Here is a 54,951-nt window from a genome sequence, read left to right as displayed (position 1 = left end):
TGGCATTACCACACCATGACCTCCACCACGCACTAGAGCAGTTTGTAGTCAAGTGTTGAAGTGGTCATGATGAGAGTCAGTACCTCCAAGTCTGAGGTCATGGTTTTCTGCTAGGAAACAGTGGATTGCCCCAAGAATCACAAAGTTTTGTTTGCAAATGAGGGTAGAATGAGGGTAAAATGGAGTGTAAGATCGACAGGAGGATTGGTGCGGCGTCAGCAGTGATGCAAGCTTGGTACCAGACAATTGTGATGAAGAAGGAGCAAGGCAAAGCTTTCAATTTACCAGTTGATCTAACCCTCACCTGTACTCATGAGGTTTGGGTACTGCCTGAAAGAACAACATTGCAGAAACAAGTCTCTAGAAGACTCTGGAACCTCTGGGGTAGTTTGAGGAACTCAGATATCCAGAGGGAGCTCAGATCAGGATCTTCCTGGATGTCTCCTGTTTAAGATTTTCCGGGCACGTCCAGCTGGAAAACATTGCTGGTGCGTCTTAACTACTTTGCTTAGCCTGCTGTCACCACAAGTAGACCTCAGGAGAAGAGGCAGAAAATGAATAAATGGATGATGTTCATCATATATCTGAAGCTTACTTTCTAATTTTTCCACTTCAGTTTCCTATTTTTTTGTCTGACATCATTCAGTCACTGCTCCCTTTATAATTCACACTTGACAGTTTACGTAATGGTGAACAGTAAACTGAGATTTTTGACACTTATTTATCATTCCTGCATCATCAGTGAGAGTCAAGCAACAAGTGCACTACATTATAAATAGGGAGTGATTTCAGACAGTGTAGTTCTTGGTTGGCACAGCAACTCCCTTGCTGGTTGTTTGGCAACTCGTCAGAGCAAAGAAATAGTCCGGAACATTATGGTGAATTGTTGCATTTGCACTTTGCTTCATCTGTACAAAAACTACATGAGATATAACATGTTAATCATTGAGCTTTACAGGGACTGCTAGGCTGAGTTTGTTATCTCTGGACAGAGCCAGGCAAGCTGTTTCCCCCCATTTACAATCTTCATGCTAAGCTAAAAGTCTCTCTGTGTGTATGAGAGTAATATCCATCTGAACATTAGACTCTCAGCAAGACAAATGTGAAGTGTATTTCCCAAAGAGTTAAACTGTTCTTTTCATAAAATATAGCTGCGCCATCTTCTTCAGCTTTGCACTGAATACAAAAATAAAAATAATAAGAATAAGAAAATAAATTATTTTCAATTAATCTTCTTGTTAATAACACATTTCCATCAGTACAAGAACACAAACATTTGATAAGTTAATTCTTGTTTAATAAGTTCACAAAAAAGATTTGCTAAAATAATTTGAGGTTAACAAACAACTCTGATAATTAACATCCATTTAAAACTGCCCCCCCCCCTTCCCCCCGTGTTAAATAAAACAGTATGTTCTGCAGAGCGTGCTCTACCTGCTGAGACAAACCGTCACACTAGTTTCTCACCTCGGTCGACTTGGTGAAGCTCGCTAACTAGACTGAGCTCCAAGCTGATGCAAAGAAAACCAGAAACCTGCCTGAAACAAAAGTTAAAATAAAAACCCCCAGCTTTTTAAACAGCACTCCCTCAAACACTGGGCACCTTTAAAACTAAAGCAACAGGATTTAAAAACAGCAATAATGTCTGCAAAAGATTAAGAGATGAATAAAAATGGACTCTGACATTTTCTGGTTGTTGGACAACTGTAAGAATATTAGTGTCATAATTAAAACTAGTTCAAACATATACAAATACAGTTATGAACTGATTAATAAAGCTTCTGTTGTATATAAAATAACTTGAGGAGCACAATGCAGCCTGTTTTTTGGTTGGGGTTACAGAGAATATCAATCATACTGTCTTTATGTTTTCAGCTGGTTTCGTGTCACACCGAAGGAAAGAAAGGTATCAATCAGTTGATGATCAGGTCGTTTGGCTCCAGTCCACACGTGTCAAATAAAACCCACAAAGCAGGCTCTGTCGTGTTTCCTCAGAGAGTCTCTCAGTATCATGTCCACTCGCAAAACATTTTCAACAAACTTGGTTTTCAAAAAATAACATCAGGAGACTAAAATGCAAAAAAGTTCTCCCAAATATGATGGCGTGTTCCTGGGCATGGTAAAATTATAAAAAAGTATAATGTCAAGAATTTAAAAATAAACATATCATAAAACTTTTCTGCATGGCAGATAGTCCAATTCGTGTGCGGTCCTAAAACATTAAATATAATAACCATAGGTGTGTGTTGGACCAGGCTGACAGGTTTCTGTCATCAGATCAGAACACTGGAGACTGGGACTCTGGTAGATCGCCCGCTCTTAGGTACAACAATCGGCTCATCATCTGTTAACAGAAAGAAAAGACAAGTTGTTTTTATTCTGCTTCTGCACCACTGAAAACACATCATCATCATCATCATCATCATCATCAACATCATCAGTATGAGAGATGCTCTGCTTTCACTCAAAGTCAGAACATCTGCTGATGCTGAGTACCAATCTGATATTATGGAGCTAGTTGTCATATATGTAACATTACATGAGATTTCAACAACATCAGTTATATATGGGAACGCCGGGTTTGTCTCACCTGTGGGGACGTAGTTCTCAGCACGGTTCCGGTCGTTTTCGATGAAGAGGGCGGTGGCAAGGAAGAAACCCCCACCTATAACGGACACGAAGGCACAGAGCAGCAGAGAGAGCTGCAGAGAGCGGAACTGCCAGAGGAACGAGTCTCTCTTTCTCAGAGAGTCTGACACCTGAGAGACACGGAGGAAGGCAGATTTAACGACAGTGAGAGGACTGAAACCTGCTGCAGCATACACTCAAGCTGGTGGGAAGTAACTAAGCACATTTACTCAAATAATGTACTTAAATACAAGTCTGAGGTATTTCCATTTAATGCTACTGCATACTTCTGCTCCACTTTATCACAGAGGGAAATATTGTTTATTTTACTGCACGACATTTACCTGATAACTTTAGACTCTTTGCAGATTCAGATTATCAATACAACATAACCTAATAATGATGATGTATTATTTTAGATTTAACAACCCAGCAGTATATAAAGTAGTTAAACCATCTGCAACATTAAAGTGATGAACACATTAATGAATCACTAATTATAATCCAATAACATAATGCATCATATTCTGAATAGGCCATTCGCCATAATGAGTGCTTCCTTGTGTTAGTAAGTAAGTAAGTAAGTAAGTAAGATTTTTAATGCAGGACTTTTATTTGAGTATTATACTCCATTACTTCCACCGCTGCATTCAAGTACTATACTGAAGTACAAATTTAAGGTACTTTTTCTTTTCATGCCATTTTCTATACATCTGACAGCTTTAGTCATTGTACAAATAAACACTTCAAACATTAAACATATGAAGAGTTTATAAAATATGATGTTTTGTTATAAACTGAACTACCCAACAGTTTACACATGTACAGATTAAACAATTAGTCCATTAATTAATGAGTCGGTGACACAAAATAAATTGGACTCTTCATGTAAAGACATTTCATGGTTCAGCATCACTAGTGTGAAGATTTGCTGCTTTTCCTTTCAGTAATGTAATAACTGTAATGTATTAGTAATAGATTTAGGCTGCTGGTTGGACAAAAGACATACGTGTTTAGTTTTTGTCAAAGTATCTGTTAATTTCCATGTTTCTGTGCCTGAGGAAAACCAGATGGTGCATCTCAAGGGGTTTATCCTCAAATTAACTTTGATGCATCTCTCTATAAAGGCATAAAATGTCAAGCTATGTTGTCATATATTGTTTAACCATGTTGTTTTGTGTGTGTGTTTGTGTGCATGTGTGTGTGTGTGCAGCAATGTACCACTCCTATCAGGTATGGACTTCCTGCATCTCCCAGTAGATGTGAGATGACGATCTGCAGAGCTTCTGCTGTGGAGCGACGAGTGGGAACGACAACGTACTGAAATACAGACAAAGACAATGAGAACAAGGAGCAAGTTATTTTGTCACATACACAACAATTACAGGAAAACATTTATTGGCAACGCAAATCTCAGATCTCAGGCTACCTCCAACAGTGCTCATTAAATATGTATAAAGAAGTAAATGATTAGAGAAAATAATTTGTGGCCCTAACAGTGTAATGAAATGTGACTTTTCATGAGATGAGGAAGGAGAGGAAGGAAGGAAAGCTTAAAACTGCCTTAAAATTTAACTATTAAGAAGAAAAAATTACTGTCAGATAATTAATTTTAACACCACTATATCACACTACGTAATTAATAACTAAGATGTTCTAGCAAGTGCTGCCAAGAGAGTCATGTGATAATACTGTTGTAGGTCAACAGAGTGAACAAACTCTAGTGGAAAAAGGAGACAAGTTCTCACCAGAAGAATATCAGCCACGATGGCCCAGTTCATGGACAGGAAGGTCTCCCCGAGGAAGATGAAGACCTGAGGGGACAGACATCATGATTATCAGTGGCAGAAAGTAACTAAGCATGTGTGTAAAGACCACAGATCATCTCTTACATGATCTATTTACTGCACGTGATGAAAATAAGACTTGAGGAGGACTCACGTATGTGGCGATGGTGCTGGCCTGAGCAAAGACGATGGCCAGGTAGAGGAAAGGTGCTGAGAGGAGCAGACCGGCGGCACACACCAGCGGGTCAGCCCTGGGGTTCCTCGTCCTCAGATACCGACTGACCTGCACGCCACTGGCCACGCCCAGCACACCTGTGACGACGGTGATGGTCCCAAAAATCAAACTGTCAGAAGAGAAACACAGCGTCAGGGTGCTGCTCCTTCTGTCAAACCCCCACACAAATCTGTTCCTCTCCAGCAGAGATCTATGTGAAAACATAATGACAAGGTGCGACTGTTTCAGGGTGTAACAGCATGTTACCTGTCGGAGGAGGCACAGTTTCCCTCCACACAGGGAGATCTCTCTCCGTTGAAGACGGCCGCTCTGAAGAGGAATGTAGGAGCCCAAAGAGCCAGAGAGCCGGTGACAAACGCCACTGCTGTGAAGCCGAAGGTGGACAACACAAAGCTGTAGCTGCAGAGGAAACAGAGACGGATCAGAAGGTGAACAACTCAAACTGTGAGACAATCTTAGGTCATTATGCGGCTAAACTCCATCAACAAACACAAAGCATAAACATTTTAGTGCTGCAACATGCATGAAAACAAAAAACCATATAAGGAGACTTGACTGTTTCTGACAGGATGTTTTATATATTATGTAAAGTTAGTTCATTAATCTGAAGATCTTTTCAGACATAAAACACGTCACATTGTTGTTCTGTGTATCTGTTAAATGACTTTCTGTCAGTCAAATGTAGGTTTCCATGATGCAGATGTTCCACGGTGACTCAGACATGACAGGATGGCTTACAGAAAGAGCCACAAAGCACCATTTCACAGAAGAAATGTGCAAAGCACTGCAGATTGCAAACGAAGGCAGCGTCACGCTTTACAAAAATCCTCTTGCATGCTAGCACACAAGTATTGCTCTGATTCGTGAAATGCGTCAAAATAAGCAAGAAGATGAAAAGATCTCAGGTTATGAATTTGGTGAAACAGGCAGAGGTGTTTACACTCACTGATACAGACACCTCTCAGTTCAGCTGCACCACAAATTACATCCTTAAAAACTACAATTACTGCCCCGCGGTGGCATGCCTCTACGCACCAGTCAAGTTTCTCTTACAGTTTACATCGATGTCTGTGAAAACATGGATGCTTCACACAGAAGATCTATACAATCAGCACAGTTACAAAGTGGACACCCAAGATTAGTGTCACCAATTCAGTGTCTGTTTAAATGTCTCCTCTTCTGCTCCTGACATCAAGGTATTCCCTCAAGGTATTCTTAAGATATCACATTCACAAGAAGGAGACAGACAAGGTCATTGTAACCTTGATCTTTGAGTCCAAGTGAAAATTTGTGCCAAATTTGAAGAAATTCCCTCAAGGCATTCTTGAGATATTGCGTTCACAAGAATGGGACATACGTACAGACAGATGTACAGATGAACAGCCCGAAAACAGCCTCTGGCTATGGCTATTGCCAGCATGGAGGCATAATGATCACACTGTTGAATCAACCCCTCTGTGAAACAGCGTCAACACAAACTGAACATCATAACCTTCATGACGGGAGGATTTATTGGATCAGACTGCTCTTGGTTTAGCTGGGTGTTAGTTCCACTATAAAAACTGAGGGGAAAAGAGCAGTAACTAAGACTGAGCACAGTTTATATGAAAGGAAGAATAAATGCAGGATGCTCAGGTTCATTTATGAGTACATTGTCATTGAAGTTTTGTATGTGTATCAATCTATCATACTAAACTGTATATATGACTTTAATTATGTACACATCTCATGTGGAAGCTGATGTAGGCATATTATGTCACTATGTACGTACCCTGTAGCCTCCAAGCTGCCACTAAAATAATAAGACCCTACCATTTCTAAATAAGTTTTAAAACTACAATGAGGCCACAAGATGCACTAATGCTGCAGCACCCACATATATGATTTTGTATTCTATTGGCGCAATTTTTTTTTAACCAAATTTGCAGTTGACCAAATGAATGATAGCAGAAGTGTGTGCTATTGAGCCTACTTCTTGCTCAAGGCCTTCAGGTCAGTCAGCCAGCTGGTCTGGTGCAGGTGATGCTCCGGCCGAGCTTCAACGGCTCCTCTTTTAGGCTCCTGGACCACGAACAGCAGCAGCAGCACCGCAATCAGTCCCAACCCTGGAGTCACCTGAGGACGGGGGACAATGTGAGAGGAGCGTACAGGTAGAACACAACCTGGGCACAAACAACAACACCAGCATGTCAGCTTACATCAGGAAAAACTAAAATTACCACCTCATGGTTGTACGCCTCCAAAAACCAGTCAAGTTATAGTTACAGTTTACATCCATGTCTGTCAGCCATTCTTGAGAATGGGACGGACGACCTGAAAACACAATGTCTCTGGCCACAGGTGTCGCCAGCACGTCGGAGGCATAATAAAAACTGTCAGACTTACCCGCAGAGCCCAGTGCCAGTCCTTCGCTAAGTTACCGACTTGTGATCCCACGATGTATCCGAGACCACTGACAGGAAGAAAAGATATCGACAAGAAGGTCAGATGAAACAGTTAATGTTTGACATTAATAAATAAAAAGATAAATCGTGTTCAAGTGCACATTTACGCTCTTTGATTGTACGTCAATTTTACTTTAGTGAGGAGCTACCAAAGTTAACAGAAGGCAGGCAAAATAATGTTAACAGGAATAATTTAACATAATTTAACAATGGCTGTCTGACCCTCAGCAGCATTTATAAGCTACAAACATGTGGATCCTGAAGTGTGTCACCAGACTTTTAACATCCAAAAAAAGTTAGCTTGAATTATGAAATTAAAACTGCATTTAATGCAATAATAATGCAATGTTAAGTAATTTAATTTTCAAAATTAATTATTTCATTTCCTTCTTCCGTCTTTATATGTTGAAGTCAGCAATTTTTATTTTCAAATGGAGTCTCACAATAACAGGCCAAAACCCGCTGAAAGCTCTTCAGCTCCTCCTTTCTTAGATAATGAAGACAGGTTAGTTAAATCAGAGCAATCACAATATGGAAAAGGAATAACAAAAACAAAAGTTAAGAGTTTTCAAAGGGCTATAATCCTTCCATCAGCACCCTCCAGACTCCACAGAGGACAATATAAAATAAATAAATCTGTCAGACCCAAAGGATGCCCTGTGTATTAAACCCACCTGCCGACAGGGATGGCGAAATAAAAAATGGAGAGCATATTTGTCCTCTTTCCCTTCACGTAGAGGTCAGCAATGATGGTGGGAGCGATGGTCGAGTAACTGGCCTCGCCGACTCCAACCAGGCCTCGGGTCAACAGCAGGGCCCAGAAATGCTGCAAAATGGGAAGCAAGGGAGGAGGATTTCAACAATCAAATTAAAGCAAAAACTGTTTTGGCGTCAATGTGGTTCAGTATTTATGTCATCATGCAGGAGGAAATCAAGAAGAAGAAGAACTTACTTCTTTGGGGGTGTAGGAGCTGGCAAGAGTCACCAAAGACCAGAATGTGATGCCAACACTCATGATGATCTTCCTGTTGTACCTGTCGCCCAGGTATCCAAAGACCGGAGCCAAGAACATGTAACTGCAGATAAAAACTGGAAGGAAACAAAAAGGCGAGCACTCTCAGGAATGAAAGTAACTGAGTACATTTACTCAATCACTGTACTGAAGTTAAGTACAAGTACTTTTCACTTCTAATCTACTCCATCTAAGAGGGAAATATTATAAATATCAAATATATCTGACAGTCCAGTTATTTTACAAATCAAGATGTTACACACAAAACCCAGACAGTTTATACAAGTACAGCTGAACCGATAAGTGGATTCATCAACGTCCAATCACAGAGGATTTTTTTTTTAATTTATTTATTTATTTTTTTACTTTTAATACTTTAGGTACATTTTCCTGATCATACTTACATGCTTTTACTGAAGTTCCATTTTCAATGCAGGACTTTTACTTGTCAGAGAGTACTTTTACAGTTTGGTATCAGCACTTTTACTGAAGTAAAGGATGTAAATACTTGCTCACCACTGGTATTTAGAGCAGATTTTGTATTGTTACTTATTATAGAGATGGTAAAATCCTGTGTTAAACTCACTTACAGTCTCAGAAACATCTAGCATTACCACTTGGTGGTGCTTCACACACACATCTTCCTCCCAGCAGCACAGAAGATCTGTACAATCAGCACTGTTTCAAAGTGGACACCCAAGATTAGTGTCACCAATTCAGTATCTGACCAAATGTCTCCTGTTCTGTTTTTGAGATATGAGGCTGAGTTAAGTATAATGCTTTTGTAGAACATTGTGACATCACAGTGAAGTTGAGCTTTGACCTTTTGGATATAAAATGTCATCACTTCATTATTTTATCCTGTTAGACATTTGTGTTGAATTTTGTCATAATTACTGTATGAATTCTTGAGTTATGGCCCAATACATGTTTTGTGAGGTCACAGTGACCTTGACCTATGACCTTCAATCACTAAATTCATACAATTAATTCTTGAGCACAAGTGGATGTTTCTGTCAAATCTGAGGAAATTCCCATTCATGAAATGGAACAAGGAAAAGAAATGGATGCAAGGTCACAGTGTCACTTGACCTTTGACCACCAAAGTCTAATCAGTGGTCGTGGTCACAAGAATAGGACGTCTGTCTGTCCGACTGTCCACATGTATGTACGTACGTATGGACAAACAGACAATTTGAAAACATAATGCTTCAGGCCACGGCTATCACCTGTGCAGAGGCATAAAAACAAATCTACAACACTTCAAAGTGAATGTGGTGCAAAAATATTTTCGAAGTTTTCAGATAATTTTAAAATCGTTACTTCCCTGGAGTCTACTGTGACATTTTGATATCAATTAACTTTGAAAACAGAACTGTGTGGGGCGTCGGTAGCGTAGTGGATAGTGCCGGTGCCCCATGTATAGAGGTGATGCCTCACTGCAGCGGTCGCAGGTTCGACTCCGGCTTGCAACCCTTTGCTGCATGTCAACCCCCACTCTCTCTCTCTCCCCGTTTCACTCTGTTCTGTTCATTAAAGGCAAAAAGCCAAAAATAATCTTTAAAAAAAGAAAAGAAAACAGAACTGTGAATAAATAAATATAAAACTTTGTTTATTCTGATTATCTGATAAGTATTTGTTTGAACAACAACTCCTCTATCTATATTTGAGAAAAAAAAACAAAAACAAAAACAGTTCCTCACAGAGACTATTAATGCTCTTTTGTCGACATCCTGTCACTGATTTAAAGAAGTTGTTTTATGATATACAACAACATATAATCTTTACAGTGCGGACCTGAGGTCATTTCTGCATGGTGTTTCAGCGATGTGATGGATCTTAAACACCTTTTAGCATTGTTTTCATTGACTTCTTACCTGTCTGGAGCAAGCCCGACTTCTCATCATTAATCCCAAAATACTGCTCAATGTCGGGGAGAACACCTGGTGGAGTCAACACAGTGGTTTTATTTTTCTTCTCACGCAACAGTAAAACAACTAATCATTTTAATGATCGATTTGTTGTCATATTTAACAAAAAATGTGTATTTTGTTTCAGTAAACTAAATATTGTTTAGTCAGACAAAACAAAACATCTAAAAGTGTCAGCTTAAACTAAAGAAACTGTGATAATTCGCTGACAAAAATAATCATTAGTGCCGCCATCATAACTTTAAGCATCTAACCCTTGAATGACGGAGCATTTAAAGACAAATCTTTTCACCTGTTGAACAAAAACATTTAAACTTCTATCAAGTATGATTTATTGCATATTCAAATGAGTCTGTTTATTCTGCTTATTGGTCCAATAAAATGGCTTTTATTTTACCAGGCTCCCAATTTCTGGAAAATTTATGAATAAATTCCAACTTTCCTAAAAAAAACTTTTACTTCCAAGTATTTGGTACAACGTATATGGAAAATATAGTCACTGTTAAAATTAATTTCCAGTCTTTAGTTGATGCGCAGTTATTGGCCGAAATTGTTAAAGTCCAGTATGTCCAAAGGCAAGCCCACCATTTAACATTTTAGAATAATTAAGTTTTTAATAGTAAATGAATGATTAGTTAATATTTTTGGAGGTTTAAATTTAGCATTACTCTCAGGGAAATTTCTTGCTTCTTTCTTTATATCATCACTTATTATCATTTTTTTTCTCTCCAGTAAATTATCAGGAGATGACTCTAAGATAAAACATTTTCTGTTAAATATAGCTTCTTAAATCAGTCTTGCCTAAAGATGTTATTGCATAAAAACATCTTATATTGTCTGCTGGAATAAACATCTCTAATATTTACTAATATTTCAGGAAACCAGTGATCAGGGTACAATCCTTTGATTGGCTGTGACGGTGCAGCAGGAGGTGTACTGTACCTGCCACAGTGAACCTGTCCATGTAGTTGAGCAGGTTGATGTAGCAGAGGATGAAGACGGTCAGCAGCGCTCGGACGCTAGACACCCCGCTGGCCGGCTCCTCCTGGGGCCGCTGAGCCGCAGCCCCGCCCTGCTCCTCTGGACCCTCCGCCTCACTGTCATCTGAGAAGAATGGCGCAGAATCCGATGTGGGCTCGCCCAGAGACATGGCTGCTGCTGAGGAGGGAGATCAGTGAAGATGATTAGTTCATCATAATTATTATTCAGTGAAATGTTGACAGACAGTCCATAAATGTGTCATTCATTTGGTTTTATTGGTTTATTGCACAATATATTTATCAAATACAACATATCAGACACACATAGAACATAAGTACACCTCTACATAACTACAGCTAGAAATTAACTTTATCAAGGACTACGCTGCTTTTTATTTTTCCCGTTTACTGTTTAGTGCATAAATGTCAGAAAATAGTGAAAAATGTTGAGGACAAAACCAACATCTTGTTTTGATTCATCTGTCACAAAGAAAAACAGTGAATCTTCACATTTAAGAAGCTGAACAAGGAAAGTATTGGCATACTAGCTTAAAGAAATTACTGAAATGATTTATCCATTGTAGCTGCAAATTTATTTCCTGTCTATTATCTAATAAAAAAACCACATGGTTCTCTAGAGAGATCTGAGGATGGGATCATATGGTGGTGACAGAAAAATATTTAATATTAAGACACAATTTGTTTCTGGGTTACCACTTTCTATAAAGCTATCTCTAAAATATTAACAGACGCACATTTATTCCCTTTATATTACTAATAATAATGCTGACTGACAGTGATTTGGATCAATGATGCTGCAGCTGTACAATACATAACCACATCAGTGCATATTGGACACGTATGACTGAACCTCACTGATGCAACACAACCAGTAAAATCACACTGTTCCTGTGCCATTCTTTTCACTGACAGATCTTCAGAGTGATGAAAGTGACGGAGGTATTGATAAGAAAAGGAGTGATTAAAGAGATTTATAAACAGAACCTTGTACACGGTTGTTTTACAAATCTGACACGGTAAAAACTCCAGCAGCACTTCCCCATCTCATTTATATGCTCTGGTCTCACAATGAAGTTGCTCTTACTTTGCTCTTACTTTTACTTTTAGTGTTGCTGGAGTTTTGACCTCTTCAGACATTTTTCCTTCTCCATGCACCTGGAAGTCAGTGAAGTTGGGACAGAAATCACTACTTTGTTTGTATGAATCTGTGCCCTACATCCTTTTTTTTTTTTTTTTTTTAAAAAAAATAAGAGTTTTATAGACTCCATCACTGGCTCTCATATCTTTATAGCTCACCAACCTTTATCAACATAAAGAGAGAAACTTACTGTGTGCTATTACAACAAATCAAAAACTAGAAACGGGAAAAAAGTGAAACACTGAGTCATGTAGACAATCTATAAATCTTTAGGGCAATAGGTAGGCTCAAACACATTTTTAAAAAATCATCATCAAAGACGAGGATTGAAATTGTTCACAACAACTATAAATGATTTCAAAAGTACAACACAGAACAACAGTGACTTGTATGGTGTGATGAAATGTTTGACCTGAAGTAGCAGTCTAAACAGTGGCAGCAGCTACACTGGAAAATCCTGTTTACCACAGTTTGATCTGGTTCCAGTACAGCCTTACTGTACAACTGAAGCAGTAGGTCATGCAAGATACTTGCATGAAAATTAAAATGGGAGGCCAATCATAAAACAGTGCCTTTAAAAGTAGAACTGTTTGTGGTGTACTGTCTTGCAATATTAAATAAAAGTACATTTAAAGCTTATCAACAGAGACAGACCGTTCCCTTAAAGTTCATTATTACTTCCTCAGACAGAGATACTATATCCAGTAGTGGGAGAAGTACTCAACTTTTCCAGTATCTCCAGTATCATAACCACATTGTACAAATACTCTTATATATTCATTATTCATATCATTACTATTCTGTTTCACTACCATCTAAGTAGCATCTGCATGTTGTAGTGGTATAGCTCAACTGTTTATTTCATCTATAACAAGCATATTTAATATGATGATCACATTTCATAGTAACTGCAGCTGTCAGATAAATGTGGTGGAGTCAAAGTATAAAGCTGCATTAAGTGGAAACACTGAAGTGAAGTACAAGTACCTCAAAACTATTCTTGAAGGACTGCTCCAGCCACAAAATTAACCATTTGTAAAACAGTTTATCATGTTGAGTTACCTCAAATTTGAGAAGAAAACTTTGTTTTTCTTGCATGCCTCCACGAAAAACTACAAACATAATGATTTATAAATGACTGGGGACCACGTTTAACAGAAACAGTATAATCCAAGTCTCATTTATGCAGATGTATGTTCAGTACTTCCCAAACGCACGCAATGACTAAAAAACCTTAGTATTAGAGTCTGGCTTTGAAGAGAGCAAAGAGAAGTTTCACTTTTGGTTTAGTTAAGAATGTAAGGTGTATTTTTTTTTAGTAAAAATGCATGTGTTTGGGAAGTACCAAGCATATGACTGGACAGATGAGACTTAGATTATACTGCATGAGTTGTATGAGAGTTTGTAAACGGATGTTTTATTATATTATTTGCTGTTAAACATGGTCCCCAACCAGTCAATATGTCAATATGTTTGCTATTATCCATGGAGGCATGCAAGAAAAATGAAGATCTCTTCACATACTGAAGGTAACAGGGCATGAATATTTCATTACAGATGAACAGATTTAACAGAGATTTAGTCTCTGTGATATCGGTGTTACAAACAATCAAAGAGACTTCCTGGAGTTTCTGCTCATTTACTGGCAGCTTTAACAACAGCCAGGCTAGCTGCCCCCTCCCCCCCCCCTTATATTCAGTCTTTATGCTAAGCTAAGCTAAATTAAGCTAACTGGTTAAAAATGACAGAACTTGAGTAAATATAAGATTCCGTGTATTATTTGAGACAAAACTGATGCAGGTGGCCTTAAAAACAACTTCACTGTCTGAAAGAGAAAAACATAAAAGCTTCTGTTGCTGCTATGAAGCTGCACTGAGCTGAAGACCCTGAGCTGAAGAAGAGGAAGAGGCAGAGAAAGGAGAAGCCGGTGTGACATGACATAATGAAACTACAGTCATGTGATCCAATGTGATTCCAACATGGAACAATCATTTCTGTCGAGGAACTCATGACTAAGACATGCTGATGTGGTCAACAATTAGTGCATCCTCGTGCAGAAAAATTCTCAGACCTTTTCTACAGTGCACACACATTAGTTTTCCTGTTGGAGATATTTGCATAGTTACAAATTCAGCACGCACAATAACAGCACATTCCCTCCTGGTTGTTCTTTAAAGCATTGATAAAATGTAGCCTACATTTCATTTTCCTCTCAGATGCTGTGTGTGTAACCGAGGATGCTTCTGTTGTGGAGAAAGTAGCTGATATCCTGACTTCATCAGCTGACAATGATTTAGTTTAAGCGGTCTTGTTCTTACTCTGTATAGCAACTCACTGTGAACTGGATCTGACATGTTTCCTGTGCAAGACATATGAAACAACGCACAGCTGCAACAAACAAGAAAATCTGACAACGATTTTCTCGATTAATCATTTGGTCAGTAAGACATAGGAAATTGTGAAAAATGCCCAAAGTGACATCTGCAAATGACTTGTTTTTTCTTACCAGTGGAAACAAAACTAAAAAATTAAATAAAATTATTCCATTTAAAATGACATAAATGAACAGAAAATCATCACTTTGGAAAAACTGCGGCCACAGAATTGTTGCTGGTTATTTTTTCTTGTTCAGCATGTAATAATTTAATTTCTTAAATACTATATAAAGTAGAGAATATTTATAGGTCACTTATATGTGGAAGTTATTGCACCATTGCCCATTTGCCATTTCCCTTTAAAGTCATATTTGTTTCATGTTTGCATTGTTTTTCAAAGTTACACCTCAAATTAACACTTGGTTATACTACTGTGCATTTGTTCTGTTGCAACAACTGGAATAATTCATTTAAAGAAAATTAAATCAGCAGCGCTAGCTAAGATCATTGATTTGTTCAAGTCATTTTAAAGCAAAAACATGAAGGATTCTGTTGTTCCAGTTCTTTAAAGATTCGATGGCTGTCTTTGTTTTCTATGATACTAAACTGCACATATTTGGGTTTTGGACTACTGGTCAGACAAAACAACACATCTGATGACATCACCGTGATGGACTCTACTATTTGTCACTGTTTTGTGACATTTTATTGACCAAATAATCAATCAATTGGTTTATATTAGTCACAAATCAATCATTGCTGGCCCTGTATCGATGTTGTAATAATTATTTAAAAAAACTAAATTCATGTCCATCCCTTACAATCAGACAAATTTAAGAGAGCTGTAAAGATTTTAACCAATAAGTAATAGCAATATACGTCCTGAAAAGCTTGTCATGACATGATTATATTATATTATTGCTCTATTCTTCTTGGACTTGGCCAATGACTACTTAAAAAGGACAGTTCCCCTGTTGTTTGTTTTCATGCTGGTCCCTTGTATTTGTTGGTCACTTGTTCTGATGTTTCCATGTGACTTGCAAAAAAAAATTACTCAATTAAAAAATTAATAGATTTTTAAAAAAACAGGGACAGACGGCGACACTGTAGGAGTGCACCGCATGTAAAGAGTGGCCAACCAGTTGTGTTGACCTTTGCCTCATTTGCAAACACGTCTCATTTATCAAAGAGCTATGAGTACAAGATATGAGCCTCACTAATCCACACTACTGCTGTCCCAGACTGACATTTAAATGTTTACACGGTGTACACATGTAAATAATAAGATGTAACTGATAAAACTACCATCAGCAAACCCAGGTGTAGGACACTACTCCAAACTCCACTCCTGCCAGGTTTATGTACCTCGCTTTGTTAACAAACCTAACATTATGTTTTGATCCCTGAGGTATAACATGGGGCATTTAAATGGGTCTTCTGATGAATCAGCAGATATGTTAGGTAAATCAAAAGAAATACCACAGACAGAATAGCACCCCAGGCTACATTCACAATTTTGTTAGTTTTATGTATCTGGCTTTGCAACTAATGAAACGTCACTTTGTGACAGCTGAGAAATTGTTTGGGACATTTTATGGGGTCTTATGATAAATTCGGCTGATATATTAGATGATTCAAAATGAATTAAACTAGCACAGAGAGCATAGTACTCCAAACTCAATTCAGATTGCTGGTAGTGTTGTACCTCTTTACAACCAAACGTCACTGTGTATCTATCGCGATATGACGCAAGATATTTAACAGACCCTCTGATGAACTCGACAGACGAAATATAATCCACCAAAAGTGTATTTCAAAAGAAATGCACGCAGAAAACAGCACACTGTGCCAGTTTTAAGCACCTCGCTTGGCCACAATGCAACTTAGGCAAAGTTGGGCAGGGGGATGCCATGCCAGACTCCATTCAGGATTCCCTAAGTTTTATGTGTCCAACCTTCCAACAAACCACACCTTACTTTTAAGAGTTTTAGGTGTGACATTTATCTCAATGTTTCGTTTACACATATCCAACAGTGCTTATTAGCCACACCGATGTCATCTGAAACTCCTTCGAAGAATGATAGAAAATACGTCCATAAAAACTGAATGTGATGCAATAAGAAAATCGCAGTTTTTGAAACAAAACAAATTGGGTTAATTTTATTGTCCACACGAAGGTTCACAGTGCAGCTAACTAGTGTTAAGCCAGTTGCTGTAAACACTCAAGCGGCTGTTCGCCTGTTGTTTGTGTTGTTTACCTGGGAGGATGAGTCAGGGCTGACGCTTCTTTCTTCTTTCTGCCGCCGCTCCAGGTACTTTCTCACTCACACAGAGCTGTGAATGCTATGCAGAACCCATACTGATGGTTTACAATAAAAAGTCCTCCCGTGAACACCGTGTCTTGAATGACATTTAAATAAAACTCAATATTTACTTCAGGACACCTCAGTGATGACAATTCTGCAACGCCGCCATATTGGATCTGACCGAACTGCCGCTCCGCAGGTCACATGACCTCCATAACAGCAAGTCACATGACACATGTTGCTGTATCAGCAGTAATAACTTCATATGTTGGGCTGCAAGATCTGTCAGTTGATTGACTGATCAACAGAAAATTAATTGGCAACCATTTTTGATTATTCCTTAAAAATTATAGCTGCTTTAATATCTTTAGGTTATTGACTGTGGTTTGACAAAACAAGCAATTCATTACACATTATGTACGTTATTTACTATTTTCTGAAATTCTATAGACCAGACGATTAATTTATCAATTGAGAAAGTGATCGTCACATTGCTTGACAATGAAAATAATCAACTGCAGCCCTAGTTGGCTTCATGCTTGAATGTGGCAGTGGGCCATACAGACAATATTATGATACAGTATAATTTTGCTATATATTTGTGATTAAACTTACAAAGCAATTTAATCAAATTATAAAGTGTTGAATTTCAGATGGATTCATGATGAATGATAATGCTGCACTGGATCAAAAGCCTCGTCAACAGGAATACGTGTAATCTCACTGTGATGGATTTCTTGGATGAAGTTTTTTCACTACATTTGGAAAGTCAAAAACAGATGATATAACAGCTAATAAAATAATACTCTTGGTACTTTTTGAAGGAGCAACTTTGCAAAGGTTAAGTAAACCATATGATAAACTCAAGAAGACATTTGTGTGGACGATAGACTCGTTTTATGTTTTCAACTCATCTTCTGATTTCATGAGTTTGTTATGCATTTTGAAAATTCTGAACTTAGACAATGGCTGTAGCGCCACCATCAGGACTATTAGCCCCAAATTCTAATTGAGGAACTGGACATATGTGCAAAGATGAATTCATTTGCAATCATGGGAAGCGATATAATAATACTTATAATAATAATAATGATCGCAAAAAAGAGAGGGACCCAACTATAACCCTTTTCTAGAGGTTTAATAGCTCCAGCTGGGGTCAAACTGACCCTAAAGACAAGACATTAGTGAATCTGAGGATAACAGGAAGGTTAAAGGATCTACTTCCTCTTCCACTTACAGACTTACAACCTGTGAGTTTTCTTACAGAGTAACTTCTACTCCTTTAATTATTTCAATAACAGCAAAAAAGTAAGTAGTTATTGTACAGTCACAAAAAGAATTACAATAAATTTACAATTATACAGTCATTTAATGGCTTTTATGTTTACAGTCAGATTTTTAAAAAAAGATTTGAATAGTTTGTAAACATATAATCCCATTGTCTTTGTATCTTTGTACTTTCAGCATTTAAAAATAATTGACTTTTACAAATAAAGTGACTGAACTACCAACAAGTGATTTTCTATTTTTTTTATATACATATTATCCATGTAATGAAATTAATCTAAATCCAAACTTCGATGATGTCTCCGTCCTCCATGTCGAGCTGAGCTGGTGTCTGGCTGTGTTTCACTTTGCAGCCATCGAAGTGGAAGCGTACCTTACTCTGAGCGTTTATCGACATCCTGGACAGGTACTGGGTGAAGATAGAGCCTAGTGGTGCGTCCTGAAACACACACAGATTATTACAACATTGGTGTGTGTCCTGTTGTTAAAACAAACATAAAGTTGATGACGGAGAGAAGAGGAGCTACGAACTCTGCGTAGAGAGAACTCCTGTGAAGAGTCTCTGTCTTTGCTCTGCAGCCTCACGGTGATGCTGTTGCTGCTGCTGTCTGCTTCACTTTTATTCTCCGCTGCCATGACGACACATTCTGCACAATAAACAGAAAAAGGATTTGGGATTAGGAATTTTAATTTTCGAACTCTGCAGTCTTTTTAACGACTAATTAACAACTCACTTCAGCAGCCTGGCTTAATGGACGGAAATGTCTGTTGGACTTTGGTCCAAACTAGAGTGGCAACAATAAGTTGTTAAATTGATTAGCTGATGTTCAGAAAATTAATTGGCAACTATTCTGATAACTGAATAATCTTTCTAATAATAAAAATGTTTTCTAGCACCTTTCATACAGGCAGTGTAGCTCAAAGTGCTTTACAATAAATTGAAAATATAACAGAATAAATAAAAAAAGGCAAATTAAAACAAGTGCAAATACTGTGCGAGAAAGCCAGTGAAACTGCTCACAATATGTTCTGTGGATTAACAGCAGGACATGGCTGCCAACTGCCCCAAATAATTGCAGATTATATGAATTTGCACCACTTAGGTAAAATATCAGTTAATGTGAGTCCTACTGTACTTTGTATTGTTGCAGCCCTGTCTTGTACAGAGGCCCTGCATCATCACCTTTGTGTTGCAGATGAGTGGTGGTGTTAAGGATAATGACTTGATGCCCTCTGGTGGTGTAATGAAAAAACTGCAACTGTGTTTGGTTTGGTCCCCGAGAATACAAGCACAAAATCATAATGACAGATAAAAGATCTCAAAATATATATACAACTAATGAGCTGATCAAATCTATCACAATTCACAAGCATTCAATGTTAGAGACCATCTTTTTTAATTTCATTGTTTGTTCAAAAAGAATGTAAAAACATTGTATCATAAGCTTCACTCTGAATTTCTGAAGCTTTCACAACTGAAATTCTACATTTTTAGGTCACACAACAAAACCCAAGCAAACTCCATCCACTGAGGAACGCCATGACATGTGGCCGAAAGCCTCAGAAACACATCTTGTGATGAGAATTGTTTATCTCACTGCTACTGACAAGTTGAAGAATGAACTTTTGAACTCAACTGTTTAAAACCGCATTTTTTCATGATAAGAACAATTTGCTAAAAAAGAGAAGAACAGCTTGCATGCCATGTGACCCACCTATGATGTCAGCAATGCCGAGGCCGAGCTTGCCAACAGTGGAGTCTGCTGGAAGCTCCACTGCCTCCCTCAACAGCAGGAGGCGAGGAGGAGGAACGTTAAGGATGATGGACAGCTGGGTCACCACATCACTCAGAGGTGTCGACTAAAAGCAAACAAACCTTGTGTTAGACCCAAATAAGTGACATCATTGTGTATTACTGCATGTATCTGAATGTTTTTACTTTTTTTTTTTTTTAAACAATATTGTCTCTGCGTACGTACAGACAGGACTGGGATCTTGTGAATGTCCGTTCGACAGCGGATCTTGAGGGGGATCTCCCGGACTGACGAGCTGTACAGAGAATCCTGAAGCCCAGAGTTAGGGTTCATGATGATGAGGTCATCATTGTCTTGCTCTCCTGGGGACGAGCGACCTCTGGACCTCCGGTGCTGAGGTTCAGGAGACAGGAGGGAGTTCACCGCCCGGAGCTTTTTGTCGATCTCGCTGAGGAAGAAGGTTTGCTTTATTTTTGTGCGAAGCACTTTCCATGTTCAACGAATTGTACTCTATAAATAGTCATTAGTGTGAATGCTGAATCAGCAGCACGCATGTTTTTTGGTCAACTAATTCTGCATACATTCAGCCACAGAAACCATTCAAATATCAGAATGTTTAGTTCTTTAAGGACGTGCACTATATATTTAGGGTCCGGGCAGCTTAGCTGCCAGCACACTATTGTAATCCTAGTTCTTCTTCTTCTTCTTTCTTCTTTCTTCTTCCGAGGAAATCATACTTCCCATGGGTGAAAACTCACCAAACTTTGCACAAAGGTCCAGTCTCATGCCAGATATCCTCAGCTGTAAACTCAAGCAATAGTCCTGATGGTGGCACTACAGCAAGCGTCTAAAGTACGAAACTTTGAAAATTCATAACAAATCAACCATACGTGCTACAACTTCACAACTTTCATCAAACTGTAGCCCCAATACTGAAGAAGCTTTTGTACATTTAAACCTATTAAAAATTATGAAGTTCATCACTTTGTTTTTTTCAAAAACTGTAAAACTTCTTAAACCTATCTCCTCCCACAATTTTTGCTCAATTGACACCAAACTTGCTACAGAGCATCTTCAGACTGTCTTACAAAAACTACGCTTCTCAGATTTTTGATTTATCAAAAATTGAGCCTACAGTGCATCAAAATGTTTGACTGTAAACAGTACTGTAAACATATACATGCAAATTCTTGCTAAATAAATCTTTAATGTTCATGGAAAAAATGACAAAATTCTAGAGTCATGGTAGATGACATGTGGCGAATTTTATCTCAAATTGGAGTCAATGTAAAAATGGCAATATTAAACATCAGTTTTTCACTTATGGAGCAAATCAATCATTGTTACAAACAAATTACCAACATCTCCATGCTGTCTAGATGCAATATGTGTATTTTCAGATTTTTGTCTTAATAACTGAATTTTTTATCGTGGTTTCAAATCTGCCTTTCCATGCACAGATGGCTGCTTTCCTACACAACAGTGAATGGCTTACTCAATTTGTGAAGCCACTGTTGAGTTGCTACTTAGCTGCCAATTAGCTCAGAGTGGTAGATGACCGTCTTAGGTTCCAGAGGTTGTGGATTCGAGCCTCAACTGGTACAGAATCCACATTGTAATGTAAACATCTTCTTGTGCTCCAGCTTATTGATCAAAATTGCCTGAGCGTGACTGATCACTGTGCAGCATCTACAAGTCTTTTTTCTGCTAGAAAATCTGCCTTCTCATGCTTGAAAATAAACCAAACTTTGCACAAAGATCTAGTGTCAATACTTCAGTGTGAAACCATCTGAGGCTTCTCACTTTGCACATAGCTCAACTAGTTAAACATCAGTTTTTCACTTATGAAGCAAATCAATCATTGTTAAAATAAATTCCATGCATGGACAGCTGCTAAACCTGCACGTCTGGCTTAGTCAATTTGTGAAGCTACACATGAACTGTCACTGACTAATTAGCTCAGTGAGATAGAAGTTGATTCTTCGTCTCAGAGGTTGTGAGTTCAAGCCTCAGCTGATGCAAAAGGCAGATTGTGTTGCTAAATTCCTAAATATCTTCCAATTCTTCTGCTTGTTGCTCAGAATTGCCTAAAAGTGCCCGGACCCGACCCATCGCTGCGCAGCAGCTATTTTATTTTTCTTGTTTCTACCTCTTGCACTTTTTAGTACACTAAGCTTTTTTCATCTTTATTCTTTATAGTGCAAGTCAATGAAAAGCATCTTGAAATTCCCTCCACTGGTCCACTTTGATATGCCTGGTCCACTTTGATATGCCTGGTCCACTTTGATATGCTAGTTCATGCTTACTTTCAGCTAGAGACTTCATTTATATTTTAAACAGGTGACAACACTTTAAACTATTAAACTTCTATGCAGCTTTCAAAAATCTTGTTATCACGGTTGACATTTTATGCTGTCTTCAGACGTTTTCTGAGTTTATTAAAGGCGTGATTATTGCACTACTAAGAGTTTGTCACATTAACTTTGATGTCACCCATTGATAATTTTCTGTCATTCTGCTTTTACAGAATTTTCTGACTTAAGGCTAATTTATGGTTGGGCTCGTAACACTTTTGAAGAAAGTTACTCGACAGAAATTAAATAGTCACAAGATGTTTTCAATTCATGCTTTGGCGAAAGGTTTAGTCGTCTCTATGGTAACCAGAGGTGCCCTGCTTTTGTTTATGGTCTGAGTCTGTTTCTGTTGTTGTTAAGTAATCTGCACAGACAGCTGTTTAAATGACACAAATATACCACTGTACATGTGTCTTTATCTTATTAACCTTGACTGATCAGGTCCCACTCTGTCTTGGAGCTGCAGATTCCTCTCACTTGTTATGACAGACAGGAAAATAAAATAAGTCAAAATATACGAACACTGCTGATTTCTTCCCATGGAGCTGATATGACAATTTTATCTTCAGTGAGTGTCTGCTGTCAGTCAGCCTTGTGAAGGCAGTTTGACAAGCCCATAGATGTATAATGGGCAAGACCCTGTCCTCTCAGCTTCCCAGCAGCTGCTGCTGACACACAGCTGCTTCTGTGGACAGAGCCGCTGAATGCATGGAAGAGTCGCTGTGGATTTTAAAATACTGTCTCCATGTTGACAACAGCAACACTACCAATCACACTGCGCGACAAATTATGACGATGTCCATGACATAAGAAAATTATCCATGTTGACAACAAAAGAAAAGTTAAAGTAAAAGAAAAGTGTTAAGCGACACCTTTTTCTGGTGAAAATACGTCATGTCAATGTACGCCCAAGCATAAATTACACTACTGTAGCTTCCAAAACATTCATTTCTCACAATTACACAACTTAAACATCAAAACGTAGATGTATTTGTCCTGTGAAAGGACTGACAGTAACTAAACTTAATTCATCTCATCAAGTTCTCAATCTTTTTTCTTTTTTACCTTTATCCACACGACATGTCTCCATCCTCAGCAAAATCTCAGTGTGCTTAAAGTGAAGACTTCAGCAATACAGCTTACACTTTTTCACTTTGGACGTCTATTTTAACTAATACTGCTCTCTGTGTTGTCACAAGTTACACTTCTTTTGTACATTTTTTTTTAAATCGACTACGACTTCTGCGTACTTTTAGCTACAGAAACCATTCAAATGTCAAAACGTTATGCCTCTGATAAGCATTTATGCCTGTGTTAATCTTTTCTCAACCTCTAAAGCTTTTTAAAGTACAAAGCATTTCTTCCTTCAGCATTGTCAGTTAATTGATTTCAACTTTTAAAATGACAGTATTACAGTTTAGCTCTTAACTTTTCTAGCATGGTATTTCAGCTTTTAGCTTCTTTAGGGCCAGCTTTACAATTTATTTTTCCAGGTTTTTCAGCAGTGCAGTGTAATGTATTTAGGCTTCAAGATTCCTGTTATTTTGCCAATGCTTTGCAATTTCACCTGTCAGCATTCACGTGCATTTTCTGCAGGAAATGCATTTTATAGTTATTGTTATTATATCATGAGTGATATCAGCTATATATCTACTTCTTGGGTTTAAACTGCAAGTGAACAAAGAATCCCGACTCACCTGATCTTTTGTTTGACCTGTCTGGACTGTTTCTTAACTGGACTCTCTGGTGGAGGGGGAGATGGGCAGCGAATGACTGCTCTGAAATAAAGGTGAGAAAACATGTTTATACTAAATCAATCTTAAAAGGTGTGAGTTTAAATAATTATTATAACACTACTGAACTGACTTTGACTTTTTTTTTTTTTAAACAGGGACAGTACATATTGATGAACACACAAGTGTAAATACGCAAGATTGTAGCCAGTGGCTAATTTCCATCTTTCGTCCCTGCGGCAATTAATGCCAAACACATAAAAACAGGACAGCAACAAACAACAGGACAACAAGGCCATATACATCAATAAAACAGTAATAATAGAAAGTACAGTAGGACTAAAAAAACAAAACAAAAAAAAACATTAAACAATAAACCAAGTTACTAATGACAGACCAGCAATTAAGTGACCGTAGAAAGTTGGATTTAGGTGTTAAAGTGCTTAAGTGCTAAAGTGCTCAAGTGCTAAAGTGCTTGAGTGTTAAGATATACAAGAAGAGAATTGCACATTGCCCGTTACAAAGTGCTAATTCACAAGTTTGTAAAGTGCTGGTGTAAATTGCACATTGCCCTATTGCACTTATTTTGCACACACGGACATGTGTGTGCAATAATTATAAATAAAATAAATAAATAAATAATTACTTAAATAAATAATTATTATAACACTCCTGAATTCTAACAATAATAAGAATGATTATTATCATCATTTCATTTTATGTATTTAGCACTTTTCAAAAACAAGTTACAAGGTGCTCTGCAAAGACATAAAACATAATTCTACCAAAAGTAGAATTGATTCAATAATGTTGACAGCAAGGTATGACGTTCTAAAATGCAGTTAAGTATAAAAACAAGTGAAATGAAATGGAAGTATAACCAATACAAGAAAAAGCAATTCTGTGCGCTTTTAAGGGAGATTTGAAAGAAGAATCAGAGCTAGCTTGTAGGTCATTGCAGCACGTGGGGCCCTGACTCCAAAGGCTCTGTCTCTTCTGGCCAATGGATCTCTACTGGAGGATCTCAGGCTGATCAGGGGTTATTGAGTCAGTGATGTAATCAGGAACTAACCACAAACATCAAACATGGTTTAAAGCAGTCATTAAAACTTTCAAATCAATTCTAAATGTACAGGTAACCTGTGTAGAGATGCTACAATAAGTATTATGTGGACTCTTCTATTACATTTTGAGTATTTTTGCTTCAGTGTTTTGAACGAGCTGGTGTTTGGAGAGGTTGTAGTGAGTGAGACAGGAATACAACCACTTACAGTAGTCTAAGCAGGATGTAATAAAAACATGGCTTACAGTTTCCAGATTCTTAGCGGATAAAATAGAGCAAATCTTTAAGATATTACTAAGTTGCAGAAATGTTCTATAACTCCAAAGTGTAGTTATGTCAGAAAAGTTTTTTTGTTGAATTTAGCTATAAAGCTGTGAGAAAGGGACCCCCAAATGTGGATTTCCTGATTTTACAGCCCACTTTTTAACTACTTACGGTTCTTTTTTCTTCGTCATTTGTTGTGGTCTGTTCTCCAAATGTTCTACTTCGTCCTCCTCAGAGTCACTGAGAGCGATGATGGCTGCTGTTGGTTCTCGAGATGAAAACATTGACAACAAACTGTCGTCTGCAGCATCCTCTGTTCAGAGACACAAACAATCAGTATAGCATAAAAGCCATCTGCTATTGAGTTGAATTGTTTCGAAGTTTTTACCTGACTTTTCCTCTTCTGTGAACACAGCTGCCGCTGGCTTCAGCTGCAGACTGCTGTTTACCTGAAAACAAAACCACTCAGGTGACTTAGAATACACACAGTTATTTTTGGACAAATATTTTAAGACATCAAATATATCAGCACAAACTCTCACTAAGCACTGATCCATAGTGTGGGATGATTGTTACAGTTTTTGTCAGCGTAAAAAAAAAAAAAAAAAAAATTCCAATGTTCTGGAGTCAGCCTTTATTGACCACTGGCTGTTTACCTTGTTGGAGTAAACAGGCACCGAGACGATAGCTGAGGGGTCAAGGATGCGTCGTCGTTTGGGAGGCGGCTTCACAGCCTGCTGTTCACTGTCAGACACCTATAGAACAGAGACAGAGGCTGTGTTCAGCTGCTCTATACATAAAATATATACATTTAAAATGTTTAATAAATGGTATATGAGGTGCTTTTTGTAGAACTGAGTAATAGTACACTTGTTCGTTTAACTAAATTTACCTTTTTACTCTATTCCACACATGTATGAAAAAACAGGACAATTTCAATCTACAATTTCTACATAAGAGACAAACAATGAATAAGCTATATCTCAGGAAAAAAAATAATGTAGATTGAATGTACAGTGGTTGTGATAAGTATTTTTAAGTATTTTTCTTAAACGTTAGTGAAAACAAATCTCTTTATCTTAATTAAATACCCATCAAAGAAGTCACTGTAAATTTTTGTAAGAAAGGTAACTATGATGTAAGCTTTCCAGGAAACAACCTTCCAATTTACGTGGAGGGGGGGTGGAGCACACAGTTGCTAGTTTATTAGGTACACCTTGCTCAAATAGCTCTGCAATAAATCTCATCCTCATGAAGGTTGTAATGGTTTGTTTGTGTTGAAACTGTTTTAACAGTGTGTTCATTCAGTTTATAGTAATTTTGTTTGTGGCGTTATTAATTTGTGTTATCAATTTACTCAAGTACAGTGCTTAAGTAGTAATTCCAGGTACTTATCTTAAGCTACATAAACTCCTAAAAAGTGGAAAAAGCTGGCAAATGCATCAACTCAAAGCTGAAAACAGGGCCGTTTTTCTGACACCATGAAAAACTGACTTTTTAGAGATATGTGGTTCTCACAGGACAGCCATACTACAAACATATGATGATCTTATAGAATATGATTTACTGCTGTAGATTAAACTACCCAACCATATAAAGGAGTTAAAATGAACACAACCTTAAAGGGCCAGTGTGTAAAATGGGTTGAAAACAGTGACATCAGCGGTCAAATTCTAGATTGCAGGGCTCACTCACTCACCCCTCCCGTCGGGTAAATGACGGTGGCCTCGTAGGGTCAAAAAGCCTTGCGCACAAGTTTTTCAGGAGTAGGTCTATCTAGCAATGAGGTGAATGTTTATTTAGAAATCTAAACCATGTTACGATATTATAATGAATCACTCACGAGCAGGAGACCAGAGGAGCGTTCGGGAAAAAGGCCCGTTTATTTGAGCACTCCAGAAACTCCGGTAACACTCCAGGGGGTAAAAGACTCCATCCCGAACTCTGACTCTTCTAGCGTAACAGACACACTTCATAACTTTACACACATACTCATTTGCCATATCGAGTGGGGACCCCCCTCCCCTCTCTGCTCCGCCAATCTCCAGCCCGCACACTGACTGACAGCGTAGCCTGTAAACAGAGCTCAGCTGTTTATTTAGCCTAGCAATATCTCCGGACTATAGTAACTGCAATGGACGACTTTGAACGCGATTTTGAAGAGTTTCTTGTAGCGGACACAGTCCCAGAGCCACACCTGTTTGAGCCGGAGCATACAGATGAGGAACTCCATGTGTTTGATGCTGAGCAGGTGAGAAGAGAGGCTGAATGCACAGAATGGGATTCGGTGCTACTGCTGCCATCGCTGGGAGATATATCATCAGGAGGAAAAGCGCCGCAGAGAGTGCATCACAGGAGTGAAGCTGCATCTTCTTTTCCTCACAGATGATGGTTCGGGTTCATTCTCTCTTGTTGCGTGCTAAGTGAGGTCCATTCGCAAACTAAACTAAAAAACCAACTAAAAAAACTTTTCACTACTCTCTATCGACGAACTACTAACACTCTCTGCTGTTTCTTCCTCCTTCTTCCTTCCTTCTGCTGTCTTCGTTGGTTCATTTATACATGTGAAACGCGTTCTCTGGCTGGCTGGATTGTCCACTCGGTCTGCCATACATACATGGCGGCGCAAGATGGCGACCTCTCTAAAGCAAGGCCCTTGTTATATATATATATATATATATATATATATATATATATATATATGTAAAAGCATAATTATAAGGCTACGAAAACCAAACGAATTTTATTTTATAGCGATCATACATTTGTATAAACATATTAATGGGTAGAATATTCAGATTCAGATTGACAATAAACCATGCCAAATATTACACACTGGCCCTTTAAACATCTACAGCAGTAAAATGCAACAAACACATTAATGCAGCAGTAATACTAATAAAATGGATAAATAAAAAACACCACATATAACAGGGAACATTTTGCTGCACAATGACTTCTTAAAACTTGTCTTACTTTAACTTCATCATGCTTTTTTTTTTTTTTTTTTTTTACTTTAGTAGGTTTTGAATGGTACTTAAGGATCTGCATACTTTCTCCATCATCTCGGTGCCAACAAACACTGGAACCATTATAAAGATAGGATTTAATTTCACTGTTGTGTTGGACTGCATTTGTTTGAGCTAGCTGGGTGGCACCATTAATAAAGTGAAACGTCACATTTCCAAGTGCTAATAATTAACGTTACCAAAGATAGCGTTACTGTGAATTAGCTGAGCGTTAGCGCTGACCATTAAAAGCGTTGTTTGAGAGGGGTTCTGCGCTATACACGTTATACTAACGTCACTTGCAGCCAAACAAATCCAGTTACAACGTGTTTGGTTTTGTTTACGTGGTTAAATTGGTATTTTCATAGTCATTATCGTGTCGCCGTAAACTAAAACGAAAGCAAAAGCATGCTAGCGGACCCTCTATCGCCTACGAGACCTACAGGCTTTTATTTTGAAGAACTCTAATGAGAGAGTCAAATTAACGTTAGCTAACCTCCGACTAAACTGATGCTAATGTGCACTTTGCAGGTCGTTTAATCTAATTCTCTGGTTTCACACCTTCACTGTTCAGTTTTCGCTAGTAGCGACTTAAATGACAACAACATTACACGTGTTATTTTGGACACAATTCATCAGTTAAATGGTAGTTTTATACGAAAAACAGGCAATCTGTCAAACACTCACCTCCTCTTCAGCCATGATTGTTTCTTTTTCCGCGCGCTGACGCTGCCTTCAGGAACTGTTGGAAATAATGAGGCAATAGCGGTATTGGATTTTCCGCGGGTGTATGTGGCGTTCAGGTACTAAAGGAACTACACCAAACACGGATGAAGGAGCAACTCACAGCCTTTTTTCCCTTTTTTTTTAAAATTCAGTTTTATATACAGTCAGAGGGCACGTCATATGACATTTAAATACAGATCACAGTATTAATATAGCTGAGCGAGCTGTAAGACAGAAATAAATAAGAAACAAACAAACAAACAAACAAAAAATACAAAATACAAGTCATTCCGGAATTGAAGTGCAGATATTTATAGCTAGATATTGGGCCTGTCCATTTTTATAGCATTTTACTTTTTTGTGGATATATATATATATATATATATATATATATATATATATATACATATATATATATATATATATATATATATATATATATATATATATATATATTCATAATTTAGACTCATAATATTTTGATTGTTATAATTCAGCCAATATTCCAAGAGTCCCAGGAGCTAGTTAAATTACAAGAGAAGAAATGATGAATTGGAAAAGAGAGGTATCTGGTTCTTATTTGAATTGTCAAATTACTGCTGTTTCCTTGGAAGATATGTCTTCACTTCAGAAGTGATGGGGAAACAAATTGAAGTAAGAACATTCCTTTTAGACCTACTACTGCATTTTTTTTTAATCTAAAAAAAACCTACATCCATCCATAACTAATGAAGGCTCTTGTAGAATGTAAAATAATTCAGCATGTCTCTAATTAACTGAATCATTGCTTGTGGAATTGCCTTTATTAGGTGTTATACAGCCTGTCAGTACAAACAAGATTGTATTTTCCCACTAAAGTATTATATATTAAAATGTTACCATGATTATCTGATAAATGAATGAATGACCAGATACCCCTCTCTACCCGGTCTTTGTAATAAGAAGATTTTCTCTTAATAAATATACCTTTATTATTCCAAATATGGACCATATGTGGGGCGAAGTTATGCTTATACAGCTGTGTTCAAAATGTGAGTAAAACCCAAAATCCTTATAATAGCTTTTATTTCCATACACACAAATGCATTGGGAACACTGCACATTCTAGTTATGCTTCCTGTATGGGGATGTGAATGGGAATACATCCAACATGCTAACTGCTAATTACTGGGACAAGGAAAAAGCAACCTGTATTCAGTATTTCTAGTGTCATAGCTTAAGAAATGTATTGTTATAGGGGAATACAGAGGTGTTTGAAATGTTCATTATTTTTATTATGAAAATACTTTACCTGAGTTGTAAGTAGACAAAATGTTATCTCAGTCCACAGCAGGAGGATTGTGTCTTTGACACTTTCACTTCTGTCTGTTAAAAGTAAATGAAAACAAACAGATCTTTTTTCCTGCCTTACTGAACTCTCGCCAATCCATGACTACTTTGCACCGTTACACCCCTAGTGAGGAATATCAGAGTTGTGCTATATCATATTGTTAATGATAACACTGGTCGAATTTTTAATTTTTAATTTTTGCGACATGAAAAAAATTCATATCATGATACTCGCGATATTTCAACTTGTTGATCTTCTGTGACTTTTTCAACTTTACTGAGGGCCATGTGACTTGGTAGGATAGGATGGTGTAATCAAAGCATCGACTGATTTGGGACATTGTATATATGAATTTGTAAATAGCCCTGCTGTAAATATGTTTTTCCCATACGTGTGTGTCTGATTGGTTGCTTTAGGAAAGAAAGCTTTACTATTTTCTTTGTTTGTTTTGAGAATCCTTCCAATACAATCACAGAACACACTATTAAATAAAGTTAAAAGAAGGAGCTGCTAGTTCTCTCCATTGATAGACCTTTCACTGTGAAAGTAAACAACCTGAGGAGAATTCCACCTCATTGTATGGCACCTATCTATCACATTTGCATCAGATGTCTTGATGATTTACAATTTCTAAATGTGTTTCATCTGTTTAGACCAGATAGGAAAAATTCTGGATGAATAAACTATTCTTGTTGTGGTACTTCAAGCCCTTTCAGTAGGAGTATCTGAAACTGTGGCTGTATTTAATCAGTAACAATTCATACACAACTGTTTTTCTGCGCATTGTTTGTACCCTCAAATATCTAAAGCCAGACACAGGTTGTGTGGGATAACTACTGTATATGGGTGTGGGGACAGCAGTGCATGTTCTTGACTGTGGGGGTGTAAGTGGTCTGGACATTCCTTTTTGTATGTAAAGACAGTACATTAGGCTAGCCAGACAGTATTGTGTGACGTCAATGGATGGATTGGTGGTATTTCAAGCCCTTTCAGTAGCAGTACTTGAAACTGTGACTGTATTTAATCCGTAACAATACAGACACAACTGGTTTTCTGTGCTTTCTTTTTATGCTCAGATATGTAAAGCCAGACAGTGAATGAGTGTAGGGACAAGTGTGAATGATCTTGACTTTGGGGGTGTAAGTGGTCTGGGGGATCCTTTTACTATGCAAAGACAGTACATTATGCAAGACAGTCAGTATTGTGTGCTGAAGTGGATTGTATCACATAGTTAGGATTTATTTGTACCAAATCCTACAGGGGCCTTACATTATGGGTACCTACAATAAATACATGTCTGCTGTGGATTTGTTGGGCTAATTTACTGCAAAATACAAACTCCCAATGAAATTGCACCACTGGCACCTTCTGACACCTCCTGGCACCTTCATTCACCATCATCCTTGAAATGATCAACACCATGCTCTTCAACAAGCAAGACTGCAAAGCTTGCAATATTCCCAAGAAAGACACGTGAACAGGAGAGGGTTAGCATAGGGCTAGCATCTTCTCTCATCCTGGTGAGAATCCATGTCTTTTGTTTACTTTAAGTAATATTTCACTGATTACACAGTTGTTAATGTATGTTTGACATTGTTATTGATCTTTTCCTGATCATATTCAGACAAAATCAACTGTCACCACACCAAGGAGAAGATGACCATCTGTAGGCAGTGGGAGCCCTGTATCACCAGTGATATCACAAAACCCTTTGACATCCATTACAGTAACACCACAGAGACCTGTGACTTTTCTTAATAGGTCATGTATACCACCAGTGGATGTGCACAAAGACATGATGACACATTTCCCAGTAGACGAGAAGCTACAGACACTGCAATAAAGGCTACTCCAATACACTCTGCAGGAAGTGTAGTGTCTGTCTCTGCTTTTCTGAGGAAATGAACTCCTTTTTTGAGGACCACTGTACATGAACACTGGGCACTCGTCTTCTTCCACTAATCCAGGCTAAGCCAGCGTGTCCTGGGTCTGCCCCAAAGTATTCATTCTGTTTTTTGTTTTTTTTTAAGCCCAATAAATTATGAGTCATAAAAATATTACTTTTATGTGATTTTTACTGTTACAGAGCTTTGTAAGCAATCCACACTGCACATGAACCCTTTGGTTGTTAAATACAATTGTTCTGACAGTGTGGGTGCAATCTCCAAATTCTGCTCCAATCCTAGCCCAACAAAACGATAAAAAGAAATTGAATAACATTAGTTAAAGAACATCAACACACCAGCTGTGAATCATCATCTTTTATTTCAGACATAGATATGTAATGATTAATCATATCATGATGAATGTCTAAGATTACACAGCCTGGCTAAAACATATATCATAATAACAGTTTTATTACTAATTTAATTACGTGTTATTATCACTATATTTAATACTGAACAAAAAAATGCAGTTATTGTTCAGTGTGAAGCCAGATAATGATGACTCCTCTAAATGGTAGTTGAGGTAAATGACCTGATTCTTTTACAAGCACTAGACCATGTCATTCAAACTCAATACAAACTACCTGAAATGATAGTTCACTTGAAGGTTGAAATTGCCATTCACTCCTGCAATTGAATACTCATCTTCTCCTTTCTGTTGGTATCCTTGTAAAAAGGATATGTGGTGTCCAACCAAATTGGATATTTTTCTACCTCAACAATAACTTTCACACTGCTTATGCCATATACAACCTGAATGCTGCAACACATCTTTACTATCATCTCTCAGCAACATGCTTTATGTGGTGAAGTAATGTCTTTGATTACATTTTACCACCAAGAGCAGAGTCAAAAATTCCCATGTGTTATATCCTATTGTAAATATATTCTACATATTGCAGTGCACTTACTGTATGTGTAAGGATTATAGAGTCCTTGTGTTGAGGGTTGTACAAATATACTGAGCAAGAGTACTAAATTACTTGTTGTAAATCTAATGGGATTGATTTATTACATAAGTCTACATGTAAGAGCTCATGTATTCATTAATTATGGGACATAAATAATGACAGTGATTATGTGCTGTGAAATTTTATGATATGTTTCCTTCAGTAATCAAGTTCATAAGTGAATGTGCATTGTTATTAGTGGTACAGCTATATATGTTTGCACATGGTTTTAACAGTCAATTCATATCAACATCTGACAATTAAAGTGTATGTCTTTGTTGAGTGTACTATAAACGTATTAAGGTAAATATTTTAAATTTTGCTATAATATAATCCCAATGTATAATTGTTCCCAATCCTGTGCACTAGCACCCAAATACATTTATCTGCCATTAGAGTCAATACAGTAAACACTGACTTAGTAATTGCTTTGTATTTTACTGTAGATAAGGGTTAGATGCAAGAGCTGTCCTGTGACTGGTCAAGCATTTTTGTGCACGCCCTTTTTGGTGTTGGCCACACCCAAAGAAGTGAGTTTAAGAAGGTGTGTGTTGGACGTCGTATATTCATTGCAGCTGGGATTCCCCTGAGGAAATCGACTTGTGACTCATTACATCTCCTTCAGAAAACAAAGGTGAGTACCCTTAAGCTTGTTGAACCTTGGAAAGCCCAAATATAGAAAAAAAAAAAAGATTTTTTTTTACCTTTCAGATGTTATTGTAAAAGGCCACTGATGCAGAAATTAAAGAATTTTCAAGTTCCTTACATTTTAGTAAAGTTTAGGGAAATGTTGAAAAAATGCATTTCTGTATTGTTACTCACATTCTCTGAACTAATTTACAGAACACCTAAAGGTTAATTTGCAGGGTAGACTTCTAATTTAGCCTCAAAACAGTATATACCATGAATAATAATCAAACAACAGCATTATTTTTTTTATGAATAGTCATTTATAAATTAAAAAACAAAAACAGAATAAAATTGTATTTACAAAATTTAATCTCCGTCCCAACTTCACCCATGTCCACTTACAATGATAGTCGTAAAAACACCTCTTTTCCCCTGTAAAGTAAAGATGACTTTGCTGCATAGCGTGTTGGTTTATCCATTATTGCAGCTTCCTCTCTGCGTCTTCTCTGGAAAATGTGCAATTTCTCAGCAACCGATAACCTTGTCACAAGCATGGTGTGTTTGTTTGGTTGAGACTCGCTGATAATCACTGGCTGGGAAGATCAGTTGTTGGTTTTTACCATCCACTTCACTGGCATCTTTATCTGACTCTTCATCACTCGCATTACTGTCGTCTGATCCCATTTCAAAATCACTCTCTCCACATTGCAACAATCACATCCTGCACATAGTATAGAAGACCTGTCTTTGTTTGTGGCATTCAAAATGTATAAAAACAGATAATAATAAATAGATATATGTACTAATAATACAAAACTATTATATGACATAACCTGATGGAAGAGATGATGGATGGCCAAGTGTTCATGATTGAGAGCTAAGTATTTCCAAACTAAATAATATAGTACAAATTGATCCTAAATCATTTATACATTCAACTAGATTCACACAGTCCTGCCTCACTAGCCTATCATGCTCGCTACTAACCATACCTAAATGAGTAAGTGCATCCCCACAGAACATTTACATCCCTAGTTCATGACCATTCACACCTGTCCCCAAACAATGCACCAGCCATCCCCCTAAACATTCAAAACAGCCAGAACCTGTTTCTAAGAAATGTAACAGGCAACCATTTGAACAACAAACAAAGCCCCAAAAAAGCCCAAAATCAGTTACATGTATTTTTTTCTACTGACTTTTCTACAAACAGAATCAGTTTCTGCCACAGAAACAGAAGTTTCAAATACTACAACCACAAACAGAGAAAAACTACAAAAGATGGTTGTAATATTACAACAGTGTGCCTTACAGCATTAAGTGTATCCCTGGGTTAAAGCACCTGTTCATATATGTACCACATACTGCTTTTGTGTTGATAGTACATTGTGATATATAATGACTTCAAAATGTGTTGTGTTTTCCTACAGAAAATGGGTTGTAGGTCCCAGGCTAAATTTGGCACCATAGACGACCCTGAATTTATGGACTTGCGTCGTGACTTCCAACTGCTCTGTCTAAGTACTTGCTGATAAATTTAGTGAGTGTTGTCATGTAATTTGTGTATTTGTATGTCATTATTGTTGTGACTATATCTTATAAAAGCTTGTGTGTTCTGTATATTCCAGTATTCCTGCTTGGACACAGAAGTAACGCGCCAGGAGCTCTACCAAATGTGTGTGGACACTGCAGACAGGGCACTTAACATGATGGCGCGCCTACTGCAGGAGACCAGGGCTTTCCAAGAGGAAAACACCATGTTGCGTCAGGAGTTGTCCAAACTAAAGGCTCAAGAGTCAGAACTGAGAAGAAAATTACACGACACAAGGCACCAGACAAACACTGTTACAAACGGTAAGTAGAGTTGATATGTAAATATCAATATTAATGTTTGGAAGGTTTGTGTGGAGAAAACCATGACTATCATGTATACATCATGAATATTGTGTTTTGCAGATGTCACTGATGAAGACATGCTGACAATAGATGAACCAACTGAGACTGAAATGCATCCTTTGGTGTTGTCAAACGGTAAGTTATATCTCTCTTAGTGTGCTACATTTAAGAACCCATCTTTACATGTGCGTGTACTTGAAGTATACTACTTGACATGACTGTTTTGGTTTTCTTGTTTGTTGCAGATGAACAAGACCCACCAAAAGAACTACAATCTAAAAGCTCACCCTGAAGAACTACAAAAGTACAAAACTACATTTATGCACATTGTTTATTTGACAATATACAAATAATTGCTATTACTCTTTTTTTAAACAACTTGTGTAAACTTTTTAACATGTCAATAAAACGTTTCTTTTTTTCAAATATTTGGCTGTGTGTAGGTTTTATAAAAAGGTTCTATTTGCCCACCATGCCAGCCCTCTTTTGTGATGAATAGTACTCATAACTTAAAGACTCAGTCACATGGTCTCACCAACATCAAAACAACATGCATTTATTTGCCAAGTGTGTCTGTTACTCTGTGGCTGTTGACTACCTCCAAATAACTGCACCACTATATGCAACGTCCAACAACAACTACATTTGAAAAAGTCCATGTGCAGACCCACCAACCATGTCACAGTCAATCGTACGTGAAGTGCGAGGGCCTGTACATCGCTGCTTGCAGCTTTAATTTTAAAGTGAGCTTTCTAAGCCTTGGGTGGAATTGGAAAAGAGAGGTATCTGGTTCTTATTTGAATTGTCAAATTACTGCTGTTTCCTTGGAAGATATGTCTTCACTTCAAAGGTGATGGGGAAACAAATTGAAGTAAGAACATTCCTTTTAATTTATTATTGCATTTTTTTTTATCTACAAAAAACTACATCCATCCATAACTAATGAAGGCTCTTGTAGAATGCATAATAATTCAGCATGTCTCTAATTAACTGAATCATTGCTTGTGGAATTGCCTTTATTAGGTGTTAGCCTGTCAGTACAAAGAAGATTGTATTTTCCCACTAAAGTATTATATATTAAAATGTTTCCATGATTATCTGATAAATGAATGAATGACCAGATACCCCTCTCTGCCAGGTCTTTGTAATATGAAGATTTTCTCTTAATATATATACCTTTATTATTCCAAATATGGACCATGTGTGGGGTTAAATTATGCTTATGCAGTGTGTTCAGAATAATAGTGTAAAAATGTGAGTAAAACCCCAAATCCTTATAATAGCTTTTATTTCCACACGCGCAAATGCAGCATGCATATCATGAATGTTCTGTTGGTTTTCTATTACTCTACTACACCTACTAGTAACTATTTGCCATGTAGGAATGTAAGTTCTACCAAAAGCAGTGACTGATCTGATCTGATTCCCAATAATGGAGGACTTGTTAATGAAAAGCAGATAGCTTTCAATGACAGGTAAGTTTAAGAGAGTATATTTATCAGCACCAGTGGTGCAAAGTAACAAAGTACATTTACTCAAGTACTTAATGTAGCGTATGTACAATGTTAAAGTACTTGTACTTTATGTGAGTATTTCATTTTCTGCGACTTTATAATATTACTCGTCAACATTAGAGACACAAATTGTACATTTTACTGAACTACATTTATGTGATAATTTTAGTTACTCTGCAGATTTGGATTATTGAAAAAAAAACACCCTCAAAATGAACGTGTAATGATGACGTAATTATTATAAACTTCCCGGTAGCATATAAATGCATTAAAATGAGCTCCATCTTTACCAGCTGTAACAATAATGTGATGAACACATTATTGTATAAATTATGATCCAGTAATATAGTATATATAATTCTAAAATGGAGCATTCTGTATGATGAGTACTTTTACTTTTGGCACCTTATTTAAGTACTTTTATCTAAGGGTGAAATGTAACAGATTTTGTGCATGGTCAACACTTGCTACTAAGGTAAAGGTATTTTAAGTATAATCATGGAAATGAAGTAGAAAATGTCCCCTGTGACTGCTATAGTTAAATATGATAACTAATGTTATCATAGATTATCATGACTCATAAATTGATGTAAAAGCAGAATTTTACCGTTGTAGTCGGTTGAGGTGGAGCTGACTGAGCTAACAAATAATTATTTTCATTATGGATTAATCTGCTGATTATTTTCTCCATTAAGCTTGTTTGGTTTGTAAAAATAGAGAAAATCATCAAAACCTTCCAAATAACTTTCTGTTGATCGATTGATGGACTAATTGTTTCAGGTGTACTTGTATAAACTGTTGGGTATAAATCACTACAAAACATCATATTTTATGAACTCTGTTATGTGTGCAAAAATCTTAATTTGTAGTGAAAGTGACCAATACGGTAGAGTGAAAAGTACAATATTTCCCTCTAAGATGTAGTGAAGTATAAGATTACATGAAAACACAAAGTATAAGTACTTCAAATTTGTGCTAGTTCTTAAGTAAATGTCCTGACGTCGCTGATTCCAGGGATGAAGGTTAACTTTAAATGTGTTGTGTGCCTGAAGAAAAAACACAAGAAGCATCAAAACATTTTGGTCTCAAAGTTTTTGTTTCACACAACAATCATCAACACTTGACATGTAAAAAATGTACAGTTTAGGCCCTTCAAGGCAGAATAAGCAAACAGCTCCAGCACAGACAGCAGCTGGGTGCTCCAGCTGGTGTTTTCAGTAAAATGTTCCTCTGCTGGCCGCTAGATGCTGCTCGCTCTCTTCTAGAATACAAACTCAGTTGCTGTGTCCCAGTTCCACACTGCAAAGTATGTAGTAGTAGTAGTCTTATCTTGGTGGTGATTTTGACAGTCTAATCTAAGAGATGATAAGTATTAAAACAAAGGTCTGTTCAGGAGAGGTTTTCCTTGACTGACTGGTGTCTCTCACCTCAGCTCACCTCAACATAGGTTTTTGAATTTATTATCACCTTTAGTGATCAATCAATGGACCAGAACCTGGTCCATATTATTTGAAACAAAAGCATGAGAGCCTAATTTGAGTTTTGACCGATATTTCTGAACGTCTTTTTATACAAAAATGGAGATCGATGCAATTTCAAAATACGACAATGCTCTCAAACAGGCTTCATCTTCATCTTTTGGCGCCCTGATATCTAGTCGTCAGTCACTTCTTCTTGTTCTCTTTGCAGGCAACCACGTATCGCTGAGCCACATTGAGCGGAGGGGAGTAACCGTCTGCGTACGATGTGTCCTCAAACAGCACTGAGTAATCGTCCTGAGGCTGAAAACAAACACATGCTGAGGTTAGTTTGGCGGTAGGCTCTGACATCCTGAGAAGAATCTGGGGCAGCATTTTCCTCAAGTTGCATATTTTTAGTCAGGAGAAGCTTTAGACTGAAAGCTTCAAACATGAAGATATCCAACAAACAAAACCAGGATTCAGAGGATTATATTTTGGATGTGACAGAGTTTCTTCCGTGCACAGACTTAACTCTGTCGTCTGCACTCCAGGATTAGATTCTGAGCAGACTGTAGATCTGTAACAAGTGTGAGGCCGTGTTACTGTCAGGAGACCAGACAAATTAATGGCAACAACTGTGACATTGTTTCCTGGTTGGTGGGTTTATCAGGTGTGTTAAAGGGATTAATGTGATTTAGAGACATGAGAGGGAGGAGACATGTCCAGGGCCTGTGTTTACCCATCTCAGAGAGGGGGAATACAGATGTTTTACAGCCTGTTGTGACTGGTTGCCTTTGGGGCTTGTTAAGTGTTAGTACAGTGAAATACAGAGGTTTGTGAAACGTTCATTATTTTTATAATGGAAATGAAAAGCACAAAAAAATATTTTTTTTGTGCTTCTCTTTAAAAAAAAAACAACCCAATGATCTCACAACTTTACAGCGACAAGAAAAATGTACCTTTGCAGCAGTGATGATTCTGGTCCATCACTCCCAGTAAAGTATCATTTATCATGGACTTCCATAGACAAGCTCACCCAACTTTTGGCAGAGTGCACAGTGCATTGATATCTTAACTTTGGCATCATACATTAGCACCATAGATCACAGCAGAGTTTTGAACCCTTGCTAAATATACTGCAGAGCTGAGTGCTGACAGTCTCACCCTGTGTGGTGGAGTGTGGATGAGGGCCCGGTAGAAGCAGGTGGTCTGGGGGTAGAGGGCCAGCACCAGCTGGTCCTTGCTGAACAGAGCTTCTGGATCTGTCTCTGGGTTGGCCTTCCACTGAGGCAGAGGGATGATCCGCCGTCTGCTCAGAGTGTGTCTCCTGCACACACACATACACACACTTGAGACACATGGAGGAGCCTGGAACTGGTTGATGAGATCCTCCTTGAAAGACTACTTGTGAACATCTCCCTGTACTTAAAATTTACTGTTACATCCATCTCGCAAATACATTTTTTTCCTAGTCTTTTATTTTAAATGAGTACTCATTAAATTGCGGGAAAAGTATGTATGTGACATTTGGCAATCAGGAGGATGCACCTCTCAAAAAATACACAATTTGTGGTAAAACCCTTCTCATGTTCAGCTAGAATAAAAAACTCTTGGAAAACCCATGATCAGATTAAACCTCTAGGGAACCAATTAAGATTGAAAAAAAAGAAGAAAATATGACAGTGAAAAAAGAAACAGAAAAAAATGCCTAAAGAGAAGACAATGATAAAGTTCAGAGGTTGAAAACACAGAAGACATCAGTGATGTTCATAATGAAGTATTAAGAAGAACTCACTCTTTGCCCTCTTCATCAATGTCGTCCACTTCATACCTGCAGGGAGAGGTGAGGAAAAGATTCTGTTTGACATCGATTAAACAGATTTCCTGCGAGTTTCAGAAACATTCAGTCCAGCTGTGGTTTAACATCCTGAAGGTCAAACCCTTATATCTGGAATATTTTACAGTGTGGGGTTAAAGTTATGGAGGTTATAGTGAAAGGTTACTACATTTATTTAATTAAGCTCGAGGGTACCTGTACTTTACTTGAGTGTTTCATTTTTATCCTTCTTTATATTTCTACTCCACTACATCTCATAGGGAACTATTGTGCTTACTGCAATACATTTATCTAACAGCTTTAGATACTTTTCAGTACTGATACTTTGTCTTGATAAGCTAATAGCGTGGACTTTTACTACTGACACTTTAACTACACTCTGGATATGATATGCGTGTTTAAACTGTATGATGCTCTTACTTGTTGGTTGAGTGGTTGTAGCTGACCACCTCAGCCAGGATCCACTGCTCGTCTCCGTCCACGGCCTTCACCCTCGCTGCCACCTTGTCGCCCTGTTTGGCCACGTAGTCGCTGCTGGCTGGGGTGGCCCCGCACAGAGGAGGCGGGCTGAGGGAGATTAATACAGAGAATAGGGATGAGAAATACTTAAGTTGTTTGTACATCAGTTATTTTAGCATGTATGACTTTAGTTGGTGTTTGTGCAGAGCAACAGCTCCATCTGTCAGAGCAGCTTTGCTGTGGAGTGAGTTTCTGCCTCGACAAATATTCAACATTTGGTCACCAGAAGTCATTCAAAAGCTGCGAATGAAGAAACAACACTTTCATCGACAAATAATATAAAAGAAAAGATAAAATGCTAAAGGGATGTGATTGGGCTCTGACCATTATTTATCATATACCTAGCTATAATTGTGTTGATTTAGTCCGTTATACTGCACTCCAATCTGGCAAACTCAATAATCTGGAAACTGTGTGTCTACAGGCTGTAAAGAAAACAGGGACAAGCAGCAGCTACCTCTCCCCCGGCTTGCCAATCCACAGGGGGAGCGTCATGGCCGACTGCTGGAGGAGCGTCATCAGGACGCCTCGCCTCATCGTTTTTCTGGGAGGGTCGCTGTCACTATAAACTCCCGCCATCTTAGCAGCTGCAAAGAAACATGTTCAAATTACAAAAACCACAAGTTACGAAAATCCTGTTGCAGATCTTAAAGAGCAAAGTTTGAATTTGATCAGTACCTCTCTTCATCACACACATACCTATTCTCCTCTCCTCCAACAAAGACTTGATCTCCGCTATTTTATCAAGAGCATGACGCAGAATGCTGTGAGGAGTAAAAGAAATAAGTGAACAAAGAGTACAGTGAGGATCAACTCTAACACCTGGACAGAAATGCTCTCGGGCTAACATGAAGGAAAACTGGACATTACAAGACAAACTGAAAATTTGATTTTGATGTTCTTGTGTCCAAGCAGACATTACACCTAAATGGGGGTGCTGGAGGAAAAATCAGGTACCTTACAAGATAATTTGTTTGAGCTAAAAGGCAAAACCTGTATAGCAAAAATACATCAAAAACAATTTGAATTGCAAATACAGACCATCAACCCAGACTGATAATAGATGTCAGGGTTAAGTGAAAAACTGTGTATTTTTTTTTAATTAACTGATCGCTGTGTGTGTCCTGTAATAAAAACAAATAACCTTTAAGCCAGTTAAATTAAACCAGTTTTTTTAAACCTTAAAAGCAGGAAAACATTCCTGCCTAGTCACCCCCATCCTTTGTAAACCCATTTAATTTTTTTTATCAACTGTTAATAATGTTGGTAAAAAATAGAAGCAAAATATGTCAAGCTGAAACATATTTAAATAAAAAAGAACATGTCTCTAGGCATTCATATTTCTCATTAGTCATTGCTGTGCAAATGAAAATATGTTGCCGAAAAATGGCCTAAAGACACAGCCTTGACTGAAGTTTTTGCTCTCTTGTTCGTCTATTGTTCCTGTATTCCCCCTGATTAGTTTGACAACCACTCATCTGAATTATCTTCCCCCCATCACCCAAAACCCATTCAGCAGCTTTAAAAGGAAGTGACAACGCACCTGCACTCCGCCTCAGCGTCTGCTTTGGCTGTGGTGTACAGTCCTCTAAGCTTTGTCCGGTAGTATGGAGAAGCTGAAGGAGACAGAAGAAGAAGAAAAAAGCGTTGAGTGAAAAATCAAAGGGGGTGGGGGGGTGGAAAAAGAGTTTGCAATGTGAAAACTGACTCTTGTTTTCTGTCTGCATCCTCTCATGTGTTTTTTGAATGTTGAGCAGATTATGTTCACTGCGTGACCTCTCCTCCTGGAAACAGACGAGATTATTTGGATCTGGTTAACTTGAAGGAGCATGAGCATTGTACTGTACATCCAAAAAAAGGGCAAACATTTACTCCCATAATCAGTAGTAATAACTATTAACCAATGCCACCAACTTACCTGGGTCTGTTTGATGAGCTGATGCAGCTCTGTGAGCAGCTCGGCAATCTTGGTGTCTGCTGACATGTCTGTACCTTTAAAGTGCTGTCATTCAGGCATAAGAGTCTTATTAGAACAGTGTTGATGCATACAAAACTCCATGAAGAGATCTGTCATTTTAAAAGGCCTCCTGCGTGGCTTTTGGTTTAAAAAAATACTGCAAGCAGTTACTAGTACCAGAACAATTGTGTAATAAATTTCAACATTGTAGTAAAATTGTACATTGGATGAAAGGCGAATTAAAATGTGGAGCCTATCACTTTTGATTAATGTCAAGCTGGGCTGTTCTATTTCCTGAATAACCATGTATCTCTGAATTGGCAGATTTCTGAATGGGGGTCAGTGTTAAATAACGTAGCTCTGTGAGCAGCTCGGCAATATTGGTATCGACTGACATACCTGTACCTTCAAGTGTTTGGCATAGATTTTTGTGCAAACAGCGTTGATACATACAGAACCCTATAGAGAAACCTGACGATTTAAAAGGCACGAGCCACGGCCTGTGATGGGAACATAAGGTGTCAATAGGACCAGAAAACACATTCCATCAAAATGGTATATTAGATGAACGCCGAATGAAAAGTGGATCCTCCCGCTTTGTATTGATGCCATACTAGACTTTTATGTCTCCTGAATAACTAGGTATCTTTGAATTGACAGACTTCTTTATGGAGTTCGGTGCCAACTTTTCTGATTGAGAAAAATGGTTCGTATTGAGGCGAAAGCGAGACGTATGGCATTTTAGGTTTACACGGTGGGAAAAATGCATACATTTATTTTCGTAAAGCTGGCTGAAATGCTAACTTTAAGTTTGGTAAGATAAATAAATGAATCAAGTTAACGTTATTGCGCTGACTGAGTTAGCAAGCGGTGTGTTTCGCTAATGTTAGCCAGGTTGCTAAACTGCAAGCTTTCTTCTCATGCAAGAAAGCATCGGTTCTATATATTACCCCTTTGATAGCTTAATATAAACGATATACTTTATCTTATTCATCCACAACATGTAACACTACTCACCGTATTACGTTTTTCAGTTTATTTATTGTCGACTTGCTAGCAACACAGATTAGCTTCTACTTCTTCTTCTTTGGTGTTAATGCGGTGTTGGCAAACTAGTTTTACACACTGCCACCAGCTGGACAGAGTGTGGAACTGCAGAATTTCCACATAAATGTAAGCGATCTTACCTTACCATGTTTTTGGAGATTAATATAACAGCAGTAGTGGAAGGCACCTACGTACATTGAACCAAGTTTTGAGTTACTTGTACTTCACTTGAGTATTTCAAGTTTCTGCTACTTTATACTCATACTTCATTTCATGTCAGAGGGAGATATTGTAGGCTTCTTTTTACTGACTCAAATCACTGACTCAAATCAATGACTGAAATCAATCATTAGAATCCAGTAATGTTATATTCTGAAATGGGTATATTTCACCGCCAATACTTTTGCATTTTGAATGCAGGATTTTTACATGTAACAAAATATTTCTTTGGCATTGCTACTTTTACTGTAACAGTATGCTTATGATGTTAATTTAGTAAGACTACCCATAACCTTGTAGGTCTTACATAAAAAGATGAATTGTCACCATCACTAAGACATTTTATAAGGACTTTTTTTTTAATTGGGAACAATTGATGAAATATGCAGATACAATACTTTTGACTTATTCTGTTCAGGAAAATAAAAGCAGGCTCTTAGTACTTTTGCTTAGTAATGCTCAAATTGCTTTACTGTGTAGAATTTGTACTTTTATTTGTGTAAAGGACCTGAATACTTTCATCGCCGCAAAATGATATCTGAAAACATCCACTCATATACTGTACAGTACATATCCATGGAATAACCTGCAGACAGTCCTCCTGGAACCACACAGATGAGCTTGTAGACCAGAGTGAAGCATGTTTTTGAGCCTATGTTTAGCACGTGATGATGGTACTTTGGCCTGTGCCAGATGTCACGTACAAACTGTGTTGTCATCACACGCTGTTGACATCCTGTGAATTAATTATTGATTAGAGGATAGCAAGATAACTTAATTCTGGGTTTTCAGTACTACAAAGCTGGTTCTTTTTTACCAAGATAAATCACCATGGTAACCTATGGTGAACAGGATATACAGATTGATACAGGATATAGATACAGTAATAAAACCGCTGTACACATAAAGCCCCATATCAGTGTTTTAATATTTTGTACAGTATGATGATCAGATTCAAACATCCAGGCTCAGAAACAGCTTCTTCTCACTGTGTGATCTGTATGTGTATCATTTTATTTTATAATGTACAATATATATATTTTTTTTAAAAGATATTTTTTGGGGCATTTTTTTGCCTTTAATGGACAGGACAGTTAAGTGTGAAAGGGGGAGAGAGAGGGAATGACATGCAACAAAGGGCCACAGGCTGGACTTGAACCCAGGCTGCTGCGGCAACAGCCTTGTACATGGGGTGCCTGCTCTATCACTAAGCCACCGACGCCCAATAATGTACAATATTTAAATTATTCTGCATCTTTAGATATTTTTGGACAATGTAGGACAATGTTAGGGCCCATACTGGTCCAAAAGTTGGACTAAATCTGACATCTTAGCTTTGCATAAAGACTGGAAACAGGGGGAAACATCTAGCCTGGTTCTGTCCAGAGGTAACAAAATACACCTACCAGCACCTCTGAAGCTCACTGATTAACATGTTTTATCTTGTTTGTTTAATCGGGATCAAATCTGAAGTGTAAAAGTGACGTGTTATGGTTTTACTGAGATTTATGAGCCAGACTAACTTCTCCCAGCCAAGAATTACTCAGCATAATAGTTGCAAGACACCAACAACGCATCCATTTCTGTGCCACCTGAAAATAAACACCAGTCTTAGCCATGAAACCACTGAAAAATAGTTTGGCTCCTCCAATGGGGACAAACCTGGGAAGTGTAATCATTCTCACAAAAATATTTGCCCTGTTGTTCTGAATAAATTCGATTATTATCTTATTGTTTAGAGAAATGGTTTTTACTCTTAATTTTGTCTTATTAGACTATTACTTCATAATTCTAAGATTTTCTTAATGAAAAAATCAAGTGTGTGGCTCAGGATGTACAGCGGGTCGTCCAGTTATGGTTTGATCCCCGGCTCCTCCAGTCTGTATGTCAACCTTAGGCAAGATACTGAACCCTGAACTACTCTGCTCTGTCGGTGTGTCAGTGCATGTGAATGTTAAATTTAGTAGCAGGTGGCACTTTGTATGGCAGCCTCGACCACCAGTGTATGGATGAGTGTTTGTGAATGGGTGAAAGTGACAAGTAGTGTAAAAATGTTTTGAGTGGTTGGAAGACTAGGAAGGCATGATAAAAATGCAAGCCCATTTACCAAGTCCAATAATTTAATACATTTTGTTTTTCAGAATTAAAGAAATTATCTTGTTAATTCAGAAAATCAAGAGCTACTTTTTTTCCATGAAAATTTTTAGAGAAAAATTTTGAGATTGTAATTGCATTAATTTAGAAAAACAAGAGCAGAATTTTTTTTTCTAGTGAAGGCATCATACAGACACAATCAAAAATGTAAAAAAAAAACCCCAAACAAATAAACATCTGTGGCCTGTACTACAAAGCCAGTTCAACTTATTCAGGATATCTTTTTGTTATCTGGTTTGCCTAACTCTAAGATTGGCTGTCTGGATAACCGGTACTACAAAGCTGGTTATTAACTAGTTCAGTCAACTCTGGGTTTTCTTATCCAGTCACGACCGCGTTCATGTGGAAGAGGCGGGGTTGTTCATCACGAGCAACATCAACAGAAACACAAATAAAGTGTGCTACTACATATCATATGAGATGAAAAGTTCTCAACAACGAGACAGTAAAATGTCAGTGGTGTGGGAGGTGAACGGTACTCTGTAATCTTATAACAGAAATGTAGAGATACTGAAAATGCTATGCAAAAAGTCACCGTTTGCAGAGTCTTAAATTACATGTAGGTATCACTACAGGTATCACTACCTGTACAGGCAGGCATTCTTCACTACTTGTCTTAAGTGATTTAGTTTTGCAACAACTGCTGCTGTTTCATGTTGTGTCTCTGTATGTTTGTATGTATGTATTCTTGGTTTGCATTTTAATCCTGTGATGCACTTTGTGAATTCTCTCTGTGAGAAGTGCTATACAAATAAATCTGACTTACTTACTTACTTACTTGACTATAAGTGACATTATTATAGAGTATTTTTGCTATTTAATTGGATGATGATGAATATGTCACATAAATCACTTTAAAGTAATGCCAGACAGTTTCTTCTGCTGAAGTAAAGGTTGGAAAAGTAGTCAATGACTAATGAGGTCTGTCTGACCCAAATGTGGCATTTAACAGGAGCCAATTAACAGTGTGTGGATTATTTCACTAAGAAAATATTATCTTTGTTTCCCAGTTCTCACGACACAGGTGTCTCATGTTATTCTGAGCTGCAGTGATGGAATCAGAGTGTAAAAGTAGCAGCACTGTCACTGTGGACTAGTATAAAGTTTGCATATATTCAAATTCTGCTAAAATCATGTGTTTAGTGTTGTAAACAATCTCTGTCTTTGTTAGAAGCTCTGTTTTAAAACCTGTACTTTCGTACTTTCGTCCATGGATACTTTTTTCATCAGTGATCTGACTGGTCAGTGGTTGAGGTGTTGACAGGCTGTGAGCCGAAGTTAACCTGCTCCAAAGCAGATTAGCTGTTCACCATAAGTTACCATGGTGATTTATCTTGGTAAAAAGAACCAGCAGAGTTAAGTTATCTTGCTAACTTCAAATCCTGCTTCTTAGTACAGGCCTCTGGTTGATTACCTGAAATGAAGATTAAACTTGTAATATCAGCTGTGAGTTGAGGGGTATCTGAGGATTGGGAATGAGATCACTGAGTGTTTATAATTCAGTAAGCATGAATAACCTATTTAAAACAAGGTTAAACTGCCTGCAGTGGTTCAGTCAGGCCATAAAGCTCATATCTTATCTGTAACCTGGTTTACAGTGCTGTGTGTACACCGGGTGTGTTCCTGCACGGACAGAAGTGAGGGCAAACTCTAACAGCTCAGCTCATATTTCTGCAAATATTTACACTGCTGAGTCTCGTGGTGGCGGGACGATGATGATGATGATGATGAAGAAGAGAGAAAAACAAGAGTTAAAAAATGCAGATTCAAGTGACAGCACAGCCAGAGCTGAGAGGAAACATCGAGAGATCTGAAGAACCAGAGCTGCTGTTGTGTTTTTATAACACAGCAGAAATAATAAGGGAGTGGAGTTATAAAACACCTCCCCCTCAGCAGACTGAAGGCTGTTTATGACTCATGAGGTGGTGATTAAACTTTGCAAACAGTCATATAAACTCATGACTCGGGAACATAAACACTCCTCATAACAGTAATGCAGGACTTCTACTGCTGATACATACATGAGTGTTTAAATTCAGAGTTTAGGTATTTGACCATGATACTTATGATCCACCTGGTAATATTACACTCTACAAATGTATATAGTTGATATAGACAGTGGTGGAAAGGAACTCAGTACATCCGCTCTAATACTGTACTTAAGTACAATTTTGAGGTACATTACTTGAGTATTTCCAAATTAAGATTTTACATATGTTTTCATGACTATCATCTGCACCAAAGTGTTTGCTCATGGAGTGATTACAGGAGTAGTGAAGGCCTGTTTGACCCTGAGGAAGACCAGTCGGTACACTCTGCTCTTGTTTTCCATCTTGCAGTCACAATAATAAAGTATGTTTCACTTTAACAAAGCCTCTGACTTTTTTTTTTCCTTTACAGGGAAACTGATTCCTTCCTTTGTGGACATTTGCTGCCTGTGAACATGTCCTGAAGTATTTCACTGTGAGTGATGTATTCCTTCCAGCTCTGTGATTCAAAGCAGAGCGCCCATGTCTCACTGTAACATCTGAAGTATATTTAACCATCAGATGATGGAGGGTTGGTGTTGGAGGCCTGTAATTACAACATCATGACGGGAGCATGAGTGGAGTTTAAATTCAGAGTATGACAGGATTTTTCCATCTGCTAAACAATGTCTGTGTTTACAGCTACACCAGGAAACACTTTCTGATATATGGAATATAAACCAACAAACAAATAGGCTCTATGTTAAAAACTAAATTTAAAAAAAGTGACACAGTGTTTCCAGTAGTGAGAGTGAGGCTGCAGGTTATCTGAACACCCACAAGTGCTTTTCATAACCTTCATAAAACCTACATACGACACAGAAAAAGTACGATTTAAGCCCATCCCCAATAACGCTCCACCATGAAATATTATCTATCTATCTATCTATCTATCTATCTATCTATCTATCTCGGTCGTGTTACCCTAACACGTTCTCAACTCTAAAAATTTGGGACATTACACAAGTACCATGATCATCTCACATGATCAGCAGGAAGTAGCATCATTTGAACATGCCTCTGAAGGCCATGGGAAAACCAGAAGTTAGTTGTCTCACTTTATTTTCTGTCTTGGTCTATAATGGTGTTTGGGTCCTGGCCACATTACTGTAATGCCAGGACCCAAGGTTTCACTGCAGAATATTGAATTGCAATGAGCTCTCTGACTTCACCAGCCAGTGGTTTTAATAGTGTGGCTAATTGGTGTATGTGTTATTAGACACAGTGCTGAATAGAATATAAAAAAATAAGTTCAATTTTGAGGAGTTACAACATACAAATGGCACCAACTCGGTGGAATGTCGTATCTAAAACAAGACAGAGCATTAATTACATGTTGAATAAAACACTAGGTGAGTCATCCTCAGCAAAGTCTCTGATTTAACTGTAAAGCGCCTGTCAGTGTTTTGTTAACGCAGACGTGCATGTGCTCAGGATGGACGCCTGCAGATGGGTTCTTTCTCTCTGCACTTTTACTCTCTGATATGTGCAGTCCAAAGTTTGTTTTACACTGAAATGTCACGAGGTGTTCGACAACAATTAGATGAGATATCACACACACACCCAAACACACATGCGCGCACACACACACTTCCTGTGGACTGCTTTTACAGACAGTCTGAGGTCATTTGGACAAACAGGGACACTGAATGAGGTCAGGGCTGTGTGAAGAGTGCAGCTGCTGATAAACAAAGAAAACAAAGTCGGTCTGATCACAAATAAAGGTCAGAGTCAAATGTAGGACGTTAAACACACCAAAGTCCATATGATAATTTATCTTTTTAAGCCAGTACAAAAAAATGAATAATAAAGCAGAAGTACAACCCTTCATCTTATCACACCCTTTATCAGGACACTGAGGTCACAGTGTTTGTATTTAATGTGATTTAACTAGATCTTTTTTGGGGTTAATTTATGGGCTTTATAATTTACTTCAAACATTACACATGGTGGCAACTTTTTATGATCATTCCAGTTTTTAAAGACTCAGTGTTTGACCAGACTTAGACCAACAAAACCATTTCACCGCCATTGTTGTTATCTTCTGAACACTCTTTAGACTTTCATGTCAAGAAATAAAATTCACAAAAAAGTAATAATTGGTTGATAAAATGTGACAAATCCAAACAGTTTAAACATTTGACATTACTGAATTTTTCTATTGAGTCCTAAAAACAACTCCCCTTTTAAGTGTAAAAATCTGCAAACAGTGAGGTTATGTACATCTGTTTCCAACAGAAATCACATGAGTGAGTGTCAGTATCTGCAGACATTAAAGCTTATTGCAGGTTGCTGCTGTTCAGTCAAAAAAAACAAACCTCAAACTTTTTAAAAGAAACACAAACCTGAAGGACTAAATTCAAGAGGAGCATTTTGCAGTGTATGCAAATTGAAATATTTGAAATGCTTGTTTACTATGCAATGCATTGTTTAAATTAAACTTATGCTGTAAGATGACTTACCCTTTTCTTTAAGTAAATACATAGGCCTAACTACGGATTATGTTCCCTGATTAAGCTTCTGTTAGTCAATAAAACAAACTACTTTTATAAAGTTGAGCTTTATTTTTCAAAAGTTGGTTAGTAATTTGGTGATTTAAGCAGTGTTGATCAAACTAGTTTTTAAAAAATGATCAAATTGAAAATATACATGTGATATAAAATTATAACAAAATATAATACAAAAAACACATGCCAGCATAAAATGCTGTTCAGCTGAGCTTATTGCAATAAGTGCCCATTTGTGTACAGGTCATACGTAAACTAAAAAAATATAATATCCCACTGTCTATGGGAAAGTGCAGGAACGTTAGCTTTGGTTTTGTACGCAATGTCAGAAATTGGCCTTCAGAAACAAGAGTCCAGGTGGGGGGATTGCACTGAGCAGGATTACTCTGTTATTCAGGTAACTAAAACAGCACTGAACAACTTCTCTCTGAACATTTGTTTATGGATGGCAATAATCAATACTTCCTACTGGTCATTTAGTTTTAGCCTACAAATCAAATTCTGCCAGATGAATATATTGCCTGGGCATGTCCTCACAGCAGGTGGGGCTGGTCAAAGTAGAGAGTTCAACAGTAGAGAGGCAATAGTTTAAAAATCCTTTCCTTTTTGGCTCAAAATTGATTGTAGTTGGACTGATTCTAGTTAAATAGCTAAAAAAAATGGAATAAAGTGATTCAAGCCACTAAATGTAGTTACCAGTACTAGTTTAATTAGTCTACATTATTGGACCTTATAAAGTGTGCTTGTGGGAAATGAAAGACGTAGCTCCATGCTGACCTGCAGCTTTAATGACACCTCTAGCTGGTGAAATGATGCAACATTTCCCCATCAGTAAGAGGAAACCTGCCGGGGGAGTGTCTGTGTGTCCGTGTGGAGGAGGAGCTGAATGTCTCCGTTATAAAACCACACCGAGACCGCTGGAAAAACATCTTGTTTTTGTGCTCAGAACGAACGACTGAACTTGAGGCCAGTTTGGAGAGTTTTTGACTTGTTGTTGTTGTTGTTTCTGAAGTTTGACAAACTTTCTTTGGAGCAAAATCTCAGAGAAACAATGAGTCACGTCGACGTGAAAAACCTGAAGCCCACCAGCTTTGAGGACGAGTACTACGACCAATATGAATTTTATAACTTAACAGACAAATACACAGGTGAGTTACAGTTTTTCTTTGCTCGCTTTCCAGCTACTTTAAGGTGAACCTCGACTGACTAGTTCGCAAGTAGTTTTGGTCTTTGTTTGTTTGTTAAAAGTGTAAAAATGTTTTTCCCCTCAACAGAAGGCTCAGCCCGTAAAGGCAGGACAAAGAAGGAGGCCAGTGACAACACCAACAGACACAACCCTGCTGGACATGAACGCAAAATAGTTGAGAAACTCCAGAACAGTGAGAAGAAAGCCAAGGCGTGAATACTGAGGTGAGAGTGATGTTTGTACTGAAATCAGTGTTATCTTTTGGTTTACATCTGTTTGAATATATGCCGAATTTAAGAGTGACTATTATATTTGTGGTTGGTAACGTCGCTGAGTCATTTACTGTGCTCTTTATTTAAATACAATTGGTTAATCCTTTAAATTGGGAAATTTCTGAATGACCCCTGGCATTGTTGACTGAAAAAAGTTCAACCAAGGTCGCCCTGTCTTTCTCCACAGTACTGAAGTGGGCGGTTGTTTTTTGTTTATGTCTTTATTGTTCTACGCCGAATTAGAGAGTGTTTGTTTTATTTGTGACTAGTTAAGTCGATGAGTCATTTTAAGTGCGTCGTACTTTCACAACTTAGCAGACACTTAAAATTGGCAGATTTTTAAATGACGTTTGGCACGCTAAACTTGAGAAAGTAGGTAGGACGTGTAAGAAGGAAACATTTTAAATGAGTGATTCTTTATTATGACAAACAAGCTCACCAAGTTGAACTTTCCCTTTTAAGAATCTCCTCCTTGCACTGCCCATCCTCCACTGTTCACAAGCTGTCACAAGTGGGCTGCTGCCAACCTGCACTTATAAAAAATGTTAACTCTTTGTTCAGCTCTGTGACCCTATGCTGAATTTGAGAGGGGGTGGTTTTGTACATGTTGCTGAAATATTTTTATCTTCTATTTGATTTCACCAAGTAGTAGATATCTTAAATTGACAATTTTGTAAATGACATTTGGCATTATGAACTTTTCATTGTTCCAATTTGTAGTCTGCCAGACAGACTTTGTTGAGGATCCATTCTTGGATATGACAAACATTTTCCTTGAACTGGGCTCTCGAACTGAGCTGTGTTTTCTCCCTGTATTTCTTCCTTCCGCGCCTTATGCACTGCACGTGCATTCTCACATGTACACACACACACACACACACACACACACACACCCCTGTAAGGGTTTGAATATTTTTTATAATTGATATAAACCTTTTTAAAATATAAAAAAATCAGAACAAACACACACACAAAAAACCTTGCCCTTTGCGGGCTCAGTGCTGTTGACTCAAGAGCTGAGATTTGCTCTCAAAGAAGTCTTAACTCTTTTTCACCATGTGCTGAATTTAAGAGTGACTAGAAAAAAAGTGCTAGAAAAAACACACCAAGAACATAACTGCAGTTTGTCAGCAGCACTGACAAAGTACAGTCGAGTGTTTCTAACAAAACCACAACCAGACTCTAATCTTATTTTTTCAATCCAGGGCGACTCGGACGGCTCATCCCGGACACCGACCACGGCCTCCATGGCGACAGAACGAGATGTACAGACAGCAGGGGCGTCCTGAAGCTCCAGTGGGCGAGGATTTAACCTGGGCGTGAATAGGAGCCTGCAGATCCAGATGTTCCAGTGAGGAGATCTTCATCACGGCAGCAGACTGCGGCTCCTCGGCCCGTTGGTTGTTGCAAAGCACTCACCAGTGGCGGGGTGTAGCCGGGGTCCCAGGACCCTGATGGTGCACATGTGATTGTGGTGGTGGGGACAGTTGGGTGATTTCTGTATGTTGACAAGTTTTCAATGGATTTTTTAAAAAAGAATTTTAACTATTAAAACTTTTCTAAAATGACTTGACCTTGTTGTATTTTTCTTCTCAAGAAGTTCAGTACTGTGATGGAAAAAACACTTTTTAGTTCAAATGAAAATAAGGTGAAACTTCATTTATCTGGAGGGACATTGTTGTGCAGAATCATTGCAGTGCAAAGTAGGAAAGACTGCAGATACAACAAAATATAAACAGTGAAAATAATAATTCAGATTTAAAACCAAATGTACGCAACATCAGAAGTGTAAAAAGGCGAATGGTTAAGTGCCATGACTAGTTAACAGTGAGGTGCATGTATCATGAGTATCATCAAAAATAAAAATAAAATATGACCATGACATAAAATCAGACTGGCACTTACTGAAAACTCAGATTCATAGACTTAGTTTCTTATTCCCTGATCATTTAATTCCTAATTTAAATGAAAACTTTGTCAAGTTTAGGCAAAGCTCCATAGTGACCACTTGTGTTAAGCTGACATATTTCTCAGTCAAGACGACTTCTGACATCTATCTGGTATAAAGAATAGAATCATATTTCTAAAGATAGGACTGTAGAACTGTGGATCCCAACATTTTTGAAAATGAGATGTCTAATTGCATACCCTCATTACAGGTTGAATATGTCTGAGTGGTAGCCACATTAATCAGAAATTGAAAATGTTTTATCTGAATACTTAATAGGGTTCTGAAGATGTTAAATAATTCAGTAATTCACAAGGAAAAAGCTAAAGATTACAAAAAAGTCAGAAAACAGTCTACAGCCGTGCTAGCAGCTAACGTCAGCATGCTCACGTGCTACCATGCTGATGTTTAGCAGGTGTAACATTTATCATATTGATGTTGGTATGCTAACATTTGCCAGTTATCAGTGAACACTGTGAGACTCTAGATCCACCACCAGATGGCAG

General features: G+C 37.8%; 4 protein-coding genes across 5 annotated transcripts; 1 reads left to right on the top strand and 3 right to left on the bottom strand.

The window, feature by feature from the left end:
* Positions 1-1,275: 1,275 nt before the first annotated feature.
* spns1 (spinster homolog 1 (Drosophila)) lies at positions 1,276-17,041 on the bottom strand. Of its 2 annotated transcripts, none has more exons than XM_049561560.1 (13): positions 16,810-17,041; positions 10,980-11,195; positions 9,984-10,049; positions 8,047-8,183; positions 7,769-7,920; positions 7,036-7,102; positions 6,623-6,765; positions 4,897-5,049; positions 4,570-4,759; positions 4,377-4,442; positions 3,850-3,948; positions 2,591-2,759; positions 1,276-2,344 (listed from the first exon to the last, which is right to left on the bottom strand). In XM_049561560.1, the coding sequence occupies exons 2-13, from the start codon at positions 11,185-11,187 to the stop codon at positions 2,274-2,276; spliced, it is 1,521 nt and encodes a 506-aa protein (XP_049417517.1). In that variant the 5' UTR covers positions 11,188-11,195; positions 16,810-17,041; the 3' UTR covers positions 1,276-2,273. The 2 variants fall into 2 exon arrangements, with proteins under 2 accessions (XP_049417517.1, XP_049417518.1); XM_049561561.1 differs by having other exon boundaries at positions 10,980-11,192.
* A 938-nt stretch (positions 17,042-17,979) lies between these two features.
* On the bottom strand, positions 17,980-29,042 carry LOC125879624 (nuclear factor of activated T cells 2 interacting protein). Its single transcript, XM_049561586.1, has 9 exons — positions 29,008-29,042; positions 25,969-26,067; positions 25,701-25,761; positions 25,484-25,625; positions 23,950-24,030; positions 20,124-20,346; positions 19,860-20,004; positions 18,676-18,791; positions 17,980-18,583 (listed from the first exon to the last, which is right to left on the bottom strand). Exons 1-9 carry the CDS (start codon positions 29,020-29,022, stop codon positions 18,422-18,424), a joined length of 1,044 nt encoding a protein of 347 aa, XP_049417543.1. The 5' UTR covers positions 29,023-29,042; the 3' UTR covers positions 17,980-18,421.
* Positions 29,043-38,337: 9,295 nt separating this feature from the next.
* On the bottom strand, positions 38,338-44,226 carry sgf29 (SAGA complex associated factor 29). Its single transcript, XM_049561594.1, has 10 exons — positions 44,103-44,226; positions 43,047-43,130; positions 42,837-42,912; positions 42,672-42,744; positions 41,828-41,892; positions 41,586-41,715; positions 41,030-41,176; positions 40,568-40,603; positions 39,937-40,099; positions 38,338-39,093 (listed from the first exon to the last, which is right to left on the bottom strand). The coding sequence occupies exons 2-10, from the start codon at positions 43,110-43,112 to the stop codon at positions 38,977-38,979; spliced, it is 873 nt and encodes a 290-aa protein (XP_049417551.1). The 5' UTR covers positions 43,113-43,130; positions 44,103-44,226; the 3' UTR covers positions 38,338-38,976.
* A 7,718-nt stretch (positions 44,227-51,944) lies between these two features.
* On the top strand, positions 51,945-54,065 carry nupr1b (nuclear protein 1b). Its single transcript, XM_049561618.1, has 3 exons — positions 51,945-52,187; positions 52,314-52,449; positions 53,703-54,065. The coding sequence occupies exons 1-2, from the start codon at positions 52,091-52,093 to the stop codon at positions 52,439-52,441; spliced, it is 225 nt and encodes a 74-aa protein (XP_049417575.1). The 5' UTR covers positions 51,945-52,090; the 3' UTR covers positions 52,442-52,449; positions 53,703-54,065.
* The last annotated feature ends 886 nt before the right edge of the window (positions 54,066-54,951 follow it).

Source organism: Epinephelus fuscoguttatus, linkage group LG19, assembly GCF_011397635.1.
Source record: "Epinephelus fuscoguttatus linkage group LG19, E.fuscoguttatus.final_Chr_v1".
Taxonomy (NCBI): domain Eukaryota; kingdom Metazoa; phylum Chordata; class Actinopteri; order Perciformes; family Serranidae; genus Epinephelus; species Epinephelus fuscoguttatus.
Note: the sequence above shows the minus strand (reverse complement) of the source record. Positions and strands in the feature narration are given on the sequence as shown.

Bases quoted from the DNA above. Each gene is read 5' to 3' on its own strand.
- spns1 (XM_049561560.1), bottom strand. From the start codon at position 11,187: ATGTCTCTGGGCGAGCCCACATCGGATTCTGCGCCATTCTTCTCAGAT. The intron at 5,050-6,622 runs GTAGGCTCAATA...TTTCCTCTGCAG, and splicing joins CTGAAGGCCTTGAGCAAGAA to CTACAGCTTTGTGTTGTCCA. The intron at 3,949-4,376 runs GTGAGAACTTGT...TCTGTATTTCAG, and splicing joins TCGTGGCTGATATTCTTCTG to TACGTTGTCGTTCCCACTCG.
- LOC125879624 (XM_049561586.1), bottom strand. The intron at 25,762-25,968 runs GTAAACAGCCAG...TTTTGTTTTCAG, and splicing joins TGCCTGTTTACTCCAACAAG to GTAAACAGCAGTCTGCAGCT. The intron at 18,792-19,859 runs GTGGGTCACATG...TTTATTGTGCAG, and splicing joins CGGCATTGCTGACATCATAG to AATGTGTCGTCATGGCAGCG.
- sgf29 (XM_049561594.1), bottom strand. From the start codon at position 43,112: ATGTCAGCAGACACCAAGATTGCCGAGCTGCTCACAGAGCTGCATCAG. The intron at 42,913-43,046 runs GTAAGTTGGTGG...GTCTGTTTCCAG, and splicing joins AGCTCATCAAACAGACCCAG to GAGGAGAGGTCACGCAGTGA. The intron at 41,177-41,585 runs GTAGCTGCTGCT...AATCTCCCTCAG, and splicing joins ATTGGCAAGCCGGGGGAGAG to CCCGCCTCCTCTGTGCGGGG.
- nupr1b (XM_049561618.1), top strand. From the start codon at position 52,091: ATGAGTCACGTCGACGTGAAAAACCTGAAGCCCACCAGCTTTGAGGAC. The intron at 52,188-52,313 runs GTGAGTTACAGT...TCCCCTCAACAG, and splicing joins CTTAACAGACAAATACACAG to AAGGCTCAGCCCGTAAAGGC.